A 72,089-nucleotide genomic window follows, 5' to 3' on the forward strand; every position below is an offset into this window, starting at 1 on the left:
GACTCCTGGACTCGAACTCGACTCGAGGACTCACGTAGAGCCTGCACGAGGAATTTCGTGAAGAGTCGGCGCGATGAGTTTCGGTCGATTCGCGGACTCGGAGCTCAACTCGAGGAATGAATTCATCTCGAGGAGACATGTGAAGAGTCGGCACGAGGAGTATCAGTCGACTCGTGGACTCGAACTCGACTCGAGGACTCACGTAGAGCCTGCACGAGGAATTTCGTGAAGAGTCGGCGCGATGAGTATCGGTCGACTCGCGGACTCGGAGCTCAACTCGAGGAATGAATTCATCTCGAGGAGACATGTGAAGAGTCGGCACGAGGAGTATCAGTCGACTCGTGGACTCGAACTCGACTCGAGGACTCACGTAGAGCCTGCACGAGGAATTTCGTGAAGAGTCGGCGCGAGGAGTATCGGTCGACTCGCGGACTCGGAGCTCGACTCGAGGAATGAATTCATCTCGAGGAGACATGTGAAGAGTTGGCACGAGGAGTATCAGTCGACTCGTGAACTCGAACTCGACTCGAGGACTCACGTAGAGCGTGCACGAGGAATTTCGTGAAGAGTCGGCGCGAGGAGTATCGGTCGACTCGCGGAATCAGAGCTCGACTCGAGGAATGAATTGATCTCAAGGAGACATGTGAAGAGTCAGAACGAAGAGTATCAGTCGACTCGTGGACTCGAACTCGACTCAAGGACTCACATAGAGCCTGCACGAGGAATTTCGTGAAGAGTCGGCGCGAGGAGTATCGGTCGACTCGCGGACTCGGAGCTCGACTAGAGGAATGAATTCATCTCGATGAGACATGTGAAGAGTTGGCACGAGGAGTATCAGTCGACTCATGGACTCGAACTAGACTCGAGGACTCACGTAGAGCCTGCACGAGGAATTTCGTGAAGAGTCGGCGCGAGGAGTATCGGTCGACTCGCGGACTCGGAGCTCGACTCGAGGAATGAATTCATCTCGAGGAGACATGTGAAGAGTTGGCACGAGGAGTATCAGTCGACTCGTGAACTCGAACTCGACTCGAGAACTCACGTAGAGCCTGCACGAGGAATTTCGTGAAGAGTCGGCGCGAGGAGTATCGGTCGACTCGCGGACTCGGAGCTCGACTCGAGGAATGAATTCATCTCGAGGAGACATGTGAAGAGTCAGAACGTAGAGTATCAGTCGACTCCTGGACTCGAACTCGACTCGAGGACTCACGTAGAGCCTGCACGAGGAATTTCGTGAAGAGTCGGCGCGATGAGTTTCGGTCGATTCGCGGACTCGGAGCTCAACTCGAGGAATGAATTCATCTCGAGGAGACATGTGAAGAGTCGGCACGAGGAGTATCAGTCGACTCGTGGACTCGAACTCGACTCGAGGACTCACGTAGAGCCTGCACGAGGAATTTCGTGAAGAGTCGGCGCGATGAGTATCGGTCGACTCGCGGACTCGGAGCTCCACTCGAGGAATGAATTCATCTCGAGGAGACATGTGAAGAGTCGGCACGAGGAGTATCAGTCGACTCGTGGACTCGAACTCGACTCGAGGACTCACGTAGAGCCTGCACGAGGAATTTCGTGAAGAGTCGGCGCGAGGAGTATCGGTCGACTCGCGGACTCGGAGCTCGACTCGAGGAATGAATTCATCTCGAGGAGACATGTGAAGAGTTGGCACGAGGAGTATCAGTCGACTCGTGAACTCGAACTCGACTCGAGGACTCACGTAGAGCGTGCACGAGGAATTTCGTGAAGAGTCGGCGCGAGGAGTATCGGTCGACTCGCGGAATCAGAGCTCGACTCGAGGAATGAATTGATCTCAAGGAGACATGTGAAGAGTCAGAACGAAGAGTATCAGTCGACTCGTGGACTCGAACTCGACTCAAGGACTCACATAGAGCCTGCACGAGGAATTTCGTGAAGAGTCGGCGCGAGGAGTATCGGTCGACTCGCGGACTCGGAGCTCGACTAGAGGAATGAATTCATCTCGATGAGACATGTGAAGAGTTGGCACGAGGAGTATCAGTCGACTCATGGACTCGAACTAGACTCGAGGACTCACGTAGAGCCTGCACGAGGAATTTCGTGAAGAGTCGGCGCGAGGAGTATCGGTCGACTCGCGGACTCGGAGCTCGACTCGAGGAATGAATTCATCTCGAGGAGACATGTGAAGAGTTGGCACGAGGAGTATCAGTCGACTCGTGAACTCGAACTCGACTCGAGAACTCACGTAGAGCCTGCACGAGGAATTTCGTGAAGGGTCGGCGCGAGGAGTATCGGTCGACTCGCGGACTCGGAGCTCGACTCGAGGAATGAATTCATCTCGAGGAGACATGTGAAGAGTCAGAACGTAGAGTATCAGTCGACTCCTGGACTCGAACTCGACTCGAGGACTCACGTAGAGCCTGCACGAGGAATTTCGTGAAGAGTCGGCGCGATGAGTTTCGGTCGATTCGCGGACTCGGAGCTCAACTCGAGGAATGAATTCATCTCGAGGAGACATGTGAAGAGTCGGCACGAGGAGTATCAGTCGACTCGTGGACTCGAACTCGACTCGAGGACTCACGTAGAGCCTGCACGAGGAATTTCGTGAAGAGTCGGCGCGATGAGTATCGGTCGACTCGCGGACTCGGAGCTCAACTCGAGGAATGAATTCATCTCGAGGAGACATCTGAAGAGTCGGCACGAGGAGTATCAGTCGACTCGTGGACTCGAACTCGACTCGAGGACTCACGTAGAGCCTGCACGAGGAATTTCGTGAAGAGTCGGCGCGAGGAGTATCGGTCGACTCGCGGACTCGGAGCTCGACTCGAGGAATGAATTCATCTCGAGGAGACATGTGAAGAGTCGGCACGAGGAGTATCAGTTGACTCGTGGACTCGAACTCGACTCGGGGACTTACGTAGAGCCTGCACGAGGAATTTTGTGAAGAGTCGGCGCGAGGAGTATCGGTCGACTCGCGGACTCGGAGCTCGACTCGAGGAATGAATTCATCTCGAGGAGACATGTGAAGAGTTGGCACGAGGAGTATCAGTCGACTCGTGAACTCGAACTCGACTCGAGGACTCACGTAGAGCGTGCACGAGGAATTTCGTGAAGAGTCGGCGCGAGGAGTATCGGTCGACTCGCGGAATCAGAGCTCGACTCGAGGAATGAATTGATCTCAAGGAGACATGTGAAGAGTCAGAACGAAGAGTATCAGTCGACTCGTGGACTCGAACTCGACTCAAGGACTCACATAGAGCCTGCACGAGGAATTTCGTGAAGAGTCGGCGCGAGGAGTATCGGTCGACTCGCGGACTCGGAGCTCGACTAGAGGAATGAATTCATCTCGATGAGACATGTGAAGAGTTGGCACGAGGAGTATCAGTCGACTCATGGACTCGAACTAGACTCGAGGACTCACGTAGAGCCTGCACGAGGAATTTCGTGAAGAGTCGGCGCGAGGAGTATCGGTCGACTCGCGGACTCGGAGCTCGACTCGAGGAATGAATTCATCTCGAGGAGACATGTGAAGAGTTGGCACGAGGAGTATCAGTCGACTCGTGAACTCGAACTCGACTCGAGAACTCACGTAGAGCCTGCACGAGGAATTTCGTGAAGGGTCGGCGCGAGGAGTATCGGTCGACTCGCGGACTCGGAGCTCGACTCGAGGAATGAATTCATCTCGAGGAGACATGTGAAGAGTCAGAACGTAGAGTATCAGTCGACTCCTGGACTCGAACTCGACTCGAGGACTCACGTAGAGCCTGCACGAGGAATTTCGTGAAGAGTCGGCGCGATGAGTTTCGGTCGATTCGCGGACTCGGAGCTCAACTCGAGGAATGAATTCATCTCGAGGAGACATGTGAAGAGTCGGCACGAGGAGTATCAGTCGACTCGTGGACTCGAACTCGACTCGAGGACTCACGTAGAGCCTGCACGAGGAATTTCGTGAAGAGTCGGCGCGATGAGTATCGGTCGACTCGCGGACTCGGAGCTCAACTCGAGGAATGAATTCATCTCGAGGAGACATCTGAAGAGTCGGCACGAGGAGTATCAGTCGACTCGTGGACTCGAACTCGACTCGAGGACTCACGTAGAGCCTGCACGAGGAATTTCGTGAAGAGTCGGCGCGAGGAGTATCGGTCGACTCGCGGACTCGGAGCTCGACTCGAGGAATGAATTCATCTCGAGGAGACATGTGAAGAGTCGGCACGAGGAGTATCAGTTGACTCGTGGACTCGAACTCGACTCGGGGACTTACGTAGAGCCTGCACGAGGAATTTTGTGAAGAGTCGGCGCGAGGAGTATCGGTCGACTCGCGGACTCGGAGCTCGACTCGAGGAATGAATTCATCTCGAGGAGACATGTGAAGAGTTGGCACGAGGAGTATCAGTCGACTCGTGAACTCGAACTCGACTCGAGGACTCACGTAGAGCGTGCACGAGGAATTTCGTGAAGAGTCGGCGCGAGGAGTATCGGTCGACTCGCGGAATCAGAGCTCGACTCGAGGAATGAATTGATCTCAAGGAGACATGTGAAGAGTCAGAACGAAGAGTATCAGTCGACTCGTGGACTCGAACTCGACTCAAGGACTCACATAGAGCCTGCACGAGGAATTTCGTGAAGAGTCGGCGCGAGGAGTATCGGTCGACTCGCGGACTCGGAGCTCGACTAGAGGAATGAATTCATCTCGATGAGACATGTGAAGAGTTGGCACGAGGAGTATCAGTCGACTCATGGACTCGAACTAGACTCGAGGACTCACGTAGAGCCTGCACGAGGAATTTCGTGAAGAGTCGGCGCGAGGAGTATCGGTCGACTCGCGGACTCGGAGCTCGACTCGAGGAATGAATTCATCTCGAGGAGACATGTGAAGAGTTGGCACGAGGAGTATCAGTCGACTCGTGAACTCGAACTCGACTCGAGAACTCACGTAGAGCCTGCACGAGGAATTTCGTGAAGGGTCGGCGCGAGGAGTATCGGTCGACTCGCGGACTCGGAGCTCGACTCGAGGAATGAATTCATCTCGAGGAGACATGTGAAGAGTCAGAACGTAGAGTATCAGTCGACTCCTGGACTCGAACTCGACTCGAGGACTCACGTAGAGCCTGCACGAGGAATTTCGTGAAGAGTCGGCGCGATGAGTTTCGGTCGATTCGCGGACTCGGAGCTCAACTCGAGGAATGAATTCATCTCGAGGAGACATGTGAAGAGTCGGCACGAGGAGTATCAGTCGACTCGTGGACTCGAACTCGACTCGAGGACTCACGTAGAGCCTGCACGAGGAATTTCGTGAAGAGTCGGCGCGATGAGTATCGGTCGACTCGCGGACTCGGAGCTCAACTCGAGGAATGAATTCATCTCGAGGAGACATCTGAAGAGTCGGCACGAGGAGTATCAGTCGACTCGTGGACTCGAACTCGACTCGAGGACTCACGTAGAGCCTGCACGAGGAATTTCGTGAAGAGTCGGCGCGAGGAGTATCGGTCGACTCGCGGACTCGGAGCTCGACTCGAGGAATGAATTCATCTCGAGGAGACATGTGAAGAGTCGGCACGAGGAGTATCAGTTGACTCGTGGACTCGAACTCGACTCGGGGACTTACGTAGAGCCTGCACGAGGAATTTTGTGAAGAGTCGGCGAGAGGAGTATCGGTCGACTCGCGGACTCGGAGCTCGACTCGAGGAATGAATTCATCTCGAGGAGACATGTGAAGAGTTGGCACGAGGAGTATCAGTCGACTCGTGAACTCGAACTCGACTCGAGGACTCACGTAGAGCGTGCACGAGGAATTTCGTGAAGAGTCGGCGCGAGGAGTATCGGTCGACTCGCGGAATCAGAGCTCGACTCGAGGAATGAATTGATCTCAAGGAGACATGTGAAGAGTCAGAACGAAGAGTATCAGTCGACTCGTGGACTCGAACTCGACTCAAGGACTCACATAGAGCCTGCACGAGGAATTTCGTGAAGAGTCGGCGCGAGGAGTATCGGTCGACTCGCGGACTCGGAGCTCGACTAGAGGAATGAATTCATCTCGATGAGACATGTGAAGAGTTGGCACGAGGAGTATCAGTCGACTCATGGACTCGAACTAGACTCGAGGACTCACGTAGAGCCTGCACGAGGAATTTCGTGAAGAGTCGGCGCGAGGATTATCGGTCGACTCGCGGACTCGGAGCTCGACTAGAGGAATGAATTCATCTCGAGGAGACATGTGAAGAGTTGGCACGAGGAGTATCAGTCGACTCGTGAACTCGAACTCGACTCGAGGACTCACGTAGAGCCTGCACGAGGAATTTCGTGAAGAGTCGGCGCGAGGAGTATCGGTCGACTCGCGGAATCAGAGCTCGACTCGAGGAATGAATTGATCTCGAGGAGACATGTGAAGAGTCAGAACGAAGAGTATCAGTCGACTCGTGGACTCGAACTCGACTCAAGGACTCACACAGAGCCTGCACGAGGAATTTCGTGAAGAGTCGGCGCGAGGAGTATCAGTCGACTCGCGGACTCGGAGCTCGACTAGAGGAATGAATTCATCTCGATGAGACATGTGAAGAGTTGGCACGAGGAGTATCAGTCGACTCATGGACTCGAACTAGACTCGAGGACTCACGTAGAGCCTACACAAGGAATTTCGTGAAGAGTCGGCGCGAGGAGTATCGGTCGACTCGCGGACTCGGAGCTCGACTCGAGGAATGAATTCATCTCGAGGAGACATTTGAAGAGTTGGCACGAGGAGTATCAGTCGACTCGTGAACTCGAACTCGACTCGAGGACTCACGTAGAGCCTGCACGAGGAATTTCGTGAAGAGTCGGCGCGAGGAGTATCGGTCGACTCGCGGACTCGGAGCTCGACTCGAGGAATGAATTCATCTCGATGAGACATGTGAAGAGTTGGCACGAGGAGTATCAGTCGACTCATGGACTCGAACTAGACTCGAGGACTCACGTAGAGCCTGCACGAGGAATTTCGTGAAGAGTCGGCGCGAGGAGTATCGGTCGACTCGCGGACTCGGAGCTCGACTCGAGGAATGAATTCATCTCGAGGAGACATGTGAAGAGTCGGCACGAGGAGTATCAGTTGACTCGTGGACTCGAACTCGACTCGGGGACTCACGTAGAGCCTGCACGAGGAATTTCGTGAAGAGTCGGCGCGAGGAGTATCGGTCGACTCGCGGACTCGGAGCTCGACTCGAGGAATGAATTCATCTCGAGGAGACATTTGAAGAGTTAGCACGAGGAGTATCAGTCGACTCGTGAACTCGAACTCGACTCGAGGACTCACGTAGAGCCTGCACGAGGAATTTCGTGAAGAGTCGGCGCGAGGAGTATCGGTCGACTCGCGGACTCGGAGCTCGACTCGAGGAATGAATTCATCTCGAGGAGACATGTGAAGAGTCAGAACGTAGAGTATCAGTCGACTCCTGGACTCGAACTCGACTAGAGGACTCACGTAGAGCCTGCACGAGGAATTTCGTGAAGAGTCGGCGCGATGAGTTTCGGTCGACTCGCGGACTCGGAGCTCAACTCGAGGAATGAATTCATCTCGAGGAGACATGTGAAGAGTCGGCACGAGGAGTATCAGTCGACTCGTGGACTCGAACTCGACTCGAGGACTCACGTAGAGCCTGCACGAGGAATTTCGTGAAGAGTCGGCGCGATGAGTATCGGTCGACTCGCGGACTCGGAGCTCAACTCGAGGAATGAATTCATCTCGAGGAGACATGTGAAGAGTCGGCACGAGGAGTATCAGTCGACTCGTGGACTCGAACTCGACTCGAGGACTCACGTAGAGCCTGCACGAGGAATTTCGTGAAGAGTCGGCGCGAGGAGTATCGGTCGACTCGCGGAATCAGAGCTCGACTCGAGGAATGAATTGATCTCGAGGAGACATGTGAAGAGTCAGAACGAAGAGTATCAGTCGACTCGTGGACTCGAACTCGACTCAAGGACTCACGTAGAGCCTGCACGAGGAATTTCGTGAAGAGTCGGCGCGAGGAGTATCGGTCGACTCGCGGACTCGGAGCTCGACTCGAGGAATGAATTCATCTCGATGAGACATGTGAAGAGTTGGCACGAGGAGTATCAGTCGACTCATGGACTCGAACTAGACTCGAGGACTCACGTAGAGCCTGCACGAGGAATTTCGTGAAGAGTCGGCGCGAGGAGTATCGGTCGACTCGCGGACTCGGAGCTCGACTCGAGGAATGAATTCATCTCGAGGAGACATGTGAAGAGTCGGCACGAAGAGTATCAGTTGACTCGTGGACTCGAACTCGACTCGGGGACTTACGTAGAGCCTGCACGAGGAATTTTGTGAAGAGTCGGCGCGAGGAGTATCGGTCGACTCGCGGACTCGGAGCTCGACTCGAGGAATGAATTCATCTCGAGGAGACATGTGAAGAGTTGGCACGAGGAGTATCAGTCGACTCGTGAACTCGAACTCGACTCGAGGACTCACGTAGAGCCTGCACGAGGAATTTCGTGAAGAGTCGGCGCGAGGAGTATCGGTCGACTCGCGGAATCAGAGCTCGACTCGAGGAATGAATTGATCTCGAGGAGACATGTGAAGAGTCAGAACGAAGAATATCAGTCGACTCGTGGACTCGAACTCGACTCAAGGACTCACATAGAGCCTGCACGAGGAATTTCGTGAAGAGTCGGCGCGAGGAGTATCGGTCGACTCGCGGACTCGGAGCTCGACTAGAGGAATGAATTCATCTCGATGAGACATGTGAAGAGTTGGCACGAGGAGTATCAGTCGACTCATGGACTCGAACTAGACTCGAGGACTCACGTAGAGCCTGCACGAGGAATTTCGTGAAGAGTCGGCGCGAGGAGTATCGGTCGACTCGCGGACTCGGAGCTCGACTCGAGGAATGAATTCATCTCGAGGAGACATTTGAAGAGTTGGCACGAGGAGTATCAGTCGACTCGTGAACTCGAACTCGACTCGAGGACTCACGTAGAGCCTGCACGAGGAATTTCGTGAAGAGTCGGCGCGAGGAGTATCGGTCGACTCGCGGACTCGGAGCTCGACTCGAGGAATGAATTCATCTCGAGGAGACATGTGAAGAGTCAGAACGTAGAGTATCAGTCGACTCCTGGACTCGAACTCGACTCGAGGACTGACGTAGAGCCTGCACGAGGAATTTCGTGAAGAGTCGGCGCGATGAGTATCGGTCGACTCGCGGACTCGGAGCTCAACTCGAGGAATGAATTCATCTCGAGGAGACATGTGAAGAGTCGGCACGAGGAGTATCAGTCGACTCGTGGACTCGAACTCGACTCGAGGACTCACGTAGAGCCTGCACGAGGAATTTCGTGAAGAGTCGGCGCGATGAGTATCGGTCGACTCGCGGACTCGGAGCTCAACTCGAGGAATGAATTCATCTCGAGGAGACATGTGAAGAATCGGCACGAGGAGTATCAGTCGACTCGTGGACTCGAACTCGACTCGAGGACTCACGTAGAGCCTGCACGAGGAATTTCGTGAAGAGTCGGCGCGAGGAGTATCGGTCGACTCGCGGACTCGGAGCTCGACTCGAGGAATGAATTCATCTCGAGGAGACATGTGAAGAGTCGGCACGAGGAGTATCAGTCGACTCGTGGACTCGAACTCGACTCGAGGACTCACGTAGAGCCTGCACGAGGAATTTTGTGAAGAGTCGGCGCGAGGAGTATCGGTCGACTCGCGGACTCGGAGCTCGACTCGAAGAATGAATTCATCTCGAGGAGACATGTGAAGAGTTGGCACGAGGAGTATCAGTTGACTCGTGAACTCGAACTCAACTCGAGGACTCACGTAGAGCCTGCACGAGGAATTTCGTGAAGAGTCGGCGCGAGGAGTATCGGTCGACTCGCGGAATCAGAGCTCGACTCGAGGAATGAATTGATCTCGAGGAGACATGTGAAGAGTCAGAACGAAGAGTATCAGTCGACTCGTGGACTCGAACTCGACTCAAGGACTCACGTAGAGCCCGCACGAGGAATTTCGTGAAGAGTCGGCGCGAGGAGTATCGGTCGACTCGCGGACTCGGAGCTCGACTAGAGGAATGAATTCATCTCGATGAGACATGTGAAGAGTTGGCACGAGGAGTATCAGTCGACTCATGGACTCGAACTAGACTCGAGGACTCACGTAGAGGCTGCACGAGGAATTTCGTGAAGAGTCGGCGCGAGGAGTATCGGTCGACTCGCGGACTCGGAGCTCGACTCGAGGAATGAATTCATCTCGAGGAGACATGTGAAGAGTTGGCACGAGGAGTATCAGTCGACTCGTGAACTCGAACTCGACTCGAGGACTCACGTAGAGCCTGCACGAGGAATTTCGTGAAGAGTCGGCGCGAGGAGTATCGGTCGACTCGCGGAATCAGAGCTCGACTCGAGGAATGAATTGATCTCGAGGAGACATGTGAAGAGTCAGAACGAAGAGTATCAGTCGACTCGTGGACTCGAACTCGACTCAAGGACTCACATAGAGCCTGCACGAGGAATTTCGTGAAGAGTCGGCGCGAGGAGTATCGGTCGACTCGCGGACTCGGAGCTCGACTAGAGGAATGAATTCATCTCGATGAGACATGTGAAGAGTTGGCACGAGGAGTATCAGTCGACTCATGGACTCGAACTAGACTCGAGGACTCACGTAGAGCCTGCACGAGGAATTTCGTGAAGAGTCGGCGCGAGGAGTATCGGTCGACTCGCGGGCTCGGAGCTCGACTCGAGGAATGAATTCATCTCGAGGAGACATTTGAAGAGTTTGCACGAGGAGTATCAGTCGACTCGTGAACTCGAACTCGACTCGAGGACTCACGTAGAGCCTGCACGAGGAATTTCGTGAAGAGTCGGCGCGAGGAGTATCGGTCGACTCGCGGACTCGGAGCTCGACTCGAGGAATGAATTCATCTCGAGGAGACATGTGAAGAGTCAGAACGTAGAGTATCAGTCGACTCCTGGACTCGAACTCGACTCGAGGACTCACGTAGAGCCTGCACGAGGAATTTCGTGAAGAGTCGGCGCGATGAGTATCGGTCGACTCGCGGACTCGGAGCTCAACTCGAGGAATGAATTCATCTCGAGGAGACATGTGAAGAGTCGGCACGAGGAGTATCAGTCGACTCGTGGACTCGAACTCGACTCGAGGACTCACGTAGAGCCTGCACGAGGAATTTCGTGAAGAGTCGGCGCGATGAGTATCGGTCGACTCGCGGACTCAGAGCTCAACTCGAGGAATGAATTCATCTCGAGGAGACATGTGAAGAATCGGCACGAGGAGTATCAGTCGACTCGTGGATTCGAACTCGACTCGAGGACTCACGTAGAGCCTGCACGAGGAATTTCGTGAAGAGTCGGCGCGAGGAGTATCGGTCGACTCGCGGACTCGGAGCTCGACTCGAGGAATGAATTCATCTCGAGGAGACATGTGAAGAGTCGGCACGAGGAGTATCAGTCGACTCGTGGACTCGAACTCGACTCGAGGACTCACGTAGAGCCTGCACGAGGAATTTTGTGAAGAGTCGGCGCGAGGAGTATCGGTCGACTCGCGGACTCGGAGCTCGACTCGAAGAATGAATTCATCTCGAGGAGACATGTGAAGAGTTGGCACGAGGAGTATCAGTCGACTCGTGAACTCGAACTCAACTCGAGGACTCACGTAGAGCCTGCACGAGGAATTTCGTGAAGAGTCGGCGCGAGGAGTATCGGTCGACTCGCGGAATCAGAGCTCGACTCGAGGAATGAATTGATCTCGAGGAGACATGTGAAGAGTCAGAACGAAGAGTATCAGTCGACTCGTGGACTCGAACTCGACTCAAGGACTCACGTAGAGCCTGCACGAGGAATTTCGTGAAGAGTCGGCGCGAGGAGTATCGGTCGACTCGCGGACTCGGAGCTCGACTCGAGGAATGAATTCATCTCGATGAGACATGTGAAGAGTTGGCACAAGGAGTATCAGTCGACTCATGGACTCGAACTAGACTCGAGGACTCACGTAGAGCCTGCACGAGGAATTTCGTGAAGAGTCGGCGCGAGGAGTATCGGTCGACTCGCGGACTCGGAGCTCGACTCGAGGAATGAATTCATCTCGAGGAGACATGTGAAGAGTCGGCACGAGGAGTATCAGTCGACTCGTGGACTCGAACTCGACTCGAGGACTCACGTAGAGCCTGCACGAGGAATTTTGTGAAGAGTCGGCGCGAGGAGTATCGGTCGACTCGCGGACTCGGAGCTCGACTCGAGGAATGAATTCATCTCGAGGAGACATGTGAAGAGTTGGCACGAGGAGTATCAGTCGACTCGTGAACTCGAACTCGACTCGAGGACTCACGTAGAGCCTGCACGAGGAATTTCGTGAAGAGTCGGCGCGAGGAGTATCGGTCGACTCGCGGAATCAGAGCTCGACTCGAGGAATGACTTGATCTCGAGGAGACATGTGAAGAGTCAGAACGAAGAGTATCAGTCGACTCGTGGACTCGAACTCGACTCAAGGACTCATGTAGAGCCTGCACGAGGAATTTCGTGAAGAGTCGGCGCGAGGAGTATCGGTCGACTCGCGGACTCGGAGCTCGACTCGAGGAATGAATTCATCTCGAGGAGACATGTGAAGAGTCGGCACGAGGAGTATCAGTCGACTCGTGGACTCGAACTCGACTCGAGGACTCACGTAGAGCCTGCACGAGGAATTTTGTGAAGAGTCGGCGCGAGTTGTATCGGTCGACTCGCGGACTCGGAGCTCGACTCGAGGAATGAATTCATCTCGAGGAGACATGTGAAGAGTTGGCACGAGGAGTATCAGTCGACTCGTGAACTTGAACTCGACTCGAGGACTCACGTAGAGCCTACACGAGGAATTTCGTGAAGAGTCGGCGCGAGGAGTATCGGTCGACTCGCGGAATCAGAGCTCGACTCGAGGAATGAATTGATCTCGAGGAGACATGTGAAGAGTCAGAACGAAGAGTATCAGTCGACTCGTGGACTCGAACTCGACTCGAGGACTTACGTAGAGCCTGCACGAGGAATTTCGTGAAGAGTCGGCGCGAGGAGTATCGGTCGACTCGCGGACTCGGAGCTCGTCTCGAGGAATGAATTCATCTCGAGGAGACATGTGAAGAGTCGGCACGAGGAGTATCAGTCGACTCGTGGACTCGAACTCGACTCGAGGACTCACGTTGAGCCTGCACGAGGAATTTCGTGAAGAGTCGGGGCGAGGAGTATCGGTCGACTCGCGGACTCGGAGCTCGACTCGAGGAATGAATTCATCTCGAGGAGACATGTGAAGAGTCGGCACGAGGAGTATCAGTCGACTCGTGGACTCGAACTCGAATCGAGGACTCACGTAGAGCCTGCACGAGGAATTTCGTGAAGTGTCGGCTCGAGGAGTATCGGTCAACTCGCGGACTCGGAGCTCGACTCGAGGAATGAATTCATCTCGAGGAGACATGTGAAGAGTCGGCACGAGGAGTATCAGTCGACTCGTGGACTCGAACTCGACTCGAGGACTCACGTAGAGCCTGCACGAGGAATTTCGTGAAGAGTCGGCCCGATGACTATCGGTCGACTCGCGGACTCGGAGCTCGACTAGAGGAATGAATTCATCTCGAGGAGACATGTGAAGAGTCGGCACGAGGAGTATCAGTCGACTCGTGGACTCGAACTCGACTCGAGGACTCACGTAGAGCCTGCACGAGGAATTTCGTGAAGAGTCGGCGCGAGGAGTATCGGTCGACTCGCGGACTCGGAGCTCGACTCGAGGAATGAATTCATCTCGAGGAGACATGTGAAGAGTCGGCACGAGGAGTATCAGTCGACTCGTGGACTCGAACTCGAATCGAGGACTCACGTAGAGCCTGCACGAGGAATTTCGTGAAGAGTCGGCGCGAGGAGTATCGGTCGACTCGCGGACTCGGAGCTCGACTCGAGGAATGAATTCATCTCGAGGAGACATGTGAAGAGTCAGAACGTAGAGTATCAGTCGACTCCTGGACTCGAACTCGACTCGAGGACTCACGTAGAGCCTGCACGAGGAATTTCGTGAAGAGTCGGCGCGATGAGTATCGGTCGACTCGCGGACTCGGAGCTCAACTCGAGGAATGAATTCATCTTGAGGAGACATGTGAAGAGTCGGCACGAGGAGTATCAGTCGACTCGTGGACTCGAACTCGACTCGAGGACTCACGTAGAGCCTGCACGAGGAATTTCGTGAAGAGTCGGCGCGATGAGTATCGGTCGACTCGCGGACTCGGAGCTCGACTCGAGGAATGAATTCATCTCGAGGAGACATGTGAAGAGTTGGCACGAGGAGTATCAGTCGACTCATGGACTCGAACTAGACTCGAGGACTCACGTAGAGCCTGCACGAGGAATTTCGTGAAGAGTCGGCGCGAGGAGTATCGGTCGACTCGCGGACTCGGAGCTCGACTCGAGGAATGAATTCATCTCGAGGAGACATGTGAAGAGTCGGCACGAGGAGTATAAGTCGACTCGTGGACTCGAACTCGACTCGAGGACTCACGTAGAGCCTGCACGAGGAATTTTGTGAAGAGTCGGCGCGAGGAGTATCGGTCGACTCGCGGACTCGGAACTCGACTCGAGGAATGAATTCATCTCGAGGAGACATGTGAAGAGTTGGCACGAGGAGTATCAGTGGACTCGTGAACTCGAACTCGACTCGAGGACTCACGTAGAGCCTGCACGAGGAATTTCGTGAAGAGTCGGCGCGAGGAGTATCGGTCGACTCGCGGAATCAGAGCTCGACTCGAGGAATGAATTCATCTCGAGGAGACATGTGAAGAGTCAGAACGAAGAGTATCAGTCGACTCGTGGACTCGAACTCGACTAAAGGACTCACGTAGAGCCTGCACGAGGAATTTCGTGAAGAGTCGGCGCGAGGAGTATCGGTCGACTCGCGGACTCGGAGCTCGACTCGAGGAATGAATTCATCTCGAGGAGACATGTGAAGAGTTGGCACGAGGAGTATCAGTCGACTCATGGACTCGAACTCGACTCGAGGACTCACGTAGAGCCTGCACGAGGAATTTCGTGAAGAGTCGGCGCGAGGAGTAACGGTCGACTCGCGGACTCGGAGCTCGACTCGAGGAATGAATTCATCTCGAGGAGACATGTGAAGAGTCGGCACGAGGAGTATCAGTCGACTCGTGGACTCGAACTCGACTCGAGGACTCACGTAGAGCCTGCACGAGGAATTTCGTGAAGAGTCGGCGCGAGGAGTATCGGTCGACTCGCGGACTCGGAGCTCGACTCGAGGAATGAATTCATCTCGAGGAGACATGTGAAGAGTCGGCACGAGGAGTATCAGTCGACTCGTGGACTCGAACTCGAATCGAGGACTCACGTAGAGCCTGCACGAGGAATTTCGTGAAGTGTCGGCTCGAGGAGTATCGGTCAACTCGCGGACTCGGAGCTCGACTCGAGGAATGAATTCATCTCGAGGAGACATGTGAAGAGTCGGCACGAGGAGTATCAGTCGACTCGTGGACTCGAACTCGACTCGAGGACTCACGTAGAGCCTGCACGAGGAATTTCGTGAAGAGTCGGCCCGATGACTATCGGTCGACTCGCGGACTCGGAGCTCGACTAGAGGAATGAATTCATCTCGAGGAGACATGTGAAGAGTCGGCACGAGGAGTATCAGTCGACTCGTGGACTCGAACTCGACTCGAGGACTCACGTAGAGCCTGCACGAGGAATTTCGTGAAGAGTCGGCGCGAGGAGTATCGGTCGACTCGCGGACTCGGAGCTCGACTCGAGGAATGAATTCATCTCGAGGAGACATGTGAAGAGTCGGCACGAGGAGTATCAGTCGACTCGTGGACTCGAACTCGAATCGAGGACTCACGTAGAGCCTGCACGAGGAATTTCGTGAAGAGTCGGCGCGAGGAGTATCGGTCGACTCGCGGACTCGGAGCTCGACTCGAGGAATGAATTCATCTCGAGGAGACATGTGAAGAGTCAGAACGTAGAGTATCAGTCGACTCCTGGACTCGAACTCGACTCGAGGACTCACGTAGAGCCTGCACGAGGAATTTCGTGAAGAGTCGGCGCGATGAGTATCGGTCGACTCGCGGACTCGGAGCTCAACTCGAGGAATGAATTCATCTTGAGGAGACATGTGAAGAGTCGGCACGAGGAGTATCAGTCGACTCGTGGACTCGAACTCGACTCGAGGACTCACGTAGAGCCTGCACGAGGAATTTCGTGAAGAGTCGGCGCGATGAGTATCGGTCGACTCGCGGACTCGGAGCTCGACTCGAGGAATGAATTCATCTCGAGGAGACATGTGAAGAGTTGGCACGAGGAGTATCAGTCGACTCATGGACTCGAACTAGACTCGAGGACTCACGTAGAGCCTGCACGAGGAATTTCGTGAAGAGTCGGCGCGAGGAGTATCGGTCGACTCGCGGACTCGGAGCTCGACTCGAGGAATGAATTCATCTCGAGGAGACATGTGAAGAGTCGGCACGAGGAGTATAAGTCGACTCGTGGACTCGAACTCGACTCGAGGACTCACGTAGAGCCTGCACGAGGAATTTTGTGAAGAGTCGGCGCGAGGAGTATCGGTCGACTCGCGGACTCGGAACTCGACTCGAGGAATGAATTCATCTCGAGGAGACATGTGAAGAGTTGGCACGAGGAGTATCAGTCGACTCGTGAACTCGAACTCGACTCGAGGACTCACGTAGAGCCTGCACGAGGAATTTCGTGAAGAGTCGGCGCGAGGAGTATCGGTCGACTCGCGGAATCAGAGCTCGACTCGAGGAATGAATTCATCTCGAGGAGACATGTGAAGAGTCAGAACGAAGAGTATCAGTCGACTCGTGGACTCGAACTCGACTAAAGGACTCACGTAGAGCCTGCACGAGGAATTTCGTGAAGAGTCGGCGCGAGGAGTATCGGTCGACTCGCGGACTCGGAGCTCGACTCGAGGAATGAATTCATCTCGAGGAGACATGTGAAGAGTTGGCACGAGGAGTATCAGTCGACTCATGGACTCGAACTCGACTCGAGGACTCACGTAGAGCCTGCACGAGGAATTTCGTGAAGAGTCGGCGCGAGGAGTAACGGTCGACTCGCGGACTCGGAGCTCGACTCGAGGAATGAATTCATCTCGAGGAGACATGTGAAGAGTCGGCACGAGGAGTATCAGTCGACTCGTGGACTCGAACTCGACTCGAGGACTCACGTAGAGCCTGCACGAGGAATTTCGTGAAGAGTCGGCGCGAGGAGTATCGGTCGACTCGCGGACTCGGAGCTCGACTCGAGGAATGAATTCATCTCGAGGAGACATGTGAAGAGTCGGCACGAGGAGTATCAGTCGACTCGTGGACTCGAACTCGACTCGAGGACTCACGTAGAGCCTGCACCAGGAATTTCGTGAAGAGTCGGCGCGAGGAGTATCGGTCGACTCGCGGACTCGGGGCTCGACTCGAGGAATGAATTCATCTCGAGGAGACATGTGAAGAGTTGGCACGAGGCGTATCAGTCGACTCGTGAACTCGAACTCGACTCGAGGACTCACGTAGAGCCTATACGAGGAATTTCGTTAATATTCGGCGCGAGGAGTATCGGTCGACTCGCGGACTCAGAGCTCGACTCGAGGAATGAATTGATCTCGAGGAGACATGTGAAGAGTCAGAACGAAGAGTATCAGTCGACTCGTGGACTCGAACTCGACTCGCGGACTCGGAGCTCGACTCGAGGAATGAATTCATCTCGAGGAGACATGTGAAGAGTCGGCACGAGGAGTATCAGTCGACTCGTGGACTCGAACTCGACTCGAGGACTCACGTAGAGCCTGCACGAGGAATTTCGTGAAGAGTCGGCGCGAGGAGTATCGGTCGACTCGCGGACTCGGAGCTCGACTCGAGGAATGAATTCATCTCGAGGAGACATGTGAAGAGTTGGCACGAGGAGTATCAGTCGACTCATGGACTCGAACTCGACTCGAGGACTCACGTAGAGCCTGCACGAGGAATTTCGTGAAGAGTCGGCGCGAGGAGTATCGGTCGACTCGCGGACTCGGAGCTCGACTCGAGGAATGAATTCATCTCGAGGAGACATGTGAAGAGTCGGCACGAGGAGTATCAGTCGACTCGTGGACTCGAACTCGACTCGAGGACTCACGTAGAGCCTGCACGAGGAATTTCGTAAAGAGTCAGCGCGAGGAGTATCGGTCGACTCGCGAACTCGGGGCTCGACTCGAGGAATGAATTCATCTCGAGGAGACATGTGAAGAGTTGGCACGAGGCGTATCAGTCGACTCGTGAACTCGAACTCGACTCGAGGACTCACGTAGAGCCTACACGAGGAATTTCGTGAAGAGTCGGCGCGAGGAGTATCGGTCGAATCGCGGACTCGGAGCTCGTCTCGAGGAGACATGTGAAGAGTCGGCACGAGGAGTATCAGTCGACTCGTGGACTCGAACTCGACTCGAGGACTCACGTAGAGCCTGCACGAGGAATTTCGTGAAGAGTCGGCGCGAGGAGTATCGGTCGACTCGCGGACTCGGAGCTCGACTCGAGGAATGAATTCATCTCGAGGAGACATGTGAAGAGTCGGCACGAGGAGTATCAGTCGACTCGTGGACTCGAACTCGACTCGAGGACTCACGTAGAGCCTGCACGAGGAATTTCGTGAAGAGTCGGCGCGAGGAGTATCGGTCGACTCGCGGACTCGGAGCTCGACTCGAGGAATGAATTCATCTCGAGGAGACATGTGAAGAGTTGGCACGAGGAGTATCAGTCGACTCATGGACTCGAACTCGACTCGAGGACTCACGTAGAGCCTGCACGAGGAATTTCGTGAAGAGTCGGCGCGAGGAGTATCGGTCGACTCGCGGACTCGGAGCTCGACTCGAGGAATGAATTCATCTCGAGGAGACATGTGAAGAGTCGGCACGAGGAGTATCAGTCGACTCGTGGACTCGAACTCGACTCGAGGACTCACGTAGAGCCTGCACGAGGAATTTCGTGAAGAGTCGGCGCGAGGAGTATCGGTCGACTCGCGGACTCGGGGCTCGACTCGAGGAATGAATTCATCTCGAGGAGACATGTGAAGAGTTGGCACGAGGCGTATCAGTCGACTCGTGAACTCGAACTCGACTCGAGGACTCACGTAGAGCCTATACGAGGAATTTCGTGAAGAGTCGGCGCGAGGAGTATCGGTCGACTCGCGGACTCAGAGCTCGACTCGAGGAATGAATTGATCTCGAGGAGACATGTGAAGAGTCAGAACGAAGAGTATCAGTCGACTCGTGGACTCGAACTCGACTCGCGGACTCGGAGCTCGACTCGAGGAATGAATTCATCTCGAGGAGACATGTGAAGAGTCGGCACGAGGAGTATCAGTCGACTCGTGGACTCGAACTCGACTCGAGGACTCACGTAGAGCCTGCACGAGGAATTTCGTGAAGAGTCGGCGCGAGGAGTATCGGTCGACTCGCGGACTCGGAGCTCGACTCGAGGAATGAATTCATCTCGAGAAGACATGTGAAGAGTCGGCACGAGGAGTATCAGTCGACTCGTGGACTCGAACTCGACTCGAGGACTCACGTAGAGCCTGCACGAGGAATTTCGTAAAGAGTCGGCGCGAGGAGTATCGGTCGACTCGCGAACTCGGGGCTCGACTCGAGGAATGAATTCATCTCGAGGAGACATGTGAAGAGTTGGCACGAGGCGTATCAGTCGACTCGTGAACTCGAACTCGACTCGAGGACTCACGTAGAGCCTACACGAGGAATTTCGTGAAGAGTCGGCGCGAGGAGTATCGGTCGACTCGCGGACTCAGAGCTCGACTCGAGGAATGAATTGATCTCGAGGAGACATGTGAAGAGTCAGAACGAAGAGTATCAGTCGACTCGTGGACTCGAACTCGACTCGAGGACTTACGTAGAGCCTGCACGAGGAATTTCGTGAAGAGTCGGCGCGAGGAGTATCGGTCGAATCGCGGACTCGGAGCTCGTCTCGAGGAATGAATTCATCTCGAGGAGACATGTGAAGAGTCGGCACGAGGAGTATCAGTCGACTCGTGGACTCGAACTCGACTCGAGGACTCACGTAGAGCCTGCACGAGGAATTTCGTGAAGAGTCGGCGCGAGGAGTATCGGTCGACTCGCGGACTCGGAGCTCGACTCGAGGAATGAATTCATCTCGAGGAGACATGTGAAGAGTCGGCACGAGGAGTATCAGTCGACTCGTGGACTCGAACTCGAATCGAGGACTCACGTAGAGCCTGCACGAGGAATTTCGTGAAGAGTCGGCTCGAGGAGTATCGGTCAACTCGCGGACTCGGAGCTCGACTCGAGGAATGAATTCGTCTCGAGGAGACATGTGAAGAGTCGGCACGAGGAGTATCAGTCGACTCGTGGACTCGAACTGGACTCGAGGACTCACGTAGAGCCTGCACGAGGAATTTCGTGAAGAGTCGGCGCGAGGAGTATCGGTCGACTCGCGGACTCGGAGCTCGACTCGAGGAATGAATTCATCTCGAGGAGACATGTGAAGAGTTGGCACGAGGAGTATCAGTCGACTCGTGGACTCGAACTCGACTCGAGGACTCACGTAGAGCCTGCACGAGGAATTTCGTGAAGAGTCGGCCCGATGACTATCGGTCGACTCGCGGACTCGGAGCTCGACTCGAGGAATGAATTCATCTCGAGGAGACATGTGAAGAGCCGGCACGAGGAGTATCAGTCTACTCGTGGACTCGAACTCGACTCGAGGACTCACGTAGAGCCTGCACGAGGATTTTCGTGAAGAGTCGGCGCGAGGAGTATCGGTCGACTCGCGGACTCGGAGCTCGACTCGAGGAATGAATTCATCTCGAGGAGACATGTGAAGAGTCGGCACGAGGAGTATCAGTCGACTCGTGGACTCGAACTCGAATCGAGGACTCACGTAGAGCCTGCACGAGGAATTTCGTGAAGAGTCGGCTCGAGGAGTATCGGTCAACTCGCGGACTCGGAGCTCGACTCGAGGAATGAATTCGTCTCGAGGAGACATGTGAAGAGTCGGCACGAGGAGTATCAGTCGACTCGTGGACTCGAACTGGACTCGAGGACTCACGTAGAGCCTGCACGAGGAATTTCGTGAAGAGTCGGCGCGAGGAGTATCGGTCGACTCGCGGACTCGGAGCTCGACTCGAGGAATGAATTCATCTCGAGGAGACATGTGAAGAGTTGGCACGAGGAGTATCAGTCGACTCGTGGACTCGAACTCGACTCGAGGACTCACGTAGAGCCTGCACGAGGAATTTCGTGAAGAGTCGGCGCGAGGAGTATCGGTCGACTCGCGGACTCGGAGCTCGACTCGAGGAATGAATTCATCTCGAGGAGACATGTGAAGAGTCGGCACGAGGAGTATCAGTCGACTCGTGGACTCGAACTCGAATCGAGGACTCACGTAGAGCCTGCACGAGGAATTTCGTGAAGAGTCGGCTCGAGGAGTATCGGTCAACTCGCGGACTCGGAGCTCGACTCGAGGAATGAATTCGTCTCGAGGAGACATGTGAAGAGTCGGCACGAGGAGTATCAGTCGACTCGTGGACTCGAACTGGACTCGAGGACTCACGTAGAGCCTGCACGAGGAATTTCGTGAAGAGTCGGCGCGAGGAGTATCGGTCGACTCGCGGACTCGGAGCTCGACTCGAGGAATGAATTCATCTCGAGGAGACATGTGAAGAGTTGGCACGAGGAGTATCAGTCGACTCGTGGACTCGAACTCGACTCGAGGACTCACGTAGAGCCTGCACGAGGAATTTCGTGAAGAGTCGGCCCGATGACTATCGGTCGACTCGCGGACTCGGAGCTCGACTCGAGGAATGAATTCATCTCGAGGAGACATGTGAAGAGCCGGCACGAGGAGTATCAGTCTACTCGTGGACTCGAACTCGACTCGAGGACTCACGTAGAGCCTGCACGAGGATTTTCGTGAAGAGTCGGCGCGAGGAGTATCGGTCGACTCGCGGACTCGGAGCTCGACTCGAGGAATGAATTCATCTCGAGGAGACATGTGAAGAGTCGGCACGAGGAGTATCAGTCGACTCGTGGACTCGAACTCGAATCGAGGACTCACGTAGAGCCTGCACGAGGAATTTCGTGAAGAGTCGGCTCGAGGAGTATCGGTCAACTCGCGGACTCGGAGCTCGACTCGAGGAATGAATTCGTCTCGAGGAGACATGTGAAGAGTCGGCACGAGGAGTATCAGTCGACTCGTGGACTCGAACTGGACTCGAGGACTCACGTAGAGCCTGCACGAGGAATTTCGTGAAGAGTCGGCGCGAGGAGTATCGGTCGACTCGCGGACTCGGAGCTCGACTCGAGGAATGAATTCATCTCGAGGAGACATGTGAAGAGTTGGCACGAGGAGTATCAGTCGACTCGTGGACTCGAACTCGACTCGAGGACTCACGTAGAGCCTGCACGAGGAATTTCGTGAAGAGTCGGCCCGATGACTATCGGTCGACTCGCGGACTCGGAGCTCGACTCGAGGAATGAATTCATCTCGAGGAGACATGTGAAGAGCCGGCACGAGGAGTATCAGTCTACTCGTGGACTCGAACTCGACTCGAGGACTCACGTAGAGCCTGCACGAGGAATTTCGTGAAGAGTCGGCGCGAGGAGTATCGGTCGACTCGCGGACTCGGAGCTCGACTCGAGGAATGAATTCATCTCGAGGAGACATGTGAAGAGTCGGCACGAGGAGTATCAGTTGACTCGTGGACTCGAACTCGACTCGAGGACTCACGTAGAGCCTGCACGAGGAATTTCGTGAAGACTCGGCGCGATGAGTATCGGTCGACTCGCGGACTCGGAGCTCAACTCGAGGAATGAATTCATCTCGAGGAGACATGTGAAGAGTCGGCACGAGGAGTATCAGTCGACTCGTGGACTCGAACTCGACTCGAGGACTCACGTAGAGCCTGCACGAGGAATTTCGTGAAGAGTCGGCGCGATGAGTATCGGTCGACTCGCGGACTCGGAGCTCAACTCGAGGAATGAATTCATCTCGAGGAGACATGTGAAGTGTCGGCACGAGGAGTATCAGTCGACTCGTGGACTCGAACTCGACTCGAGGACTCACGTAGAGCCTGCACGAGGAATTTCGTGAAGAGTCGGCGCGAGGAGTATCGGTCGACTCGCGGACTCGGAGCTCGACTCGAGGAATGAATTCATCTCGAGGAGACATGTGAAGAGTCGGCACGAGGAGTATCAGTCGACTCGTGGACTCGAACTCGACTCGAGGACTCACGTAGAGCCTGCACGAGGAATTTCGTGAAGAGTCGGCGCGATGAGTATCGGTCGACTCGTGGACTCGGAGCTCAACTCGAGGAATGAATTCATCTCGAGGAGACATGTGAAGAGTCGGCACGAGGAGTATCAGTCGACTCGTGGACTCGAACTCGACTCGAGGACTCACGTAGAGCCTGCACGAGGAATTTCGTGAAGAGTCGGCGCGAGGAGTATCGGTCGACTCGCGGACTCGGAGCTCGACTCGAGGAATGAATTCATCTCGAGGAGACATGTGAAGAGTCGGCACGAGGAGTATCAGTCGACTCGTGGACTCGAACTCGACTCGAGGACTCACGTAGAGCCTGCACGAGGAATTTCGTAAAGAGTCGGCGCGAGGAGTATCGGTCGACTCGCGAACTCGGGGCTCGACTCGAGGAATGAATTCATCTCGAGGAGACATGTGAAGAGTTGGCACGAGGCGTATCAGTCGACTCGTGAACTCGAACTCGACTCGAGGACTCACGTAGAGCCTACACGAGGAATTTCGTGAAGAGTCGGCGCGAGGAGTATCGGTCGACTCGCGGACTCAGAGCTCGACTCGAGGAATGAATTGATCTCGAGGAGACATGTGAAGAGTCAGAACGAAGAGTATCAGTCGACTCGTGGACTCGAACTCGACTCGAGGACTTACGTAGAGCCTGCACGAGGAATTTCGTGAAGAGTCGGCGCGAGGAGTATCGGTCGAATCGCGGACTCGGAGCTCGTCTCGAGGAATGAATTCATCTCGAGGAGACATGTGAAGAGTCGGCACGAGGAGTATCAGTCGACTCGTGGACTCGAACTCGACTCGAGGACTCACGTAGAGCCTGCACGAGGAATTTCGTGAAGAGTCGGCGCGAGGAGTATCGGTCGACTCGCGGACTCGGAGCTCGACTCGAGGAATGAATTCATCTCGAGGAGACATGTGAAGAGTCGGCACGAGGAGTATCAGTCGACTCGTGGACTCGAACTCGAATCGAGGACTCACGTAGAGCCTGCACGAGGAATTTCGTGAAGAGTCGGCTCGAGGAGTATCGGTCAACTCGCGGACTCGGAGCTCGACTCGAGGAATGAATTCGTCTCGAGGAGACATGTGAAGAGTCGGCACGAGGAGTATCAGTCGACTCGTGGACTCGAACTGGACTCGAGGACTCACGTAGAGCCTGCACGAGGAATTTCGTGAAGAGTCGGCGCGAGGAGTATCGGTCGACTCGCGGACTCGGAGCTCGACTCGAGGAATGAATTCATCTCGAGGAGACATGTGAAGAGTTGGCACGAGGAGTATCAGTCGACTCGTGGACTCGAACTCGACTCGAGGACTCACGTAGAGCCTGCACGAGGAATTTCGTGAAGAGTCGGCCCGATGACTATCGGTCGACTCGCGGACTCGGAGCTCGACTCGAGGAATGAATTCATCTCGAGGAGACATGTGAAGAGCCGGCACGAGGAGTATCAGTCTACTCGTGGACTCGAACTCGACTCGAGGACTCACGTAGAGCCTGCACGAGGAATTTCGTGAAGAGTCGGCGCGAGGAGTATCGGTCGACTCGCGGACTCGGAGCTCGACTCGAGGAATGAATTCATCTCGAGGAGACATGTGAAGAGTCGGCACGAGGAGTATCAGTCGACTCGTGGACTCGAACTCGAATCGAGGACTCACGTAGAGCCTGCACGAGGAATTTCGTGAAGAGTCGGCTCGAGGAGTATCGGTCAACTCGCGGACTCGGAGCTCGACTCGAGGAATGAATTCGTCTCGAGGAGACATGTGAAGAGTCGGCACGAGGAGTATCAGTCGACTCGTGGACTCGAACTGGACTCGAGGACTCACGTAGAGCCTGCGCGAGGAATTTCGTGAAGAGTCGGCGCGAGGAGTATCGGTCGACTCGCGGACTCGGAGCTCGACTCGAGGAATGAATTCATCTCGAGGAGACATGTGAAGAGTTGGCACGAGGAGTATCAGTCGACTCGTGGACTCGAACTCGACTCGAGGACTCACGTAGAGCCTGCACGAGGAATTTCGTGAAGAGTCGGCCCGATGACTATCGGTCGACTCGCGGACTCGGAGCTCGACTCGAGGAATGAATTCATCTCGAGGAGACATGTGAAGAGCCGGCACGAGGAGTATCAGTCTACTCGTGGACTCGAACTCGACTCGAGGACTCACGTAGAGCCTGCACGAGGAATTTCGTGAAGAGTCGGCGCGAGGAGTATCGGTCGACTCGCGGACTCGGAGCTCGACTCGAGGAATGAATTCATCTCGAGGAGACATGTGAAGAGTCGGCACGAGGAGTATCAGTTGACTCGTGGACTCGAACTCGACTCGAGGACTCACGTAGAGCCTGCACGAGGAATTTCGTGAAGACTCGGCGCGATGAGTATCGGTCGACTCGCGGACTCGGACCTCAACTCGAGGAATGAATTCATCTCGAGGAGACATGTGAAGAGTCGGCACGAGGAGTATCAGTCGACTCGTGGACTCGAACTCGACTCGAGGACTCACGTAGAGCCTGCACGAGGAATTTCGTGAAGAGTCGGCGCGATGAGTATCGGTCGACTCGCGGACTCGGAGCTCAACTCGAGGAATGAATTCATCTCGAGGAGACATGTGAAGAGTCGGCACGAGGAGTATCAGTCGACTCGTGGACTCGAACTCGACTCGAGGACTCACGTAGAGCCTGCACGAGGAATTTCGTGAAGAGTCGGCGCGAGGAGTATCGGTAGACTCGCGGACTCGGAGCTCGACTCGAGGAATGAATTCATCTCGAGGAGACATGTGAAGAGTCGGCACGAGGAGTATCAGTCGACTCGTGGACTCGAACTCGACTCGAGGACTCACGTAGAGCCTGCACGAGGAATTTCGTGAAGAGTCGGCGCGATGAGTATCGGTCGACTCGTGGACTCGGAGCTCAACTCGAGGAATGAATTCATCTCGAGGAGACATGTGAAGAGTCGGCACGAGGAGTATCAGTCGACTCGTGGACTCGAACTCGACTCGAGGACTCACGTAGAGCCTGCACGAGGAATTTCGTGAAGAGTCGGCGCGAGGAGTATCGGTCGACTCGCGGACTCGGAGCTCGACTCGAGGAATGAATTCATCTCGAGGAGACATGTGAAGAGTCGGCACGAGGAGTATCAGTCGACTCGTGGACTCGAACTCGACTCGAGGACTCACGTACAGCCTGCACGAGGAATTTTGTGAAGAGTCGGCGCGAGGAGTATCGGTCGACTCGCGGACTCGGAGATCGACTCGAGGAATGAATTCATCTCGAGGAGACATGTGAAGAGTTGGCACGAGGAGTATCAGTCGACTCATGGACTCGAACTCGACTCGAGGACTCACGTAGAGCCTGCACGAGGAATTTCGTGAAGAGTCGGCGCGAGGAGTATCGGTCGACTCGCGGACTCGGAGCTCGACTCGAGGAATGAATTCATCTCGAGGAGACATGTGAAGAGTCGGCACGAGGAGTATCAGTCGACTCGTGGACTCGAACTCGACTCGAGGACTCACGTAGAGCCTGCACGAGGAATTTCGTGAAGAGTCGGCGCGAGGAGTATCGGTCGACTCGCGGACTCGGGGCTCGACTCGAGGAATGAATTCATCTCGAGGAGACATGTGAAGAGTTGGCACGAGGCGTATCAGTCGACTCGTGAACTCGAACTCGACTCGAGGACTCACGTAGAGCCTACACGAGGAATTTCGTGAAGAGTCGGCGCGAGGAGTATCGGTCGACTCGCGGACTCAGAGCTCGACTCGAGGAATGAATTGATCTCGAGGAGACATGTGAAGAGTCAGAACGAAGAGTATCAGTCGACTCGTGGACTCGAACTCGACTCGAGGACTTACGTAGAGCCTGCACGAGGAAGTTCGTGAAGAGTCGGCGCGAGGAGTATCGGTCGACTCGCGGACTCGGAGCTCGTCTCGAGGAATGAATTCATCTCGAGGAGACATGTGAAGAGTCGGCACGAGGAGTATCAGTCGACTCGTGGACTCGAACTCGACTCGAGGACTCACGTAGAGCCTGCACGAGGAATTTCGTGAAGAGTCGGCGCGAGGAGTATCGGTCGACTCGCGGACTCGGAGCTCGACTCGAGGAATGAATTCATCTCGAGGAGACATGTGAAGAGTCGGCACGAGGAGTATCAGTCGACTCGTGGACTCGAACTCGAATCGAGGACTCACGTAGAGCCTGCACGAGGAATTTCGTGAAGAGTCGGCTCGAGGAGTATCGGTCAACTCGCGGACTCGGAGCTCTACTCGAGGAATGAATTCATCTCGAGGAGACATGTGAAGAGTCGGCACGAGGAGTATCAGTCGACTCGTGGACTCGAACTGGACTCGAGGACTCACGTAGAGCCTGCACGAGGAATTTCGTGAAGAGTCGGCGCGAGGAGTATCGGTCGACTCGCGGACTCGGAGCTCGACTCGAGGAATGAATTCATCTCGAGGAGACATGTGAAGAGTTGGCACGAGGAGTATCAGTCGACTCGTGGACTCGAACTCGACTCGAGGACTCACGTAGAGCCTGCACGAGGAATTTCGTGAAGAGTCGGCCCGATGACTATCGGTCGACTCGCGGACTCGGAGCTCGACTCGAGGAATGAATTCTTCTCGAGGAGACATGTGAAGAGTTGGCACGAGGAGTATCAGTCGACTCATGGACTCGAACTCGACTCGAGGACTCACGTAGAGCCTGCACGAGGAATTTCGTGAAGAGTCGGCGCGAGGAGTATCGGTCGACTCGCGGACTCGGAGCTCGACTCGAGGAATGAATTCATCTCGAGGAGACATGTGAAGAGTCGGCACGAGGAGTATCAGTCGACTCGTGGACTCGAACTCGACTCGAGGACTCACGTAGAGCCTGCACGAGGAATTTCGTGAAGAGTCGGCGCGAGGAGTATCGGTCGACTCGCGGACTCGGGGCTCGACTCGAGGAATGAATTCATCTCGAGGAGACATGTGAAGAGTTGGCACGAGGCGTATCAGTCGACTCGTGAACTCGAACTCGACTCGAGGACTCACGTAGAGCCTACACGAGGAATTTCGTGAAGAGTCGGCGCGAGGAGTATCGGTCGACTCGCGGACTCAGAGCTCGACTCGAGGAATGAATTGATCTCGAGGAGACATGTGAAGAGTCAGAACGAAGAGTATCAGTCGACTCGTGGACTCGAACTCGACTCGAGGACTTACGTAGAGCCTGCACGAGGAATTTCGTGAAGAGTCGGCGCGAGGAGTATCGGTCGACTCGCGGACTCGGAGCTCGTCTCGAGGAATGAATTCATCTCGAGGAGACATGTGAAGAGTCGCCACGAGGAGTATCAGTCGACTCGTGGACTCGAACTCGACTCGAGGACTCACGTAGAGCCTACACGAGGAATTTCGTGAAGAGTCGGCGCGAGGAGTATCGGTCGACTCGCGGACTCGGAGCTCGACTCGAGGAATGAATTCATCTCGAGGAGACATGTGAAGAGTCGGCACGAGGAGCATCAGTCGACTCGTGGACTCGAACTCGAATCGAGGACTCACGTAGAGCCTGCACGAGGAATTTCGTGAAGAGTCGGCTCGAGGAGTATCGGGCAACTCGCGGACTCGGAGCTCGACTCGAGGAATGAATTCATCTCGAGGAGACATGTGAAGACTCGGCACGAGGAGTATCAGTCGACTCGTGGACTCGAACTGGACTCGAGGACTCACGTAGAGCCTGCACGAGGAATTTCGTGAAGAGTCGGCGCGAGGAGTATCGGTCGACTCGAGGACTCGGAGCTCGACTCGAGGAATGAATTCATCTCGAGGAGACATGTGAAGAGTTGGCACGAGGAGTATCAGTCGACTCGTGGACTCGAACTCGACTCGAGGACTCACGTAGAGCCTGCACGAGGAATTTCGTGAAGAGTCGGCCCGATAACTATCGGTCGACTCGCGGACTCGGAGCTCGACTCGAGGAATGAATTCATCTCGAGGAGACATGTGAAGAGTCGGCACGAGGAGTATCAGTCTACTCGTGGACTCGAACTCGACTCGAGGACTCACGTAGAGCCTACACGAGGAATTTCGTGAAGAGTCGGCGCGAGGAGTATCGGTCGACTCGCGGACTCGGAGCTCGACTCGAGGAATGAATTCATCTCGAGGAGACATGTGAAGAGTCAGAACGTAGAGTATCAGTCGACTCCTGGACTCGAACTCGACTCGAGGACTCACGTAGAGCCTGCACGAGGAATTTCGTGAAGAGTCGGCGCGATGAGTATCGGTCGACTCGCGGACTCGGAGCTCAACTCGAGGAATGAATTCATCTCGAGGAGACATGTGAAGAGTCGGCACGAGGAGTATCAGTCGACTCGTGGACTCGAACTCGACTCGAGGACTCACGTAGAGCCTGCACGAGGAATTTCGTGAAGAGTCGGCGCGATGAGTATCGGTCGACTCGCGGACTCGGAGCTCAACTCGAGGAATGAATTCATCTCGAGGAGACATGTGAAGAGTCGGCACGAGGAGTATCAGTCGACTCGTGGACTCAAACTCGACTCGAGGACTCACGTAGAGCCTGCACGAGGAATTTCGTGAAGAGTCGGCGCGAGGAGTATCGGTCGACTCGCGGACTCGGAGCTCGACTCGAGGAATGAATTCATCTCGAGGAGACATGTGAAGAGTTGGCACGAGGAGTATCAGTCGACTCGTGGACTCGAACTCGACTCGAGGACTCACGTAGAGCCTGCACGAGGAATTTCGTGAAGAGTCGGCGCGAGGAGTATCGGTCGACTCGCGGACTCGGAGCTCGACTCGAGGAATGAATTCATCTCGAGGAGACATGTGAAGAGTCGGCACGAGGAGTATCAGTTGACTCGTGGACTCGAACTCGACTCGAGGACTCACGTAGAGCCTGCACGAGGAATTTTGTGAAGAGTCGGCGCGAGGAGTATCGGTCGACTCGCGGACTCGGAGCTCGACTCGAGGAATGAATTCATCTCGAGGAGACATGTGAAGAGTTGGGACGAGGAGTATCAGTCGACTCGTGAACTCGAACTCGACTCGAGGACTCACGTAGAGCCTGCACGAGGAATTTCGTGAAGAGTCGGCGCGAGGAGTATCGGTCGACTCGCGGAATAAGAGCTCGACTCGAGGAATGAATTGATCTCGAGGAGACATGTGAAGAGTCAGAACGAAGAGTATCAGTCGACTCGTGGACTCGAACTCGACTCAAGGACTCACGTAGAGCCTGCACGAGGAATTTTGTGAAGAGTCGGCGCGAGGAGTAACGGTCGACTCGCGGACTCGGAGCTCGACTCGAGGAATGAATTCATCTCGAGGAGACATGTGAAGAGTCGGCAGGAGGAGTATCAGTCGACTCGTGGACTCGAACTCGACTCGAGGACTCACGTAGAGCCTGCACGAGGAATTTTGTGAAGAGTCGGCGCGAGGAGTATCGGTCGACTCGCGGACTCGGAGCTCGACTAGAGGAATGAATTCATCTCGAGGAGACATGTGAAGAGTTGGCACGAGGAGTATCAGTCGACTCGTGAACTCGAACTCGACTCGAGGACTCACGTAGAGCCTGCACGAGGAATTTCGTGAAGAGTCGGCGCGAGGAGTATCGTTCGACTCGCGGAATCAGAGCTCGACACGAGGAATGAATTGATCTCGAGGAGACATGTGAAGAGTCAGAACGAAGAGTATCAGTCGACTCGTGGACTCGAACTCGACTCGAGGACTCACGTAGAGCCTGCACGAGGAATTTCGTGAAGAGTCGGCGCGAGGAGTATCGGTCGACTCGCGGACTCGGAGCTCGACTCGAGGAATGAATTCATCTTGAGGAGACATGTGAAGAGTTGGCACGAGGAGTATCAGTCGACTCGTGGACTCGAACTCGACTCGAGGACTCACGTAGAGCCTGCACGAGGAATTTCGTGAAGAGTCGGCCCGATGACTATCGGTCGACTCGCGGACTCGGAGCTCGACTCGAGGAATGAATTCATCTCAAGGAGACATGTGAAGAGTCGGCACGACGAGTATCAGTCGACTCGTGGACTCGAACTCGACTCGAGGACTCACGTAGAGCCTGCACGAGGAATTTCGTGAAGAGTCGGCGCGAGGAGTATCGGTCGACTCGCGGACTCAGAGCTCGACTCGAGGAATGAATTCATCTCGAGGAGACATGTGAAGAGTCAGAACGTAGAGTATCAGTCGACTCCTGGACTCGAACTCGACTCGAGGACTCACGTAGAGCCTGCACGAGGAATTTCGTGAAGAGTCGGCGCGAGGAGTATCGGTCGACTCGCGGACTCGGAGCTCGACTCGAGGAATGAATTCATCTCAAGGAGACATGTGAAGAGTCGGCACGACGAGTATCAGTCGACTCGTGAACTCGAACTCGACTCGAGGACTCACGTAGAGCCTGCACGAGGAATTTCATGAAGAGTCGGCGCGAGGAGTATCGTTCGACTCGCGGAATCAGAGCTCGACACGAGGAATGAATTGATCTCGAGGAGACATGTGAAGAGTCAGAACGAAGAGTATCAGTCGACTCGTGGACTCGAACTCGACTCGAGGACTCACGTAGAGCCTGCACGAGGAATTTTGTGAAGAGTCGGCGCGAGGAGTATCGGTCGACTCGCGGACTCAGAGCTCGACTCGAGGAATGAATTCATCTCGAGGAGACATGTGAAGAGTTGGCACGAGGAGTATCAGTCGACTCGTGAACTCGAACTCGACTCGAGGACTCACGTAGAGCCTGCACGAGGAATTTCGTGAAGAGTCGGCGCGAGGAGTATCGGTCGACTCGCGGACTCGGAGCTCGACTCGAGGAATGAATTCATCTCGAGGAGACATGTGAAGAGTCGGCACGACGAGTATCAGTCGACTCGTGAACTCGAACTCGACTCGAGGACTCACGTAGAGCCTGCACGAGGAATTTCGTGAAGAGTCGGCGCGAGGAGTATCGTTCGACTCGCGGAATCAGAGCTCGACACGAGGAATGAATTGATCTCGAGGAGACATGTGAAGCGTCAGAACGAAGAGTATCAGTCGACTCGTGGACTCGAACTAGACTCGAGGACTCACGTAGAGCCTGCACGAGGAATTTCGTGAAGAGTCGGCGCGAGGAGTATCGGTCGACTCGCGGACTCGGAGCTCGACTCGAGGAATGAATTCATCTCGAGGAGACATGTGAAGAGTCGGCACGAGGAGTATCAGTTGACTCGTGGACTCGAACTCGACTCGAGGACTCACGTAGAGCCTGCACGAGGAATTTTGTGAAGAGTCGGCGCGAGGAGTATCGGTCGACTCGCGGACTCGGAGCTCGACTCGAGGAATGAATTCATCTCGAGGAGACATGTGAAGAGTTGGCACGAGGAGTATCAGTCGACTCGTGAACTCGAACTCGACTCGAGGACTCACGTAGAGCCTGCACGAGGAATTTCGTGAAGATTCGGCGCGAGGAGTATCGGTCGACTCTCGGAATCAGAGCTTGACTCGAGGAATGAATTGATCTCGAGGAGACATGTGAAGAGTCAGAACGAAGAGTATCAGTCGACTCGTGGACTCGAACTCGACTCAAGGACTCACGTAGAGCCTGCACGAGGAATTTCGTGAAGAGTCGGCGCGATGAGTATCGGTCGACTCACGGACTCGGAGCTCAACTCGAGGAATGAATTCATCTCGAGGAGACATGTGAAGAGTCGGCACGAGGAGTATCAGTCGACTCGTGGACTCGAACTCGACTCGAGGACTCACGTAGAGCCTGCACGAGGAATTTCGTGAAGAGTCGGCGCGATGAGTATCGGTCGACTCACGGACTCGGAGCTCAACTCGAGGAATGAATTCATCTCGAGGAGACATGTGAAGAGTCGGCACGAGGAGTATCAGTCGACTCGTGGACTCGAACTCGACTCGAGGACTCACGTAGAGCCTGCACGAGGAATTTCGTGAAGAGTCGGCGCGATGAGTATCGGTCGACTCGCGGACTCGGAGCTCAACTCGAGGAATGAATTCATCTCGAGGAGACATGTGAAGAGTCGGCACGAGGAGTATCAGTCGACTCGTGGACTCGAACTCGACTCGAGGACTCACGTAGAGCCTGCACGAGGAATTTCGTGAAGAGTCGGCGCGAGGAGTATCGGTCGACTCGCGGACTCGGAGCTCGACTCGAGGAATGAATTCATCTCGAGGAGACATGTGAAGAGTTGGCACGAGGAGTATCAGTCGACTCGTGAACTCGAACTCGACTCGAGGACTCACGTAGAGCCTGCACGAGGAATTTCGTGAAGAGTCGGCGCGAGGAGTATCGGTCGACTCGCGGAATCAGATCTCGACTCGAGGAATGAATTGATCTCGAGGAGACATGTGAAGAGTCAGAACGAAGAGTATCAGTCGACTCGTGGACTCGAACTCGACTAAAGGACTCACGTAGAGCCTGCACGAGGAATTTCGTGAAGAGTCGGCGCGAGGAGTATCGGTCGACTCGCGGACTCGGAGCTCGACTCGAGGAATGAATTCATCTCGAGGAGACATGTGAAGAGTCAGAACGTAGAGTATCAGTCGACTCCTGGACTCGAACTCGACTCGAGGACTCACGTAGAGCCTGCACGAGGAATTTCGTGAAGAGTCGGCGCGATGAGTATCGGTCGACTCGCGGACTCGGAGCTCAACTTGAGGAATGAATTCATCTCGAGGAGACATGTGAAGAGTCGGCACGAGGAGTATCAGTCGACTCGTGGACTCGAACTCGACTCGTGGACTCACGTAGAGCCTGCACGAGGAATTTCGTGAAGAGTCGGCGCGATGAGTATCGGTCGACTCGCGGACTCGGAGCTCAACTCGAGGAATGAATTCATCTCGAGGAGACATGTGAAGAGTCGGCACGAGGAGTATCAGTCGACTCGCGGACTCGAACTCGACTCGAGGACTCACGTAGAGCCTGCACGAGGAATTTCGTGAAGAGTCGGCGTGAGGAGTATCGGTCGACTCGCGAACTCGGAGCTCGACTCGAGGAATGAATTCATCTCGAGGAGACATGTGAAGAGTCGGCACGAGGAGTATCAGTCGACTCGTGGACTCGAACTCGACTCGAGGACTCACGTAGAGCCTGCACGAGGAATTTTGTGAAGAGTCGGCGCGAGGAGTATCGGTCGACTCGCGGACTCAGAGCTCGACTCGAGGAATGAATTCATCTCGAGGAGACATGTGAAGAGTTGGCACGAGGAGTATCAGTCGACTCGTGAACTCGAACTCGACTCGAGGACTCACGTAGAGCCTGCACGAGGAATTTCGTGAAGAGTCGGCGCGAGGAGTATCGGTCGACTCGCGGAATCAGAGCTCGACTCGAGGAATGAATTGATCTGGAGGAGACATGTGAAGAGTCAGAATGAAGAGTATCAGTCGACTCGTGGACTCGAACTCGACTAAAGGACTCACGTAGAGCCTGCACGAGGAATTTCGTGAAGAGTCGGCGCGAGGAGTATCGGTCGACTCGCGGACTCGGAGCTCGACTCGAGGAATGAATTCATCTCGATGAGACATGTGAAGAGTTGGCACGAGGAGTATCAGTCGACTCATGGACTCGAACTAGACTCGAGGACTCACGTAGAGCCTGCACGAGGAATTTCGTGAAGAGTCGGCGCGAGGAGTATCGGTCGACTCGCGGACTCGGAGCTCGACTCGAGGAATGAATTCATCTCGAGGAGACATGTGAAGAGTCGGCACGAAGAGTATCAGTTGACTCGTGGACTCGAACTCGACTCTAGGACTCACGTAGAGCCTGCACGAGGAATTTTGTGAAGAGTCGGCGCGAGGAGTATCGGTCGACTCGCGGACTCGGAGCTCGACTCGAGGAATGAATTCATCTCGAGGAGACATGTGAAGAGTTGGCACGAGGAGTATCAGTCGACTCGTGAACTCGAACTCGACTCGAGGACTCACGTAGAGCCTGCACGAGGAATTTCGTGAAGAGTCGGCGCGAGGAGTATCGGTCGACTCGCGGAATCAGAGCTCGACTCGAGGAATGAATTGATCTCGAGGAGACATGTGAAGAGTCGGCACGAGAAGTATCAGTTGACTCGTGGACTCGAACTCGACTCGAGGACTCACGTAGAGCCTGCACGAGGAATTTTGTGAAGAGTCGGCGCGAGGAGTATCGGTCGACTCGCGGACTCGGAGCTCGACTCGAGGAATGAATTCATCTCGAGGAGACATGTGAAGAGTTGGCACGAGGAGTATCAGTCGACTCGTGAACTCGAACTCGACTCGAGGACTCACGTAGAGCCTGCACGAGGAATTTCGTGAAGAGTCGGCGCGAGGAGTATCGGTCGACTCGCGGAATCAGAGCTCGACTCGAGGAATGAATTGATCTCGAGGAGACATGTGAAGAGTCAAAACGAAGAGTATCAGTCGACTCGTGGACTCGAACTCGACTCAAGGACTCACGTAGAGCCTGCACGAGGAATTTCGTGAAGAGTCGGCGCGATGAGTATCGGTCGACTCACGGACTCGGAGCTCAACTCGAGGAATGAATTCATCTCGAGGAGACATGTGAAGAGTCGGCACGAGGAGTATCAGTCGACTCGTGGACTCGAACTCGACTCGAGGACTCACGTAGAGCCTGCACGAGGAATTTCGTGAAGAGTCGGCGCGATGAGTATCGGTCGACTCGCGGACTCGGAGCTCAACTCGAGGAATGAATTCATCTCGAGGAGACATGTGAAGAGTCGGCACGAGGAGTATCAGTCGACTCGTGGACTCGAACTCGACTCGAGGACTCACGTAGAGCCTGCACGAGGAATTTCGTGAAGAGTCGGCGCGAGGAGTATCGGTCGACTCGCGGACTCGGAGCTCGACTCGAGGAATGAATTCATCTCGAGGAGACATGTGAAGAGTCGGCACGAGGAGTATCAGTCGACTCGTGGACTCGAACTCGACTCGAGGACTCACGTAGAGCCTGCACGAGGAATTTTGTGAAGAGTCGGCGCGAGGAGTATCGGTCGACTCGCGGACTCGGAGCTCGACTCGAGGAATGAATTCATCTCGAGGAGACATGTGAAGAGTTGGCACGAGGAGTATCAGTCGACTCGTGAACTCGAACTCGACTCGAGGACTCACGTAGAGCCTGCACGAGGAATTTCGTGAAGAGTCGGCGCGAGGAGTATCGGTCGACTCGCGGAATCAGATCTCGACTCGAGGAATGAATTGATCTCGAGGAGACATGTGAAGAGTCAGAACGAAGAGTATCAGTCGACTCGTGGACTCGAACTCGACTAAAGGACTCACGTAGAGCCTGCACGAGGAATTTCGTGAAGAGTCGGCGCGAGGAGTATCGGTCGACTCGCGGACTCGGAGCTCGACTCGAGGAATGAATTCATCTCGATGAGACATGTGAAGAGTTGGCACGAGGAGTATCAGTCGACTCATGGACTCGAACTAGACTCGAGGACTCACGTAGAGCCTGCACGAGGAATTTCGTGAAGAGTCGGCGCGAGGAGTATCGGTCGACTCGCGGACTCGGAGCTCGACTCGAGGAATGAATTCATCTCGAGGAGACATGTGAAGAGTCGGCACGAGGAGTATCAGTTGACTCGTGGACTCGAACTCGACTCGAGGACTCACGTAGAGCCTGCACGAGGAATTTTGTGAAGAGTCGGCGCGAGGAGTATCGGTCGACTCGCGGACTCGGAGCTCGACTCGAGGAATGAATTCATCTCGAGGAGACATGTGAAGAGTTGGCACGAGGAGTATCAGTCGACTCGTGAACTCGAACTCGACTCGAGGACTCACGTAGAGCCTGCACGAGGAATTTCGTGAAGAGTCGGCGCGAGGAGTATCGGTCGACTCGCGGAATCAGAGCTCGACTCGAGGAATGAATTGATCTCGAGGAGACATGTGAAGAGTCAGAACGAAGAGTATCAGTCGACTCGTGGACTCGAACTCGACTCAAGGACTCACGTAGAGCCTGCACGAGGAATTTCGTGAAGAGTCGGCGCGAGGAGTATCGGTCGACTCGCGGACTCGGAGCTCGACTAGAGGAATGAATTCATCTCGATGAGACATGTGAAGAGTTGGCACGAGGAGTATCAGTCGACTCATGGACTCGAACTAGACTCGAGGACTCACGTAGAGCCTGCACGAGGAATTTCGTGAAGAGTCGGCGCGAGGAGTATCGGTCGACTCGCGGACTCGGAGCTCGACTCGAGGAATGAATTCATCTCGAGGAGACATGTGAAGAGTTGGCACGAGGAGTATCAGTCGACTCATGGACTCGAACTCGACTCGAGGACTCACGTAGAGCCTGCACGAGGAATTTCGTGAAGAGTCGGCTCGAGGAGTATCGGTCAACTCGCGGACTCGGAGCTCGACTCGAGGAATGAATTCATCTCGAGGAGACATGTGAAGAGTTGGCACGAGGAGTATCAGTCGACTCGTGAACTCGAACTCGACTCGAGGACTCACGTAGAGCCTGCACGAGGAATTTCGTGAAGAGTCGGCGCGAGGAGTATCGGTCGACTCGCGGAATCAGAGCTCGACTCGAGGAATGAATTGATCTCGAGGAGACATGTGAAGAGTCAGAACGAAGAGTATCAGTCGACTCGTGGACTCAAACTCGACTAAAGGACTCACGTAGAGCCTGCACGAGGATTTTTGTGAAGAGTCGGCGCGAGGAGTATCGGTCGACTCGCGGACTCGAACTCGACTCGAGGACTCACGTAGAGCCTGCACGAGGAATTTTGTGAAGAGTCGGCGCGAGGAGTATCAGTCGACTCGTGGACTCGAACTCGACTAAAGGACTCACGTAGAGCCTGCACGAGGAATTTTGTGAAGAGTCGGCGCGAGGAGTATCGGTCGACTCGCGGAATCAGAGCTCGACTCGAGGAATGAATTGATCTCGAGGAGACATGTGAAGAGTCAGAACGAAGAGTATCAGTCGACTCGTGGACTCGAACTTGACTCAAGGACTCACGTAGAGCCTGCACGAGGAATTTCGTGAAGAGTCGGCGCGAGGAGTATCGGTCGACTCGCGGACTCGGAGCTCGACTAGAGGAATGAATTCATCTCGATGAGACATGTGAAGAGTTGGCACGAGGAGTATCAGTCGACTCATGGACTCGAACTAGACTCGAGGACTCACGTAGAGCCTGCACGAGGAATTTCGTGAAGAGTCGGCGCGAGGAGTATCGGTCGACTCGCGGACTCGGAGCTCGACTCGAGGAATGAATTCATCTCGAGGAGACATGTGAAGAGTTGGCACGAGGAGTATCAGTCGACTCATGGACTCGAACTCGACTCGAGGACTCACGTAGAGCCTGCATGAGGAATTTCGTGAAGAGTCGGCTCGAGGAGTATCGGTCAACTCGCGGACTCGGAGCTCGACTCGAGGAATGAATTCATCTCGAGGAGACATGTGAAGAGTTGGCACGAGGAGTATCAGTCGACTCGTGAACTCGAACTCGACTCGAGGACTCACGTAGAGCCTGCACGAGGAATTTCGTGAAGAGTCGGCGCGAGGAGTATCGGTCGACTCGCGGAATCAGAGCTCGACTCGAGGAATGAATTGATCTCGAGGAGACATGTGAAGAGTCAGAACGAAGAGTATCAGTCGACTCGTGGACTCAAACTCGACTAAAGGACTCACGTAGAGCCTGCACGAGGAATTTCGTGAAGAGTCGGCGCGAGGAATATCGGTCGACTCGCGGACTCGGAGTCGACTCGAGGAATGAATTCATCTCGATGAGACATGTGAAGAGTTGGCACGAGGAGTATCAGTCGACTCATGGACTCGAACTAGACTCGAGGACTCACGTAGAGCCTGCACGAGGAATTTCGTGAAGAGTCGGCGCGAGGAGTATCGGTCGACTCGCGGACTCGGAGCTCGACTCGAGGAATGAATTCATCTCGAGGAGACATGTGAAGAGTCGGCACGAGGAGTATCAGTTGACTCGTGGACTCGAACTCGACTCGAGGACTCACGTAGAGCCTGCACGAGGAATTTTGTGAAGAGTCGGCGCGAGGAGTATCGGTCGACTCGCGGACTCGGAGCTCGACTCGAGGAATGAATTCATCTCGAGGAGACATGTGAAGAATTGGCACGAGGAGTATCAGTCGACTCGTGAACTCGAACTCGACTCGAGGACTCACGTAGAGCCTGCACGAGGAATTTCGTGAAGAGTCGGCGCGAGGAGTATCGGTCGACTCGCGGAATCAGAGCTCGACTCGAGGAATGAATTGATCTCGAGGAGACATGTGAAGAGTCAGAACGAAGAGCATCAGTCGACTCGTGGACTCGAACTCGACTCAAGGACTCACGTAGAGCCTGCACGAGGAATTTCGTGAAGAGTCGGCGCGAGGAGTATCGGTCGACTCGCGGACTCGGAGCTCGACTAGAGGAATGAATTCATCTCGATGAGACATGTGAAGAGTTGGCACGAGGAGTATCAGTCGACTCATGGACTCGAACTAGACTCGAGGACTCACGTAGAGCCTGCACGAGGAATTTCGTGAAGAGTCGGCGCGAGGAGTATCGGTCGACTCGCGGACTCGGAGCTCGACTCGAGGAATGAATTCATCTCGAGGAGACATGTGAAGAGTTGGCACGAGGAGTATCAGTCGACTCATGGACTCGAACTCGACTCGAGGACTCACGTAGAGCCTGCACGAGGAATTTCGTGAAGAGTCGGCTCGAGGAGTATCGGTCAACTCGCGGACTCGGAGCTCGACTCGAGGAATGAATTCATCTCGAGGAGACATGTGAAGAGTTGGCACGAGGAGTATCAGTCGACTCGTGAACTCGAACTCGACTCGAGGACTCACGTAGAGCCTGCACGAGGAATTTCGTGAAGAGTCGGCGCGAGGAGTATCGGTCGACTCGCGGAATCAGAGCTCGACTCGAGGAATGAATTGATCTCGAGGAGACATGTGAAGAGTCAGAACGAAGAGTATCAGTCGACTCGTGGACTCAAACTCGACTAAAGGACTCACGTAGAGCCTGCACGAGGAATTTCGTGAAGAGTCGGCGCGAGGAATATCGGTCGACTCGCGGACTCGGAGTCGACTCGAGGAATGAATTCATCTCGATGAGACATGTGAAGAGTTGGCACGAGGAGTATCAGTCGACTCATGGACTCGAACTAGACTCGAGGACTCACGTAGAGCCTGCACGAGGAATTTTGTGAAGAGTCGGCGCGAGGAGTATCGGTCGACTCGCGGACTCGGAGCTCGACTCGAGGAATGAATTCATCTTGAGGAGACATGTGAAGAGTCGGCACGAGGAGTATCAGTTGACTCGTGGACTCGAACTCGACTCGAGGACTCACGTAGAGCCTGCACGAGGAATTTCGTGAAGAGTCGGCGCGAGGAGTATCGGTCGACTCGCGGACTCGGAGCTCGACTAGAGGAATGAATTCATCTCGATGAGACATGTGAAGAGTTGGCACGAGGAGTATCAGTCGACTCATGGACTCGAACTAGACTCGAGGACTCACGTAGAGCCTGCACGAGGAATTTCGTGAAGAGTCGGCGCGAGGAGTATCGGTCGACTCGCGGACTCGGAGCTCGACTCGAGGAATGAATTCATCTCGAGGAGACATGTGAAGAGTTGGCACGAGGAGTATCAGTCGACTCATGGACTCGAACTCGACTCGAGGACTCACGTAGAGCCTGCACGAGGAATTTCGTGAAGAGTCGGCTCGAGGAGTATCGGTCAACTCGCGGACTCGGAGCTCGACTCGAGGAATGAATTCATCTCGAGGAGACATGTGAAGAGTTGGCACGAGGAGTATCAGTCGACTCGTGAACTCGAACTCGACTCGAGGACTCACGTAGAGCCTGCACGAGGAATTTCGTGAAGAGTCGGCGCGAGGAGTATCGGTCGACTCGCGGAATCAGAGCTCGACTCGAGGAATGAATTGATCTCGAGGAGACATGTGAAGAGTCAGAACGAAGAGTATCAGTCGACTCGTGGACTCGAACTCGACTCAAGGACTCACGTAGAGCCTGCACGAGGAATTTCGTGAAGAGTCGGCGCGAGGAGTATCGGTCGACTCGCGGACTCGGAGCTCGACTAGAGGAATGAATTCATCTCGATGAGACATGTGAAGAGTTGGCACGAGGAGTATCAGTCGACTCATGGAGTCGAACTAGACTCGAGGACTCACGTAGAGCCTGCACGAGGAATTTCGTGAAGAGTCGGCGCGAGGAGTATCGGTCGACTCGCGGACTCGGAGCTCGACTCGAGGAATGAATTCATCTCGAGGAGACATGTGAAGAGTTGGCACGAGGAGTATCAGTCGACTCATGGACTCGAACTCGACTCGAGGAGTCACGTAGAGCCTGCACGAGGAATTTCGTGAAGAGTCGGCTCGAGGAGTATCGGTCAACTCGCGGACTCGGAGCTCGACTCGAGGAATGAATTCATCTCGAGGAGACATGTGAAGAGTTGGCAGGAGGAGTATCAGTCGACTCGTGAACTCGAACTCGACTCGAGGACTCACGTAGAGCCTGCACGAGGAATTTCGTGAAGAGTCGGCGCGAGGAGTATCGGTCGACTCGTGGAATCAGAGCTCGACTCGAGGAATGAATTGATCTCGAGGAGACATGTGAAGAGTCAGAACGAAGAGTATCAGTCGACTCGTGGACTCGAACTCGACTCAAGGACTCACGTAGAGCCTGCACGAGGAATTTCGTGAAGAGTCGGCGCGAGGAGTATCGGTCGACTCGCGGACTCGGAGCTCGACTCGAGGAATGAATTCATCTCGATGAGACATGTGAAGAGTTGGCACGAGGAGTATCAGTCGACTCATGGACTCGAACTAGACTCGAGGACTCACGTAGAGCCTGCACGAGGAATTTCGTGAAGAGTCGGCGCGAGGAGTATCGGTCGACTCGCGGACTCGGAGCTCGACTCGAGGAATGAATTCATCTCGAGGAGACATGTGAAGAGTCGGCACGAGGAGTATCAGTTGACTCGTGGACTCGAACTCGACTCGAGGACTCACGTAGAGCCTGCACGAGGAATTTTGTGAAGAGTCGGCGCGAGGAGTATCGGTCGACTCGCGGACTCGGAGCTCGACTCGAGGAATGAATTCATCTCGAGGAGACATGTGAAGAGTTGGCACGAGGAGTATCAGTCGACTCGTGAACTCGAACTCGACTCGAGGACTCACGTAGAGCCTGCACGAGGAATTTCGTGAAGAGTCGGCGCGAGGAGTATCGGTCGACTCGCGGAATCAGAGCTCGACTCGAGGAATGAATTGATCTCGAGGAGACATGTGAAGAGTCAGAACGAAGAGTATCAGTCGACTCGTGGACTCGAACTCGACTCAAGGACTCACGTAGAGCCTGCACGAGGAATTTCGTGAAGAGTCGGCGCGAGGAGTATCGGTCGACTCGCGGACTCGGAGCTCGACTAGAGGAATGAATTCATCTCGATGAGACATGTGAAGAGTTGGCACGAGGAGTATCAGTCGACTCATGGACTCGAACTAGACTCGAGGACTCACGTAGAGCCTGCACGAGGAATTTCGTGAAGAGTCGGCGCGAGGAGTATCGGTCGACTCGCGGACTCGGAGCTCGACTCGAGGAATGAATTCATCTCGAGGAGACATGTGAAGAGTTGGCACGAGGAGTATCAGTCGACTCATGGACTCGAACTCGACTCGAGGACTCACGTAGAGCCTGCACGAGGAATTTCGTGAAGAGTCGGCGCGAGGAGTATCGGTCGACTCGCGGAATCAGAGCTCGACTCGAGGAATGAATTGATCTCGAGGAGACATGTGAAGAGTCAGAACGAAGAGTATCAGTCGACTCGTGGACTCGAACTCGACTCAAGGACTCACGTAGAGCCTGCACGAGGAATTTCGTGAAGAGTCGGCGCGAGGAGTATCGGTCGACTCGCGGACTCGGAGCTCGACTAGAGGAATGAATTCATCTCGAGGAGACATGTGAAGAGTCGGCACGAGGAGTATCAGTTGACTCGTGGACTCGAACTCGACTCGAGGACTCACGTAGAGCCTGCACGAGGAATTTTGTGAAGAGTCGGCGCGAGGAGTATCGGTCGACTCGCGGACTCGGAGCTCGACTCGAGGAATGAATTCATCTCGAGGAGACATGTGAAGAATTGGCACGAGGAGTATCAGTCGACTCGTGAACTCGAACTCGACTCGAGGACTCACGTAGGGCCTGCACGAGGAATTTCGTGAAGAGTCGGCGCGAGGAGTATCGGTCGACTCGCGGAATCAGAGCTCGACTCGAGGAATGAATTGATCTCGAGGAGACATGTGAAGAGTCAGAACGAAGAGTATCAGTCGACTCGTGGACTCGAACTCGACTCAAGGACTCACGTAGAGCCTGCACGAGGAATTTCGTGAAGAGTCGGCGCGAGGAGTATCGGTCGACTCGCGGACTCGGAGCTCGACTAGAGGAATGAATTCATCTCGATGAGACATGTGAAGAGTTGGCACGAGGAGTATCAGTCGACTCATGGAGTCGAACTAGACTCGAGGACTCACGTAGAGCCTGCACGAGGAATTTCGTGAAGAGTCGGCGCGAGGAGTATCGGTCGACTCGCGGACTCGGAGCTCGACTCGAGGAATGAATTCATCTCGAGGAGACATGTGAAGAGTTGGCACGAGGAGTATCAGTCGACTCATGGACTCGAACTCGACTCGAGGAGTCACGTAGAGCCTGCACGAGGAATTTCGTGAAGAGTCGGCTCGAGGAGTATCGGTCAACTCGCGGACTCGGAGCTCGACTCGAGGAATGAATTCATCTCGAGGAGACATGTGAAGAGTTGGCAGGAGGAGTATCAGTCGACTCGTGAACTCGAACTCGACTCGAGGACTCACGTAGAGCCTGCACGAGGAATTTCGTGAAGAGTCGGCGCGAGGAGTATCGGTCGACTCGTGGAATCAGAGCTCGACTCGAGGAATGAATTGATCTCGAGGAGACATGTGAAGAGTCAGAACGAAGAGTATCAGTCGACTCGTGGACTCGAACTCGACTCAAGGACTCACGTAGAGCCTGCACGAGGAATTTCGTGAAGAGTCGGCGCGAGGAGTATCGGTCGACTCGCGGACTCGGAGCTCGACTCGAGGAATGAATTCATCTCGATGAGACATGTGAAGAGTTGGCACGAGGAGTATCAGTCGACTCATGGACTCGAACTAGACTCGAGGACTCACGTAGAGCCTGCACGAGGAATTTCGTGAAGAGTCGGCGCGAGGAGTATCGGTCGACTCGCGGACTCGGAGCTCGACTCGAGGAATGAATTCATCTCGAGGAGACATGTGAAGAGTCGGCACGAGGAGTATCAGTTGACTCGTGGACTCGAACTCGACTCGAGGACTCACGTAGAGCCTGCACGAGGAATTTTGTGAAGAGTCGGCGCGAGGAGTATCGGTCGACTCGCGGACTCGGAGCTCGACTCGAGGAATGAATTCATCTCGAGGAGACATGTGAAGAGTTGGCACGAGGAGTATCAGTCGACTCGTGAACTCGAACTCGACTCGAGGACTCACGTAGAGCCTGCACGAGGAATTTCGTGAAGAGTCGGCGCGAGGAGTATCGGTCGACTCGCGGAATCAGAGCTCGACTCGAGGAATGAATTGATCTCGAGGAGACATGTGAAGAGTCAGAACGAAGAGTATCAGTCGACTCGTGGACTCGAACTCGACTCAAGGACTCACGTAGACCCTGCACGAGGAATTTCGTGAAGAGTCGGCGCGAGGAGTATCGGTCGACTCGCGGACTCGGAGCTCGACTAGAGGAATGAATTCATCTCGATGAGACATGTGAAGAGTTGGCACGAGGAGTATCAGTCGACTCATGGACTCGAACTAGACTCGAGGACTCACGTAGAGCCTGCACGAGGAATTTCGTGAAGAGTCGGCGCGAGGAGTATCGGTCGACTCGCGGACTCGGAGCTCGACTCGAGGAATGAATTCATCTCGAGGAGACATGTGAAGAGTTGGCACGAGGAGTATCAGTCGACTCATGGACTCGAACTCGACTCGAGGACTCACGTAGAGCCTGCACGAGGAATTTCGTGAAGAGTCGGCTCGAGGAGTATCGGTCAACTCGCGGACTCGGAGCTCGACTCGAGGAATGAATTCATCTCGAGGAGACATGTGAAGAGTTGGCACGAGGAGTATCAGTCGACTCGTGAACTCGAACTCGACTCGAGGACTCACGTAGAGCCTGCACGAGGAATTTCGTGAAGAGTCGGCGCGAGGAGTATCGGTCGACACGCGGAATCAGAGCTCGACTCGAGGAATGAATTGATCTCGAGGAGACATGTGAAGAGTCAGAACGAAGAGTATCAGTCGACTCGTGGACTCGAACTCGACTCAAGGACTCACGTAGAGCCTGCACGAGGAATTTCGTGAAGAGTCGGCGTGAGGAGTATCGGTCAACTCGCGGACTCGGAGCTCGACTCGAGGAATGAATTCATCTCGATGAGACATGTAAAGAGTTGGCACGAGGAGTATCAGTCGACTCATGGACTCGAACTAGACTCGAGGACTCACGTAGAGCCTGCACGAGGAATTTCGTGAAGAGTCGGCGCGAGGAGTATCGGTCGACTCGCGGACTCGGAGCTCGACTCGAGGAATGAATTCATCTCGAGGAGACATGTGAAGAGTCGGCACGAGGAGTATCAGTCGACTCGTGGACTCGAACTCGACTCGAGGACTCACGTAGAGCCTGCACGAGGAATTTTGTGAAGAGTCGGCGCGAAGAGTATCGGCCGACTCGCGGACTCGGAGCTCGACTCGAGGAATGAATTCATCTCGAGGAGACATGTGAAGAGTTGGCACGAGGAGTATCAGTCGACTCGTGAACTCGAACTCGACTCGAGGACTCACGTAGAGCCTGCACGAGGAATTTCGTGAAGAGTCGGCGCGAGGAGTATCGGTCGACTCGCGGAATCAGAGCTCGACTCGAGGAATGAATTGATCTCGAGGAGACATGTGAAGAGTCAGAACGAAGAGTATCAGTCGACTCGTGGACTCGAACTCGACTCAAGGACTCACGTAGAGCCTGCACGAGGAATTTCGTGAAGAGTCGGCGCGAGGAGTATCGGTCGACTCGCGGACTCGGAGCTCGACTAGAGGAATGAATTCATCTCGATGAGACATGTGAAGAGTTGGCACGAGGAGTATCAGTCGACTCGTGGACTCGAACTCGACTCAAGGACTTACGTAGAGCCTGCACGAGGAATTTCGTGAAGAGTCGGCGCGAGGAGTATCGGTCGACTCGCGGAATCGGAGCTCGTCTCGAGGAATGAATTCATCTCGAGGAGACATGTGAAGAGTCGGCACGAGGAGTATCAGTCGACTCGTGGACTCGAACTCGACTCGAGGACTCACGTAGAGCCTGCACGAGGAATTTCGTGAAGAGTCGGCGCGAGGAGTATCGGTCGACTCGCGGACTCGGAGCTCGACTCGAGGAGACATGTGAAGAGTTGGCACGAGGAGTATCAGTCGACTCATGGACTCGAACTCGACTCGAGGACTCACGTAGAGCCTGCACGAGGAATTTCGTGAAGACTCGGCGCGAGGAGTATCGGTCGACTCGCGGACTCGGAGCTCGACTCGAGGAATGAATTCATCTCGAGGAGACATGTGAAGAGTCGGCACGAGGAGTATCAGTCGACTCGTGGACTCGAACTCGACTCGAGGACTCACGTAGAGCCTGCACGAGGAATTTCGTGAAGAGTCGGCGCGAGGAGTATCGGTCGACTCGCGGACTCGGGGCTCGACTCGAGGAATGAATTCATCTCGAGGAGACATGTGAAGAGTTGGCACGAGGCGTATCAGTCGACTCATGAACTCGAACTCGACTCGAGGACTCACGTAGAGCCTACACGAGGAATTTCGTGAAGAGTCGGCGCGAAGAGTATCGGTCGACTCGCGGACTCAGAGCTCGACTCGAGGAATGAATTGATCTCGAGGAGACATGTGAAGAGTCAGAACGAAGAGTATCAGTCGACTCGTGGACTCGAACTCGACTCGAGGACTTACGTAGAGCCTGCACGAGGAATTTCGTGAAGAGTCGGCGCGAGGAGTTACGGTCGACTCGCGGACTCGGAGCTCGTCTCGAGGAATGAATTCATCTCGAGGAGTCATGTGAAGAGTCGGCACGAGGAGTATCAGTCGACTCGTAGACTCGAACTCGACTCGAGGACTCACGTAGAGCCTGCACGAGGAATTTCGTGAAGAGTCGGCGCGAGGAGTATCGGTCGACTCGCGGACTCGGAGCTCGACTCGAGGAATGAATTCATCTCGAGGAGACATGTGAAGAGTCGGCACGAGGAGTATCAGTCGACTCGTGGACTCGAACTCGACTCGAGGACTCACGTAGAGCCTGCACGAGGAATTTCGTGAAGAGTCGGCTCGAGGAGTATCGGTCAACTCGCGGACTCTGAGCTCGACTCGAGGAATGAATTAATCTCGAGGAGACATGTGAGGAGTCGGCACGAGGAGTATCAGTCGACTCGTGGACTCGAACTCGACTCGAGGACTCACGTAGAGCCTGCACGAGGAATTTCGTGAAGAGTCGGCGCGAGGAGTATCGGTCGACTCGCGGACTCGGAGCTCGACTCGAGGAATGAATTCATCTCGAGGAGACATGTGAAGAGTTGGCACGAGGAGTATCAGTCGACTCATGGACTCGAACTCGACTCGAGGACTCACGTAGAGCCTGCACGAGGAATTTCGTGAAGAGTCGGCGCGAGGAGTATCGGTCGACTCGCGGACTCGGAGCTCGACTCGAGGAATGAATTCATCTCGAGGAGACATGTGAAGAGCCGGCACGAGGAGTATCAGTCGACTCGTGGACTCGAACTCGACTCGAGGACTCACGTAGAGCCTGCACGAGGAATTTCGTGAAGAGTCGGCGCGAGGAGTATCGGTCGACTCGCGGACTCGGGGCTCGACTCGAGGAATGAATTCATCTCGAGGAGACATGTGAAGAGTTGGCACGAGGCGTATCAGTCGACTCGTGAACTCGAACTCGACTCGAGGACTCACGTAGAGCCTACACGAGGAATTTCGTGAAGAGTCGGCGCGAGGAGTATCGGTCGACTCGCGGACTCAGAGCTCGACTCGAGGAATGAATTGATCTCGAGGAGACATGTGAAGAGTCAGAACGAAGAGTATCAGTCGACTCGTGGACTCGAACTCGACTCGAGGACTTACGTAGAGCCTGCACGAGGAATTTCGTGAAGAGTCGGCGCGAGGAGTATCGGTCGACTCGCGGAATCAGAGCTCGACTCGAGGAATGAATTCATCTCGATGAGACATGTGAAGAGTTGGCACGAGGAGTATCAGTCGACTCATGGACTCGAACTAGACTCGGGGACTCACGTAGAGCCTGCACGAGGAATTTCGTGAAGAGTCGGCGCGAGGAGTATCGGTCAACTTGCGGACTCGGAGCTCGACTCGAGGAATGAATTCATCTCGAGGAGACATGTGAAGAGTCGGCACGAGGAGTATCAGTCGACTCGTGGACTCGAACTCGACTCGAGGACTCACGTAGAGCCTGCACGAGGAATTTTGTGAAGAGTCGGCGCGAGGAGTATCGGTCGACTCGCGGACTCGGAGCTCGACTCGAGGAATGAATACATCTCGAGGAGACATGTGAAGAGTTGGCACGAGGAGTATCAGTCGTCTCGTGAACTCGAACTCGACTCGAGGACTCACGTAGAGCCTGCACGAGGAATTTCGTGAAGAGTCGGCGCGAGGAGTATCGGTCGACTCCCGGAATCAGAGCTCGACTCGAGGAATGAATTGATCTCGAGGAGACATGTGAAGAGTCAGAACGAAGAGTATCAGTCGACTCGTGGACTCGAACTCGACTCCAGGACTCACGTAGAGCCTGCACGAGGAATTTCGTGAAGAGTCGGCGTGAGGAGTATCGGTCGACTAGCAGACTCGGAGCTCGACTCGAGGAATGAATTCATCTCGATGAGACATGTGAAGAGTTGGCACGAGGAGTATCAGTCGACTCATGGACTCGAACTAGACTCGAGGACTCACGTAGAGCCTGCACGAGGAATTTCGTGAAGAGTCGGCTCGAGGAGTATCGGTCGACTCGCGGACTCGGAGCTCGACTCGAGGAATGAATTCATCTCGAGGAGACATGTGAAGGGTCGGCACGAGGAGTATCAGTCGACTCGTGGACTCGAACTCGACTCGAGGACTCACGTAGAGCTTGCACAAAGAATTTCGTGAAGAGTCGGCGCGAGGAGTATCGGTCGACTCGCGGACTCGGAGCTCGTCTCGAGGAATGAATTCATCTCGAGGAGACATGTGAAGAGTTGGCACGAGGAGTATCAGTCGACTCATGGACTCGAAGTCGACTCGAGGACTCACGTAGAGCCTGCACGAGGAATTTCGTGAAGAGTCGGCGCGAGGAGTATCGGTCGACTCGCGGACTCGGAGCTCGACTCGAGGAATGAATTCATCTCGAGGAGACATGTGAAGAGTCGGCACGAGGAGTATCAGTCGACTCGTGGACTCGAACTCGACTCGAGGACTCACGTAGAGCCTGCACGAGGAATTTCGTGAAGAGTCGGCGCGAGGAGTATCGGTCGACTCGCGGACTCGGGGCTCGACTCGAGGAATGAATTCATCTCGAGGAGACATGTGAAGAGTTGGCACGAGGCGTATCAGTCGACTCATGAACTCGAACTCGACTCGAGGACTCACGTAGAGCCTACACGAGGAATTTCGTGAAGAGTCGGCGCGAAGAGTATCGGTCGACTCGCGGACTCAGAGCTCGACTCGAGGAATGAATTGATCTCGAGGAGACATGTGAAGAGTCAGAACGAAGAGTATCAGTCGACTCGTGGACTCGAACTCGACTCGAGGACTTACGTAGAGCCTGCACGAGGAATTTCGTGAAGAGTCGGCGCGAGGAGTTACGGTCGACTCGCGGACTCGGAGCTCGTCTCGAGGAATGAATTCATCTCGAGGAGTCATGTCAAGAGTCGGCACGAGAAGTATCAGTCGACTCGTGGACTCGAACTCGACTTGAGGACTCACGTAGAGCCTGCACGAGGAATTTCGTGAAGAGTCGGCGCGAGGAGTACCGGTCGACTCGCGGACTCGGAGCTCGACTCGAGGAATGAATTCATCTCGAGGAGACATGTGAAGAGTCGGCACGAGGAGTATCAGTCGACTCGTGGACTCGAACTCGACTCGAGGACTCACGTAGAGCCTGCACGAGGAATTTCATGAAGAGTCGGCGCGAGGAGTATCGGTCGACTCGCGGACTTGGGGCTCGACTCGAGGAATGAATTCATCTCGAGGAGACATGTGAAGAGTTGGCACGAGGCGTATCAGTCGACTCGTGAACTCGAACTCGACTCGAGGACTCACGTAGAGCCTACACGAGGAATTTCGTGAAGAGTCGGCGCGAGGAGTATCGGTCGACTCGCGGACTCAGAGCTCGACTCGAGGAATGAATTGATCTCGAGGAGACATGTGAAGAGTCAGAACGAAGAGTATCAGTCGACTCGTGGACTCGAACTCGACTCGAGGACTTACGTAGAGCCTGCACGAGGAATTTCGTGAAGAGTCGGCGCGAGGAGTATCGGTCGACTCGCGGAATCAGAGCTCGACTCGAGGAATGAATTCATCTCGATGAGACATGTGAAGAGTTGGCACGAGGAGTATCAGTCGACTCATGGACTCGAACTAGACTCGGGGACTCACGTAGAGCCTGCACGAGGAATTTCATGAAGAGTCGGCGCGAGGAGTATCGGTCAACTCGCGGACTCGGAGCTCGACTCGAGGAATGAATTCATCTCGAGGAGACATGTGAAGAGTCGGCACGAGGAGTATCAGTCGACTCGTGGACTCGAACTCGACTCGAGGACTCACGTAGAGCCTGCACGAGGAATTTCGTGAAGAGTCGGCGCGAGGAGTATCGGTCGACTCGCGGACTCGGAGCTCGACTCGAGGAATGAATTCATCTCGAGGAGACATGTGAAGAGTTGGCACGAGGAGTATCAGTCGACTCATGGACTCGAACTCGACTCGAGGACTCACGTAGAGCCTGCACGAGGAATTTCGTGAAGAGTCGGCGCGAGGAGTATCGGTCGACTCGCGGACTCGGAGCTCGACTCGAGGAATGAATTCATCTCGAGGAGACATGTGAAGAGTCGGCACGAGGAGTATCAGTCGACTCGTGGACTCGAACTCGACTCGAGGACTCACGTAGAGCCTGCACGAGGAATTTCGTGAAGAGTCGGCGCGAGGAGTATCGGTCGACTCGCGGACTCGGGGCTCGACTCGAGGAATGAATTCATCTCGAGGAGACATGTGAAGAGTTGGCACGAGGCGTATCAGTCGACTCATGAACTCGAACTCGACTCGAGGACTCACGTAGAGCCTACACGAGGAATTTCGTGAAGAGTCGGCGCGAAGAGTATCGGTCGACTCGCGGACTCAGAGCTCGACTCGAGGAATGAATTGATCTCGAGGAGACATGTGAAGAGTCAGAACGAAGAGTATCAGTCGACTCGTGGACTCGAACTCGACTCGAGGACTCACGTAGAGCCTGCACGAGGAATTTCGTGAACAGTCGGCGCGAAGAGTATCGGTCGACTCGCGGACTCAGAGCTCGACTCGAGGAATGAATTGATCTCGAGGAGACATGTGAAGAGTCAGAACGAAGAGTATCAGTCGACTCGTGGACTCGAACTCGACTCGAGGACTTACGTAGAGCCTGCACGAGGAATTTCGTGAAGAGTCGGCGCGAGGAGTATCGGTCGACTCGCGGACTCGGAACTCGACTCGAGGAATGAATTCATCTCGAGGAGACATGTGAAGAGTCGGCACGAGGAGTATCAGTCGACTCGTGGACTCGAACTCGACTCGAGGACTCACGTAGAGCCTGCACGAGGAATTTCATGAAGAGTCGGCGCGAGGAGTATCGGTCGACTCGCGGACTTGGGGCTCGACTCGAGGAATGAATTCATCTCGAGGAGACATGTGAAGAGTTGGCACGAGGCGTATCAGTCGACTCGTGAACTCGAACTCGACTCGAGGACTCACGTAGAGCCTACACGAGGAATTTCGTGAAGAGTCGGCGCGAGGAGTATCGGTCGACTCGCGGACTCAGAGCTCGACTCGAGGAATGAATTGATCTCGAGGAGACATGTGAAGAGTCAGAACGAAGAGTATCAGTCGACTCGTGGACTCGAACTCGACTCGAGGACTTACGTAGAGCCTGCACGAGGAATTTCGTGAAGAGTCGGCGCGAGGAGTATCGGTCGACTCGCGGAATCAGAGCTCGACTCGAGGAATGAATTCATCTCGATGAGACATGTGAAGAGTTGGCACGAGGAGTATCAGTCGACTCATGGACTCGAACTAGACTCGGGGACTCACGTAGAGCCTGCACGAGGAATTTCGTGAAGAGTCGGCGCGAGGAGTATCGGTCAACTCGCGGACTCGGAGCTCGACTCGAGGAATGAATTCATCTCGAGGAGACATGTGAAGAGTCGGCACGAGGAGTATCAGTCGACTCGTGGACTCGAACTCGACTCGAGGACTCACGTAGAGCCTGCACGAGGAATTTCGTGAAGAGTCGGCGCGAGGAGTATCGGTCGACTCGCGGACTCGGAGCTCGACTCGAGGAATGAATTCATCTCGAGGAGACATGTGAAGAGTTGGCACGAGGAGTATCAGTCGACTCATGGACTCGAACTCGACTCGAGGACTCACGTAGAGCCTGCACGAGGAATTTCGTGAAGAGTCGGCGCGAGGAGTATCGGTCGACTCGCGGACTCGGAGCTCGACTCGAGGAATGAATTCATCTCGAGGAGACATGTGAAGAGTCGGCACGAGGAGTATCAGTCGACTCGTGGACTCGAACTCGACTCGAGGACTCACGTAGAGCCTGCACGAGGAATTTCGTGAAGAGTCGGCGCGAGGAGTATCGGTCGACTCGCGGACTCGGGGCTCGACTCGAGGAATGAATTCATCTCGAGGAGACATGTGAAGAGTTGGCACGAGGCGTATCAGTCGACTCATGAACTCGAACTCGACTCGAGGACTCACGTAGAGCCTACACGAGGAATTTCGTGAAGAGTCGGCGCGAAGAGTATCGGTCGACTCGCGGACTCAGAGCTCGACTCGAGGAATGAATTGATCTCGAGGAGACATGTGAAGAGTCAGAACGAAGAGTATCAGTCGACTCGTGGACTCGAACTCGACTCGAGGACTCACGTAGAGCCTGCACGAGGAATTTCGTGAACAGTCGGCGCGAAGAGTATCGGTCGACTCGCGGACTCAGAGCTCGACTCGAGGAATGAATTGATCTCGAGGAGACATGTGAAGAGTCAGAACGAAGAGTATCAGTCGACTCGTGGACTCGAACTCGACTCGAGGACTTACGTAGAGCCTGCACGAGGAATTTCGTGAAGAGTCGGCGCGAGGAGTATCGGTCGACTCGCGGACTCGGAGCTCGACTCGAGGAATGAATTCATCTCGAGGAGACATGTGAAGAGTCGGCACGAGGAGTATCAGTCGACTCGTGGACTCGAACTCGACTCGAGGACTCACGTAGAGCCTGCACGAGGAATTTCGTGAAGAGTCGGCTCGAGGAGTATCGGTCGACTCGCGGACTCGGAGCTCGACTCGAGGAATGAATTCATCTCTAGGAGACATGTGAAGAGTCGGCACGAGGAGTATCAGTCGACTCGTGGACTCGAACTCGACTCGAGGACTCACGTAGAGCCTGCACGAGGAATTTCGTGAAGAGTCGGCGCTAGGAGTATCGGTCGACTCGCGGACTCGGAGCTCGACTCGAGGAATGAATTCATCTCGAGGAGACATGTGAAGAGTTGGCACGAGGAGTATCAGTCGACTCATGGACTCGAACTCGACTCGAGGACTCACGTAGAGCCTGCACGAGGAATTTCGTGAAGAGTCGGCGCGAGGAGTATCGGTCGACTCGCGGACTCGGAGCTCGACTCGAGGAATGAATTCATCTCGAGGAGACATGTGAAGAGTCGGCACGAGGAGTATCAGTCGACTCGTGGACTCGAACTCGACTCGAGGACTCACGTAGAGCCTGCACGAGGAATTTCGTGAAGAGTCGGCGCGAGGAGTATCGGTCGACTCGCGGACTCGGAGCTCGACTCGAGGAATGAATTCATCTCGAGGAGACATGTGAAGAGTTGGCACGAGGAGTATCAGTCGATTCGTGGACTCGAACTCGACTCGAGGACTCACGTAGAGCCTGCACGAGGAATTTCGTGAAGAGTCGGCGCGAGGAGTATCGGTCGACTCGCGGACTCGGAGCTCAACTCGAGGAATGAATTCATCTCGAGGAGACATGTGAAGAGTCGGCACGAGGAGTATCAGTCGACTCGTGGACTCGAACTCGACTCGAGGACTCACGTAGAGCCTGCACGAGGAATTTCGTGAAGAGTCGGCGCGAGGAGTATCGGTCGACTCGCGGACTCGGGGCTCGACTCGAGGAATGAATTCATCTCGAGGAGAAATGTGAAGAGTTGGCACGAGGCGTATCAGTCGACTCGTGAACTCGAACTCGACTCGAGGACTCACGTAGAGCCTACACGAGGAATTTCGTGAAGAGTCGGCGCGAGGAGTATCGGTCGACTCGCGGACTCAGAGCTCGACTCGAGGAATGAATTGATCTCGAGGAGACATGTGAAGAGTCAGAACGAAGAGTATCAGTCGACTCGTGGACTCGAACTCGACTCGAGGACTCACGTAGAGCCTGCACGAGGAATTTCGTGAAGAGTCGGCGCGAGGAGTATCGGTCGACTCGCGGACTCGGAGCTCGACTCGAGGAATGAATTCATCTCGAGGAGACATGTGAAGAGTTGGCACGAGGAGTATCAGTCGACTCATGGACTCGAACTCGACTCGAGGACTCACGTAGAGCCTGCACGAGGAATTTCGTGAAGAGTCGGCGCGAGGAGTATCGGTCGACTCGCGGACTCGGAGCTCGACTCGAGGAATGAATTCATCTCGAGGAGACATGTGAAGAGTCGGCACGAGGAGTATCAGTCGACTCGTGGACTCGAACTCGACTCGAGGACTCACGTAGAGCCTGCACGAGGAATTTCGTGAAGAGTCGGCGCGAGGAGTATCGGTCGACTCGCGGACTCGGAGCTCGACTCGAGGAATGAATTCATCTCGAGGAGACATGTGAAGAGTTGGCACGAGGAGTATCAGTCGATTCGTGGACTCGAACTCGACTCGAGGACTCACGTAGAGCCTGCACGAGGAATTTCGTGAAGAGTCGGCGCGAGGAGTATCGGTCGACTCGCGGACTCGGAGCTCAACTCGAGGAATGAATTCATCTCGAGGAGACATGTGAAGAGTCGGCACGAGGAGTATCAGTCGACTCGTGGACTCGAACTCGACTCGAGGACTCACGTAGAGCCTGCACGAGGAATTTCGTGAAGAGTCGGCGCGAGGAGTATCGGTCGACTCGCGGACTCGGGGCTCGACTCGAGGAATGAATTCATCTCGAGGAGAAATGTGAAGAGTTGGCACGAGGCGTATCAGTCGACTCGTGAACTCGAACTCGACTCGAGGACTCACGTAGAGCCTACACGAGGAATTTCGTGAAGAGTCGGCGCGAGGAGTATCGGTCGACTCGCGGACTCAGAGCTCGACTCGAGGAATGAATTGATCTCGAGGAGACATGTGAAGAGTCAGAACGAAGAGTATCAGTCGACTCGTGGACTCGAACTCGACTCGAGGACTCACGTAGAGCCTGCACGAGGAATTTCGTGAAGAGTCGGCGCGAGGAGTATCGGTCGACTCGCGGACTCGGAGCTCGACTCGAGGAATGAATTCATCTCTAGGAGACATGTGAAGAGTCGGCACGAGGAGTATCAGTCGACTCGTGGACTCGAACTCGACTCGAGGACTCACGTAGAGCCTGCACGAGGAATTTCGTGAAGAGTCGGCGCTAGGAGTATCGGTCGACTCGCGGACTCGGAGCTCGACTCGAGGAATGAATTCATCTCGAGGAGACATGTGAAGAGTTGGCACGAGGAGTATCAGTCGACTCATGGACTCGAACTCGACTCGAGGACTCACGTAGAGCCTGCACGAGGAATTTCGTGAAGAGTCGGCGCGAGGAGTATCGGTCGACTCGCGGACTCGGAGCTCGACTCGAGGAATGAATTCATCTCGAGGAGACATGTGAAGAGTCGGCACGAGGAGTATCAGTCGACTCGTGGACTCGAACTCGACTCGAGGACTCACGTAGAGCCTGCACGAGGAATTTCGTGAAGAGTCGGCGCGAGGAGTATCGGTCGACTCGCGGACTCGGAGCTCGACTCGAGGAATGAATTCATCTCGAGGAGACATGTGAAGAGTTGGCACGAGGAGTATCAGTCGATTCGTGGACTCGAACTCGACTCGAGGACTCACGTAGAGCCTGCACGAGGAATTTCGTGAAGAGTCGGCGCGAGGAGTATCGGTCGACTCGCGGACTCGGAGCTCAACTCGAGGAATGAATTCATCTCGAGAAGACATGTGAAGATTCGGCACGAGGAGTATCAGTCGACTCGTGGACTCGAACTCGACTCGAGGACTCACGTAGAGCCTGCACGAGGAATTTCGTGAAGAGTCGGCGCGAGGAGTATCGGTCGACTCGCGGACTCGGGGCTCGACTCGAGGAATGAATTCATCTCGAGGAGAAATGTGAAGAGTTGGCACGAGGCGTATCAGTCGACTCGTGAACTCGAACTCGACTCGAGGACTCACGTAGAGCCTACACGAGGAATTTCGTGAAGAGTCGGCGCGAGGAGTATCGGTCGACTCGCGGACTCAGAGCTCGACTCGAGGAATGAATTGATCTCGAGGAGACATGTGAAGAGTCAGAACGAAGAGTATCAGTCGACTCGTGGACTCGAACTCGACTCGAGGACTCACGTAGAGCCTGCACGAGGAATTTCGTGAAGAGTCGGCGCGAGGAGTATCGGTCGACTCGCGGACTCGGAGCTCGACTCGAGGAATGAATTCATCTCGAGGAGACATGTGAAGAGTTGGCACGAGGAGTATCAGTCGATTCGTGGACTCGAACTCGACTCGAGGACTCACGTAGAGCCTGCACGAGGAATTTCGTGAAGAGTCGGCGCGAGGAGTATCGGTCGACTCGCGGACTCGGAGCTCGACTCGAGGAATGAATTCATCTCGAGGAGACATGTGAAGAGTCGGCACGAGGAGTATCAGTCGACTCGTGGACTCGAACTCGACTCGAGGACTCACGTAGAGCCTGCACGAGGAATTTCGTGAAGAGTCGGCGCGAGGAGTATCGGTCGACTCGCGGACTCGGGGCTCGACTCGAGGAATGAATTCATCTCGAGGAGAAATGTGAAGAGTTGGCACGAGGCGTATCAGTCGACTCGTGAACTCGAACTCGACTCGAGGACTCACGTAGAGCCTACACGAGGAATTTCGTGAAGAGTCGGCGCGAGGAGTATCGGTCGACTCGCGGACTCGGAGCTCGACTCGAGGAATGAATTCATCTCGAGGAGACATGTGAAGAGTCGGCATGAGGAGTATCAGTCGACTCGTGGACTCGAACTCGACTCGAGGACTCACGTAGAGCCTGCACGAGGAATTTCGTGAAGAGTCGGCTCGAGGAGTATCGGTCGACTCGCGGACTCGGAGCTCGACTCGAGGAATGAATTCATCTCTAGGAGACATGTGAAGAGTCGGCACGAGGAGTATCAGTCGACTCGTGGACTCGAACTCGACTCGAGGACTCACGTAGAGCCTGCACGAGGAATTTCGTGAAGAGTCGGCGCGAGGAGTATCGGTCGACTCGCGGACTCGGAGCTCGACTCGAGGAATGAATTCATCTCGAGGAGACATGTGAAGAGTTGGCACGAGGAGTATCAGTCGACTCATGGACTCGAACTCGACTCGAGGACTCACGTAGAGCCTGCACGAGGAATTTCGTGAAGAGTCGGCGCGAGGAGTATCGGTCGACTCGCGGACTCGGAGCTCGACTCGAGGAATGAATTCATCTCGAGGAGACATGTGAAGAGTCGGCACGAGGAGTATCAGTCGACTCGTGGACTCGAACTCGACTCGAGGACTCACGTAGAGCCTGCACGAGGAATTTCGTGAAGAGTCGGCGCGAGGAGTATCGGTCGACTCGCGGACTCGGAGCTCGACTCGAGGAATGAATTCATCTCGAGGAGACATGTGAAGAGTTGGCACGAGGAGTATCAGTCGATTCGTGGACTCGAACTCGACTCGAGGACTCACGTAGAGCCTGCACGAGGAATTTCGTGAAGAGTCGGCGCGAGGAGTATCGGTCGACTCGCGGACTCGGAGCTCAACTCGAGGAATGAATTCATCTCGAGGAGACATGTGAAGAGTCGGCACGAGGAGTATCAGTCGACTCGTGGACTCGAACTCGACTCGAGGACTCACGTAGAGCCTGCACGAGGAATTTCGTGAAGAGTCGGCGCGAGGAGTATCGGTCGACTCGCGGACTCGGGGCTCGACTCGAGGAATGAATTCATCTCGAGGAGAAATGTGAAGAGTTGGCACGAGGCGTATCAGTCGACTCGTGAACTCGAACTCGACTCGAGGACTCACGTAGAGCCTACACGAGGAATTTCGTGAAGAGTCGGCGCGAGGAGTATCGGTCGACTCGCGGACTCAGAGCTCGACTCGAGGAATGAATTGATCTCGAGGAGACATGTGAAGAGTCAGAACGAAGAGTATCAGTCGACTCGTGGACTCGAACTCGACTCGAGGACTCACGTAGAGCCTGCACGAGGAATTTCGTGAAGAGTCGGCGCGAGGAGTATCGGTCGACTCGCGGACTCGGAGCTCGACTCGAGGAATGAATTCATCTCGAGGAGACATGTGAAGAGTTGGCACGAGGAGTATCAGTCGACTCATGGACTCGAACTCGACTCGAGGACTCACGTAGAGCCTGCACGAGGAATTTCGTGAAGAGTCGGCGCGAGGAGTATCGGTCGACTCGCGGACTCGGAGCTCGACTCGAGGAATGAATTCATCTCGAGGAGACATGTGAAGAGTCGGCACGAGGAGTATCAGTCGACTCGTGGACTCGAACTCGACTCGAGGACTCACGTAGAGCCTGCACGAGGAATTTCGTGAAGAGTCGGCGCGAGGAGTATCGGTCGACTCGCGGACTCGGAGCTCGACTCGAGGAATGAATTCATCTCGAGGAGACATGTGAAGAGTCGGCACGAGGAGTATCAGTCGACTCGTGGACTCGAACTCGACTCGAGGACTCACGTAGAGCCTGCACGAGGAATTTCGTGAAGAGTCGGCGCGAGGAGTATCGGTCGACTCGCGGACTCGGGGCTCGACTCGAGGAATGAATTCATCTCGAGGAGAAATGTGAAGAGTTGGCACGAGGCGTATCAGTCGACTCGTGAACTCGAACTCGACTCGAGGACTCACGTAGAGCCTACACGAGGAATTTCGTGAAGAGTCGGCGCGAGGAGTATCGGTCGACTCGCGGACTCGGAGCTCGACTCGAGGAATGAATTCATCTCGAGGAGACATGTGAAGAGTCGGCATGAGGAGTATCAGTCGACTCGTGGACTCGAACTCGACTCGAGGACTCACGTAGAGCCTGCACGAGGAATTTCGTGAAGAGTCGGCTCGAGGAGTATCGGTCGACTCGCGGACTCGGAGCTCGACTCGAGGAATGAATTCATCTCTAGGAGACATGTGAAGAGTCGGCACGAGGAGTATCAGTCGACTCGTGGACTCGAACTCGACTCGAGGACTCACGTAGAGCCTGCACGAGGAATTTCGTGAAGAGTCGGCGCGAGGAGTATCGGTCGACTCGCGGACTCGGAGCTCGACTCGAGGAATGAATTCATCTCGAGGAGACATGTGAAGAGTTGGCACGAGGAGTATCAGTCGACTCATGGACTCGAACTCGACTCGAGGACTCACGTAGAGCCTGCACGAGGAATTTCGTGAAGAGTCGGCGCGAGGAGTATCGGTCGACTCGCGGACTCGGAGCTCGACTCGAGGAATGAATTCATCTCGAGGAGACATGTGAAGAGTCGGCACGAGGAGTATCAGTCGACTCGTGGACTCGAACTCGACTCGAGGACTCACGTAGAGCCTGCACGAGGAATTTCGTGAAGAGTCGGCGCGAGGAGTATCGGTCGACTCGCGGACTCGGAGCTCGACTCGAGGAATGAATTCATCTCGAGGAGACATGTGAAGAGTTGGCACGAGGAGTATCAGTCGATTCGTGGACTCGAACTCGACTCGAGGACTCACGTAGAGCCTGCACGAGGAATTTCGTGAAGAGTCGGCGCGAGGAGTATCGGTCGACTCGCGGACTCGGAGCTCAACTCGAGGAATGAATTCATCTCGAGGAGACATGTGAAGAGTCGGCACGAGGAGTATCAGTCGACTCGTGGACTCGAACTCGACTCGAGGACTCACGTAGAGCCTGCACGAGGAATTTCGTGAAGAGTCGGCGCGAGGAGTATCGGTCGACTCGCGGACTCGGGGCTCGACTCGAGGAATGAATTCATCTCGAGGAGAAATGTGAAGAGTTGGCACGAGGCGTATCAGTCGACTCGTGAACTCGAACTCGACTCGAGGACTCACGTAGAGCCTACACGAGGAATTTCGTGAAGAGTCGGCGCGAGGAGTATCGGTCGACTCGCGGACTCAGAGCTCGACTCGAGGAATGAATTGATCTCGAGGAGACATGTGAAGAGTCAGAACGAAGAGTATCAGTCGACTCGTGGACTCGAACTCGACTCGAGGACTCACGTAGAGCCTGCACGAGGAATTTCGTGAAGAGTCGGCGCGAGGAGTATCGGTCGACTCGCGGACTCGGAGCTCGACTCGAGGAATGAATTCATCTCGAGGAGACATGTGAAGAGTTGGCACGAGGAGTATCAGTCGATTCGTGGACTCGAACTCGACTCGAGGACTCACGTAGAGCCTGCACGAGGAATTTCGTGAAGAGTCGGCGCGAGGAGTATTGGTCGACTCGCGGACTCGGAGCTCGACTCGAGGAATGAATTCATCTCGAGAAGACATGTGAAGAGTCGGCACGAGGAGTATCAGTCGACTCGTGGACTCGAACTCGACTCGAGGACTCACGTAGAGCCTGCACGAGGAATTTCGTGAAGAGTCGGCGCGAGGAGTATCGGTCGACTCGCGGACTCGGGGCTCGACTCGAGGAATGAATTCATCTCGAGGAGAAATGTGAAGAGTTGGCACGAGGCGTATCAGTCGACTCGTGAACTCGAACTCGACTCGAGGACTCACGTAGAGCCTACACGAGGAATTTCGTGAAGAGTCGGCGCGAGGAGTATCGGTCGACTCGCGGACTCGGAGCTCGACTCGAGGAATGAATTCATCTCGAGGAGACATGTGAAGAGTCGGCACGAGGAGTATCAGTCGACTCGTGGACTCGAACTCGACTCGAGGACTCACGTAGAGCCTGCACGAGGAATTTCGTGAAGAGTCGGCTCGAGGAGTATCGGTCGACTCGCGGACTCGGAGCTCGACTCGAGGAATGAATTCATCTCTAGGAGACATGTGAAGAGTCGGCACGAGGAGTATCAGTCGACTCGTGGACTCGAACTCGACTCGAGGACTCACGTAGAGCCTGCACGAGGAATTTCGTGAAGAGTCGGCGCGAGGAGTATCGGTTGACTCGCGGACTCGGAGCTCGACTCGAGGAATGAATTCATCTCGAGGAGACATGTGAAGAGTTGGCACGAGGAGTATCAGTCGACTCATGGACTCGAACTCGACTCGAGGACTCACGTAGAGCCTGCACGAAGAATTTCGTGAAGAGTCGGCGCGAGGAGTATCGGTCGACTCGCGGACTCGGAGCTCGACTCGAGGAATGAATTCATCTCGAGGAGACATGTGAAGAGTCGGCACGAGGAGTATCAGTCGACTCGTGGACTCGAACTCGACTCGAGGACTCACGTAGAGCCTGCACGAGGAATTTCGTGAACAGTCGGCGCGAGGAGTATCGGTCGACTCGCGGACTCGGAGCTCGACTCGAGGAATGAATTCATCTCGAGGAGACATGTGAAGAGTTGGCACGAGGAGTATCAGTCGATTCGTGGACTCGAACTCGACTCGAGGACTCACGTAGACCCTGCACGAGGAATTTCGTGAAGAGTCGGCGCGAGGAGTATCGGTCGACTCGCGGACTCGGAGCTCAACTCGAAGAATGAATTCATCTCGAGGAGACATGTGAAGAGTCGGCACGAGGAGTATCAGTCGACTCGTGGACTCGAACTCGACTCGAGGACTCACGTAGAGCCTGCACGAGGAATTTCGTGAAGAGTCGGCGCGAGGAGTATCGGTCGACTCGCGGACTCGGGGCTCGACTCGAGGAATGAATTCATCTCGAGGAGAAATGTGAAGAGTTGGCACGAGGCGTATCAGTCGACTCGTGAACTCGAACTCGACTCGAGGACTCACGTAGAGCCTACACGAGGAATTTCGTGAAGAGTCGGCGCGAGGAGTATCGGTTGACTCGCGGACTCAGAGCTCGACTCGAGGAATGAATTGATCTCGAGGAGACATGTGAAGAGTCAGAACGAAGAGTATCAGTCGACTCGTGGACTCGAACTCGACTCGAGGACTCACGTAGAGCCTGCACGAGGAATTTCGTGAAGAGTCGGCGCGAGGAGTATCGGTCGACTCGCGGACTCGGAGCTCGACTCAAGGAATGAATTCATCTCGAGGAGACATGTGAAGAGTTGGCACGAGGAGTATCAGTCGATTCGTGGACTCGAACTCGACTCGAGGACTCACGTAGAGCCTGCACGAGGAATTTCGTGAAGAGTCGGCGCGAGGAGTATCTGTCGACTCGCGGACTCGGAGCTCGACTCGAGGAATGAATTCATCTCGAGGAGACATGTGAAGAGTCGGCACGAGGAGTATCAGTCGACTCGTGGACTCGAACTCGACTCGAGGACTCACGTAGAGCCTGCACGAGGAATTTCTTGAAGAGTCGGCGCGAGGAGTATCGGTCGACTCGCGGACTCAGGGCTCGACTCGAGGAATGAATTCATCTCGAGGAGAAATGTGAAGAGTTGGCACGAGGCGTATCAGTCGACTCGTGAACTCGAACTCGACTCGAGGACTCACGTAGAGCCTACACGAGGAATTTCGTGAAGAGTCGGCGCGAGGAGTATCGGTCGACTCGCGGACTCGGAGCTCGACTCGAGGAATGAATTCATCTCGAGGAGACATGTGAAGAGTCGGCACGAGGAGTATCAGTCGACTCGTGGACTCGAACTCGACTCGAGCACTCACGTAGAGCCTGCACGAGGAATTTCGTGAAGAGTCGGCTCGAGGAGTATCGGTCGACTCGCGGACTCGGAGCTCGACTCGAGGAATGAATTCATCTCTAGGAGACATGTGAAGAGTCGGCACGAGGAGTATCAGTCGACTCGTGGACTCGAACTCGACTCGAGGACTCACGTAGAGCCTGCACGAGGAATTTCGTGAAGAGTCGGCGCGAGGAGTATCGGTCGACTCGCGGACTCGGAGCTCAAGTCGAGGAATGAATTCATCTCGAGGAGACATGTGAAGAGTCGGCACGAGGAGTATCAGTCGACTCGTGGACTCGAACTCGACTCGAGGACTCACGTAGAGCCTGCACGAGGAATTTCGTGAAGAGTCGGCGCGAGGAGTATCGGTCGACTCGCGGACTCGGGGCTCGACTCGAGGAATGAATTCATCTCTAGGAGAAATGTGAAGAGTTGGCACGAGGCGTATCAGTCGACTCGTGAACTCGAACTCGACTCGAGGACTCACGTAGAGCCTACACGAGGAATTTCGTGAAGAGTCGGCGCGAGGAGTATCGGTCTACTCGCGGACTCAGAGCTCGACTCGAGGAATGAATTCATCTCTAGGAGACATGTGAAGAGTCGGCACGAGGAGTATCAGTCGACTCGTGGACTCGAACTCGACTCGAGGACTCACGTAGAGCCTGCACGAGGAATTTCGTGAAGAGTCGGCGCGAGGAGTATCGGTTGACTCGCGGACTCGGAGCTCGACTCGAGGAATGAATTCATCTCGAGGAGACATGTGAAGAGTTGGCACGAGGAGTATCAGTCGACTCATGGACTCGAACTCGACTCGAGGACTCACGTAGAGCCTGCACGAAGAATTTCGTGAAGAGTCGGCGCGAGGAGTATCGGTCGACTCGCGGACTCGGAGCTCGACTCGAGGAATGAATTCATCTCGAGGAGACATGTGAAGAGTCGGCACGAGGAGTATCAGTCGACTCGTGGACTCGAACTCGACTCGAGGACTCACGTAGAGCCTGCACGAGGAATTTCGTGAAGAGTCGGCGCGAGGAGTATCGGTCGACTCGCGGACTCGGAGCTCGACTCGAGGAATGAATTCATCTCGAGGAGACATGTGAAGAGTTGGCACGAGGAGTATCAGTCGATTCGTGGACTCGAACTCGACTCGAGGACTCACGTAGACCCTGCACGAGGAATTTCGTGAAGAGTCGGCGCGAGGAGTATCGGTCGACTCGCGGACTCGGAGCTCAACTCGAGGAATGAATTCATCTCGAGGAGACATGTGAAGAGTCGGCACGAGGAGTATCAGTCGACTCGTGGACTCGAACTCGACTCGAGGACTCACGTAGAGCCTGCACGAGGAATTTCGTGAAGAGTCGGCGCGAGGAGTATCGGTCGACTCGTGGACTCGGGGCTCGACTCGAGGAATGAATTCATCTCGAGGAGAAATGTGAAGAGTTGGCACGAGGCGTATCAGTCGACTCGTGAACTCGAACTCGACTCGAGGACTCACGTAGAGCCTACACGAGGAATTTCGTGAAGAGTCGGCGCGAGGAGTATCGGTTGACTCGCGGACTCAAAGCTCGACTCGAGGAATGAATTGATCTCGAGGAGACATGTGAAGAGTCAGAACGAAGAGTATCAGTCGACTCGTGGACTCGAACTCGACTCGAGGACTCACGTAGAGCCTGCACGAGGAATTTCGTGAAGAGTCGGCGCGAGGAGTATCGGTCGACTCGCGGACTCGGAGCTCGACTCGAGGAATGAATTCATCTCGAGGAGACATGTGAAGAGTTGGCACGAGGAGTATCAGTCGATTCGTGAACTCGAACTCGACTCGAGGACTCACGTAGAGCCTGCACGAGGAATTTCGTGAAGAGTCGGCGCGAGGAGTATCGGTCGACTCGCGGACTCGGAGCTCGACTCGAGGAATGAATTCATCTCGAGGAGACATGTGAAGAGTCGGCACGAGGAGTATCAGTCGACTCGTGGACTCGAACTCGACTCGAGGACTCACGTAGAGCCTGCACGAGGAATTTCGTGAAGAGTCGGCGTGAGGAGTATCGGTCGACTCGCGGACTCGGGGCTCGACTCAAGGAATGAATTCATCTCGAGGAGAAATGTGAAGAGTTGGCACGAGGCGTATCAGTCGACTCGTGAACTCGAACTCGACTCGAGGACTCACGTAGAGCCTACACGAGGAATTTCGTGAAGAGTCGGCGCGAGGAGTATCGGTCGACTCGCGGACTCGGAGCTCGACTCGAGGAATGAATTCATCTCGAGGAGACATGTGAAGAGTCGGCACGAGGAGTATCAGTCGACTCGTGGACTCGAACTCGACTCGAGCACTCACGTACAGCCTGCACGAGGAATTTCGTGAAGAGTCGGCTCGAGGAGTATCGGTCGACTCGCGGACTCGGAGCTCGACTCGAGGAATGAATTCATCTCTAGGAGACATGTGAAGAGTCGGCACGAGGAGTATCAGTCGACTCGTGGACTCGAACTCGACTCGAGGACTCACGTAGAGCCTGCACGAGGAATTTCGTGAAGAGTCGGCGCGAGGAGTATCGGTCGACTCGCGGACTCGGAGCTCAACTCGAGGAATGAATTCATCTCGAGGAGACATGTGAAGAGTCGGCACGAGGAGTATCAGTCGACTCGTGGACTCGAACTCGACTCGAGGACTCACGTAGAGCCTGCACGAGGAATTTCGTGAAGAGTCGGCGCGAGGAGTATCGGTCGACTCGCGGACTCGGGGCTCGACTCGAGGAATGAATTCATCTCGAGGAGAAATGTGAAGAGTTGGCACGAGGCGTATCAGTCGACTCGTGAACTCGAACTCGACTCGAGGACTCACGTAGAGCCTACACGAGGAATTTCGTGAAGAGTCGGCGCGAGGAGTATCGGTCGACTCGCGGACTCAGAGCTCGACTCGAGGAATGAATTGATCTCGAGGAGACATGTGAAGAGTCAGAACGAAGAGTATCAGTCGACTCGTGGACTCGAACTCGACTCGAGGACTCACGTAGAGCCTGCACGAGGAATTTCGTGAAGAGTCGGCGCGAGGAGTATCGGTCGACTCGCGGACTCGGAGCTCGACTCGAGGAATGAATTCATCTCGAGGAGACATGTGAAGAGTTGGCACGAGGAGTATCAGTCGATTCGTGGACTCGAACTCGACTCGAGGACTCACGTAGAGCCTGCACGAGGAATTTCGTGAAGAGTCGGCGCGAGGAGTATCGGTCGACTCACGGACTCGGAGCTCGACTCGAGGAATGAATTCATCTCGAGGAGACATGTGAAGAGTCGGCACGAGGAGTATCAGTCGACTCGTGGACTCGAACTCGACTCGAGGACTCACGTAGAGCCTGCACGAGGAATTTCGTGAAGAGTCGGCGCGAGGAGTATCGGTCGACTCGCGGACTCGGGGCTCGACTCGAGGAATGAATTCATCTCGAGGAGAAATGTGAAGAGTTGGCACGAGGCGTATCAGTCGACTCGTGAACTCGAACTCGACTCGAGGACTCACGTAGAGCCTACACGAGGAATTTCGTGAAGAGTCGGCGCGAGGAGTATCGGTCGACTCGCGGACTCGGAGCTCGACTCGAGGAATGAATTCATCTCGAGGAGACATGTGAAGAGTCGGCACGAGGAGTATCAGTCGACTCGTGGACTCGAACTCGACTCGAGCACTCACGTAGAGCCTGCACGAGGAATTTCGTGAAGAGTCGGCTCGAGGAGTATCGGTCGAATCGCGGACTCGGAGCTCGACTCGAGGAATGAATTCATCTCTAGGAGACATGTGAAGAGTCGGCACGAGGAGTATCAGTCGACTCGTGGACTCGAACTCGACTCGAGGACTCACGTAGAGCCTGCACGAGGAATTTCGTGAAGAGTCGGCGCGAGGAGTATCGGTCGACTCGCGGACTCGGAGCTCGACTCGAGGAATGAATTCATCTCGAGGAGACATGTGAAGAGTTGGCACGAGGAGTATCAGTCGACTCATGGACTCGAACTCGACTCGAGGACTCACGTAGAGCCTGCACGAGGAATTTCGTGAAGAGTCGGCGCGAGGAGTATCGGTCGACTCGCGGACTCGGAGCTCGACTCGAGGAATGAATTCATCTCGAGGAGACATGTGAAGAGTCGGCACGAGGAGTATCAGTCGACTCGTGGACTCGAACTCGACTCGAGGACTCACGTAGAGCCTGCACGAGGAATTTCGTGAAGAGTCGGCGCGAGGAGTATCGGTCGACTCGCGGACTCGGAGCTCGACTCGAGGAATGAATTCATCTCGAGGAGACATGTGAAGAGTTGGCACGAGGAGTATCAGTCGATTCGTGGACTCGAACTCGACTCGAGGACTCACGTAGAGCCTGCACGAGGAATTTCGTGAAGAGTCGGCGCGAGGAGTATCGGTCGACTCGCGGACTCGGAGCTCGACTCGAGGAATGAATTCATCTCGAGGAGACATGTGAAGAGTCGGCACGAGGAGTATCAGTCGACTCGTGGACTCGAACTCGACTCGAGGACTCACGTAGAGCCTGCACGAGGAATTTCGTGAAGAGTCGGCGCGAGGAGTATCGGTCGACTCGCGGACTCGGGGCTCGACTCGAGGAATGAATTCATCTCGAGGAGAAATGTGAAGAGTTGGCACGAGGCGTATCAGTCGACTCGTGAACTCGAACTCGACTCGAGGACTCACGTAGAGCCTACACGAGGAATTTCGTGAAGAGTCGGCGCGAGGAGTATCGGTCGACTCGCGGACTCAGAGCTCGACTCGAGGAATGAATTGATCTCGAGGAGACATGTGAAGAGTCAGAACGAAGAGTATCAGTCGACTCGTGGACTCGAACTCGACTCCAGGACTCACGTAGAGCCTGCACGAGGAATTTCGTGAAGAGTCGGCGCGAGGAGTATCGGTCGACTCGCGGACTCGGAGCTCGACTCGAGGAATGAATTCATCTCGATGAGACATGTGAAGAGTTGGCACGAGGAGTATCAGTCGACTCATTGACTCGAACTAGACTCGAGGACTCACGTAGAGCCTGCACGAGGAATTTCGTGAAGAGTCGGCTCGAGGAGTATCGGTCGACTCGCGGACTCGGAGCTCGACTCGAGGAATGAATTCATCTCGAGGAGACATGTGAAGAGTCGGCACGAGGAGTATCAGTCGACTCGTGGACTCGAACTCGACTCGAGGACTCACGTAGAGCTTGCACAAAGAATTTCGTGAAGAGTCGGCGCGAGGAGTATCGGTCGACTCGCGGACTCGGAGCTCGTCTCGAGGAATGAATTCATCTCGAGGAGACATGTGAAGAGTTGGCACGAGGAGTATCAGTCGACTCATGGACTCGAACTCGACTCGAGGACTCACATAGAGCCTGCACGAGGAATTTCGTGAAGAGTCGGCGCGAGGAGTATCGGTCGACTCGCGGACTCGGAGCTCGACTCGAGGAATGAATTCATCTCGAGGAGACATGTGAAGAGTCGGCACGAGGAGTATCAGTCGACTCGTGGACTCGAACTCGACTCGAGGACTCACGTAGAGCCTGCACGAGGAATTTCGTGAAGAGTCGGCGCGAGGAGTATCGGTCGACTCGCGGACTCGGGGCTCGACTCGAGGAATGAATTCATCTCGAGGAGAAATGTGAAGAGTTGGCACGAGGCGTATCAGTCGACTCGTGAACTCGAACTCGACTCGAGGACTCACGTAGAGCCTACACGAGGAATTTCGTGAAGAGTCGGCGCGAGGAGTATCGGTCGACTCGCGGACTCAGAGCTCGACTCGAGGAATGAATTGATCTCGAGGAGACATGTGAAGAGTCAGAACGAAGAGTATCAGTCGACTCGTGGACTCGAACTCGACTCGAGGACTCACGTAGAGCCTGCACGAGGAATTTCGTGAAGAGTCGGCGCGAGGAGTGTCGGTCGACTCGCGGACTCGGAGCTCGACTCGAGGAATGAATTCATCTCGAGGAGACATGTGAAGAGTTGGCACGAGGAGTATCAGTCGATTCGTGGACTCGAACTCGACTCGAGGACTCACGTAGAGCCTGCACGAGGAATTTCGTGAAGAGTCGGCGCGAGGAGTATCGGTCGACTCACGGACTCGGAGCTCGACTCGAGGAATGAATTCATCTCGAGGAGACATGTGAAGAGTCGGCACGAGGAGTATCAGTCGACTCGTGGACTCGAACTCGACTCGAGGACTCACGTAGAGCCTGCACGAGGAATTTCGTGAAGAGTCGGCGCGAGGAGTATCGGTCGACTCGCGGACTCGGGGCTCGACTCGAGGAATGAATTCATCTCGAGGAGAAATGTGAAGAGTTGGCACGAGGCGTATCAGTCGACTCGTGAACTCGAACTCGACTCGAGGACTCACGTAGAGCCTACACGAGGAATTTCGTGAAGAGTCGGCGCGAGGAGTATCGGTCGACTCGCGGACTCGGAGCTCGACTCGAGGAATGAATTCATCTCGAGGAGACATGTGAAGAGTCGGCACGAGGAGTATCAGTCGACTCGTGGACTCGAACTCGACTCGAGCACTCACGTAGAGCCTGCACGAGGAATTTCGTGAAGAGTCGGCTCGAGGAGTATCGGTCGAATCGCGGACTCGGAGCTCGACTCGAGGAATGAATTCATCTCTAGGAGACATGTGAAGAGTCGGCACGAGGAGTATCAGTCGACTCGTGGACTCGAACTCGACTCGAGGACTCACGTAGAGCCTGCACGAGGAATTTCGTGAAGAGTCGGCGCGAGGAGTATCGGTCGACTCGCGGACTCGGAGCTCGACTCGAGGAATGAATTCATCTCGAGGAGACATGTGAAGAGTTGGCACGAGGAGTATCAGTCGACTCATGGACTCGAACTCGACTCGAGGACTCACGTAGAGCCTGCACGAGGAATTTCGTGAAGAGTCGGCGCGAGGAGTATCGGTCGACTCGCGGACTCGGAGCTCGACTCAAGGAATGAATTCATCTCGAGGAGACATGTGAAGAGTCGGCACGAGGAGTATCAGTCGACTCGTGGACTCGAACTCGACTCGAGGACTCACGTAGAGCCTGCACGAGGAATTTCGTGAAGAGTCGGCGCGAGGAGTATCGGTCGACTCGCGGACTCGGAGCTCGACTCGAGGAATGAATTCATCTCGAGGAGACATGTGAAGAGTTGGCACGAGGAGTATCAGTCGATTCGTGGACTCGAACTCGACTCGAGGACTCACGTAGAGCCTGCACGAGGAATTTCGTGAAGAGTCGGCGCGAGGAGTATCGGTCGACTCGCGGACTCGGAGCTCGACTCGAGGAATGAATTCATCTCGAGGAGACATGTGAAGAGTCGGCACGAGGAGTATCAGTCGACTCGTGGACTCGAACTCGACTCGAGGACTCACGTAGAGCCTGCACGAGGAATTTCGTGAAGAGTCGGCGCGAGGAGTATCGGTCGACTCGCGGACTCGGGGCTCGACTCGAGGAATGAATTCATCTCGAGGAGAAATGTGAAGAGTTGGCACGAGGCGTATCAGTCGACTCGTGAACTCGAACTCGACTCGAGGACTCACGTAGAGCCTACACGAGGAATTTCGTGAAGAGTCGGCGCGAGGAGTATCGGTCGACTCGCGGACTCAGAGCTCGACTCGAGGAATGAATTGATCTCGAGGAGACATGTGAAGAGTCAGAACGAAGAGTATCAGTCGACTCGTGGACTCGAACTCGACTCCAGGACTCACGTAGAGCCTGCACGAGGAATTTCGTGAAGAGTCGGCGCGAGGAGTATCGGTCGACTCGCGGACTCGGAGCTCGACTCGAGGAATGAATTCATCTCGATGAGACATGTGAAGAGTTGGCACGAGGAGTATCAGTCGACTCATTGACTCGAACTAGACTCGAGGACTCACGTAGAGCCTGCACGAGGAATTTCGTGAAGAGTCGGCTCGAGGAGTATCGGTCGACTCGCGGACTCGGAGCTCGACTCGAGGAATGAATTCATCTCGAGGAGACATGTGAAGAGTCGGCACGAGGAGTATCAGTCGACTCGTGGACTCGAACTCGACTCGAGGACTCACGTAGAGCTTGCACAAAGAATTTCGTGAAGAGTCGGCGCGAGGAGTATCGGTCGACTCGCGGACTCGGAGCTCGTCTCGAGGAATGAATTCATCTCGAGGAGACATGTGAAGAGTTGGCACGAGGAGTATCAGTCGACTCATGGACTCGAACTCGACTCGAGGACTCACATAGAGCCTGCACGAGGAATTTCGTGAAGAGTCGGCGCGAGGAGTATCGGTCGACTCGCGGACTCGGAGCTCGACTCGAGGAATGAATTCATCTCGAGGAGACATGTGAAGAGTCGGCACGAGGAGTATCAGTCGACTCGTGGACTCGAACTCGACTCGAGGACTCACGTAGAGCCTGCACGAGGAATTTCGTGAAGAGTCGGCGCGAGGAGTATCGGTCGACTCGCGGACTCGGGGCTCGACTCGAGGAATGAATTCATCTCGAGGAGAAATGTGAAGAGTTGGCACGAGGCGTATCAGTCGACTCGTGAACTCGAAC

The sequence above is a fragment of the Urtica dioica genome, chromosome 1, assembly GCF_054948205.1.
Source record: "Urtica dioica subsp. dioica isolate 48M chromosome 1, U.dioica_male_clone48M_v1_H2, whole genome shotgun sequence".
Classification (NCBI taxonomy): Eukaryota; Viridiplantae; Streptophyta; class Magnoliopsida; order Rosales; family Urticaceae; genus Urtica; species Urtica dioica.